Source organism: Sipha flava, unplaced genomic scaffold (genome assembly GCF_003268045.1).
Source record: "Sipha flava isolate LNK unplaced genomic scaffold, YSA_version1 77_pilon_pilon, whole genome shotgun sequence".
Taxonomy (NCBI): Eukaryota; Metazoa; Arthropoda; class Insecta; order Hemiptera; family Aphididae; genus Sipha; species Sipha flava.
Window position 1 is genome coordinate 294,377 of NW_020273617.1, and position 72,089 is coordinate 366,465.

Consider the following 72,089-nt stretch of genomic DNA (forward strand, 5'->3'; position numbering starts at 1 on the left):
AGGGTTACAGAAATATTATTTAATAATCGGATACTAAAATCTTAATTTATGTTAATGATTTTAAAGAACCGATAAAATCGCAAGTAGTCTTTAAGTTTTAATCCGATTACGTCATCACGGTTTTTATAATTTTTATAATTCCTTATCATGTCCAAATTAAATCTTATTAAAAAAAAAAAAATAAAAAATAAAATCTGATAGTTTTTCGATAGTTCTGTATGTCTATAATTGTTTGGCCCATATCACGGATAAAATTGTATATTATAATTTACTTTTTTTTACTTATACAAATTTAAATATATATATATATATATATACATATTTACGAATTGTATAAACGATACATGGATGAAATATTTAGAATTATATGATATAAAAATAGCTAATCAAATTGTTGATTTAATTAATGTGATAAAGTATTTAACTATATTAAAATTAAGCAATAAAATCGGAGAAGGTGAATAATATGTAGTATAAATTGTATGTTATTACAATGTTATGTAAGAGGTTATGTTAGACTAGATAGTTTTAAAGATGGTCTGAAAGGCTTTTTATAAAAAAAAAAAAAATTGGTAAACAAAGAGAGTTAAACTTGATAGTTTAAATTTTTAATAAATTACAATAACAAAAATATATATTTTTTAAAAACAATCAATGATAAAATGTTCATTAAATATAAAATTATTTATTATTTATTACATTTAAAATGTGTCAACATATCAGCATGCTATTACAAGTTTAATATACAACTAAAAACTTAAAATGTAATGGTTTTACATGAAATAGTTGTAAATGTGTAAGATATTTATAGTGGTTAAAAGAATTATTGATTATACGAGTTGTTTTTCTTCGTCTGAGCTAATATCAGATACCTACCTAGTGGTCATTTTGTGTCAATCGTGGTCTTATGTGTCGATTTTTGGTTTTTGTTCCCAGGATTTAGAATGATGTTCCGTCAAAGGTTTTGATAATCATGTGAACATTTTTAAATTAGGTTTTTATCCTGTCTTAAAAGAGAGGTATTCATGGGCCATCGTGAAATCTTCTATTCCTCACGAACCATGAAGCTTTTAAGCATATTCTCATAAATTTGTTTTTGATAATTTATATTTAAAAAAATAATAAGTTTGCTCATCTCCTGTATTGCGGTAAAATTGTTCAAATAATTATTATAAGAGTGTTGTCATTCATAGCAACTTCAGCATATGTTTTCGTGTACATATACAACACGGGTTGATGGAACCTCTGGAGTTCTAAGTTATTGATTTATTCTGTATTTATTATAATCCAGAAGATTTTTCTTGCCGTTAGCCAGAATAACCTTTTTGTATGTCGGACAACCTCCGCAATTGGAATAATGTGTGCGCCGAAACATAGAACGCATATTGCTTGTTAATCACGTAGCTTTTTGTAATCTTCTGTCAGATTCTTCCAGAAAAATGGTGAAATACAATACGGATTATATTTTACTACGTTTAATGTGATGCATGTCTATATTTTCATTTAAATATTTTTGGATTTCTTCTGTATAGCTTTAGGAAATCAAAAAGCCAAAATTTACCGTAAAAAAAAAAAAAACTACGAACGGAATGCAAAAAAATAATTCAAAGATATTTATATTTCTGATTATCAACATAAGTCACTAACAAATGAACGAGAAACCCACCGACGCGCATCAATCTGAACAGAAGATACGTAACAAAAAGTAACAAAGGGCGGAGCTAATTATGTTAATACAGATAGGAAACAAGTAAAGCAATCAGAAGGTCAACATCGGTGAAAACACTCAGTGATGGTGAAACGTGCTATGGGTCTGAAACGTTGTCAAACTACTGGAAGAAATACGGACAAATTCGAAAAAGCTAATATTACGTTGTATTGATCCACCATAGTTTTATTCTGTTCAAATACATATTGCAAGTACAATAACTTTTTAGTTGCTTAAAATAATAACAGGATTATAAGATTATCTTAGATAAAAGTTGTCTTGTTCAAAATTGCTATCATGCTTTTCACAGTTTATTTACATTTTTTTACACGTATTTAACATTTTAACATATTTAATTTTCATATTTAATTTTATATACTGCTATTTCAACTGAAGATAATTGTGTTACCAAGTTGAGTGTGCGCCAGAAAAGTCATCACGAAGTTAAGATATTCATTATTCGGAGTTTTGGAGATACTATATTTATCATTATACAATTGATATAATACATTTAATGAATCTCAAATGATAAAATAGAAACCATGAAAAAATCTAAAATAACGATTTAATTATGTCAAAAATATTCTGACATCATTATTCTTTTCATAATACTACGTTATTCGTTTAACCGATTCGTAAAATTTACTTCTACTGCATTTAACAACAAGGGAACATTTTTATAGCATCTTTATCCTATTATGATATCTTAATGATCATGTGAAGGTTTCATTAAATTGTGTATCAAGCTATTGTCTAAATGTAAATCGGATAGGCTTATCAATTATATATACCTCTAATCCATTATCAAATAATTTATTGATCGTATTAAAATCAAGTAGTCTTGACGGGCCGAGAGAATTCGAACGGCGCAATTGTTATTTCGAAGTTACTCAAGATTTTTAAATAAAATAAAAATAACTTAATACGTTACAGAGTGTCACTTCCGAATATATACATATGGTAACGATTGGATTATTAATTTCAACTTATGTATTGGTATCATTTTCATCGAAATAATATTTACAAGTGAACATAACATGGTCGAAAAGATTGACGGCGATGACCTTCAAGTATACTGTTACGATAATAAGGAATAATCTCCGAGAGCCGATCACTTCCGGCGTTGAAGTCTCCAAGAAACAGTTGGAGGTAACATACGTGTCCGGCCAATGTGATAAGATTACGAGTTCACGCATTTCGTCGAAGAACTTACATCAAAGAATAATTGTTTATACAAACAGCCAAATTATGTCGTTACGGAAATATCAAAGTGACATAATTTGCTTGATTGCATATCCTCCTAGAAGCCGAGTTTCCGGACGTCATATGTGACATTTATACTTTTGTTATCTACATTTCATCCAAATCACTGAGTTAAGGCTCATAATAGGCTGAATTTAAATTATAATCAAAAATTGGTATAATTTGATTGTAAACAATTTAAATTAAAATTAATACATTTTTTTGAAGTGAGAAATCTTTTTGGAGGTGAACCCGTGTGCAGTAGCTGGACGCTTAACAAAGTGCTCAGTGCTCACCGTATGATTTTTACATTGTAGAACGTGAAAGGGGTATTGTATGTGCATGTGCAAAAGATCATTTCCGCACAGTATTACGCCGATCCCGACTTGTCATGTGTAATTGTGTGCATTCTACGTATTATTATAAAACGAAAATATAATTTTGAACTTCCTTCGATCGAAGAAATTACTAGTAAATTTTGATGATTCACATTTAGAGACGTCTCTCAATGAATACACTTTTTTTTATTTAATTTAATATTTGAATTCAAAACATACCATAAGTCATATCCAAACTAAAGGAAAAACAATCGGTAGATCAAACTGCCAATAATGATCCAGGTTGCAGTCATTAGTTTAAATATCGGTTGGAAACTAGTAAAACATTCAGTGCGTTCACATTTATAACACTTAGAATATATGCTCTGAAATTGAAATTGGCTGCAGATCTAAGACATCAAAGTACTATACTTAAAGCTAGGATGCATGCGAACGCGGAAGTATTATTATATTAATACCTGAAAGTTTTAGTTAGTTGATTTGGTGAGTTATATTATATTTAAAATACATAAATAAATATATATATATATAATATTGATATAATTCGATGGCACTTAATTTAAAAAAAATATATACATATACATTTAAAATTGTAATTATGAAAAAACTTGAATGACATTTTTGCAAAACAAATTTGGCAGTCAAGAATAAATATTTAAACACTTATGTCCTTGAATTATTTTGCAACCCTATAAGTTGTGAATTTTCTCGTTACGCGAAAGTAATAAATCTCTTTCTTATTAAAAACAAACTTGTTTAATATCTGAAGTGTATTCGAAGTTACAAAGTACAAAGTATTGTGTTCGAAGTACTCATTCATTTATATACCATTATAGGTTCATTTTAGTTCATATTCTTTTGGTTTTTATATCCATAGGGATTTTAAAATATTTCGTTTTGTGTGTGGGTGTATGCGAGCGCGCGCGCAGAGTCATTTCGAAACACACAAAACTATAAAAATACAATAACAAAACTAAACTGTGGAATAAAAGAAACGATTCGAATTCAATGCTACATATACAATGCCTTATAAAGTTCGCAAAATAAGACGAATTCGTTGTATCCAAAATTTATGTATATTTTTTACCGATCCACATTGAATTTAATAATATATCCATATCTCCGTCGCAGGAATACGAACTCTTCGTGTGATATTCCGAAATTGTACGGAAAACAAATCGATATGAAATCTTTTTCGCACGAAACAAAAAAAAAAAAAAAAATAATCTGCCTGTTGCGTTATTTGAGCGTGACAGTGGCCAATCCCGTCGACCTTCTTCGCGCCCGTCGCCAATGAGTTACGGTACGTAACAGTGAAAGAACGACGAACAACAAACGTCATCGGAGCACGTCCCTGCAGTCGATCGGACGGCGGGCGTGTAGTGCGCCGTTCGAGCTCCCGCGTGTAGATGGGGCGTCGAGTATTGAGGACGGCGCGTCGTGATCATCGTGTCCACAACATTGTGCAACGGTTTACCGCGGATACTATTGCTGTAGTCCAAACTTTCTCCACCAACCGTTGCGATCACACACACACACACACGCAGTGCCCGGCCGACGTGTACGGGACGTGTTGTCGGGATAGGCGAATTGTTACGAAACCGGCAGAAAAGCACAGCTTTCGCGTGTTGCGCATGCGAAACGTTTGACCAACCGAACGAAACGAAGACCGGTCGAACGGCCGAAGAGTATATGGTTTTTTCTTCGACCGGATACGAATCGAACGATACGATTTCGGTCGCACGTACTTCGACGTGAACGCCGGTGACCAAGCGCGATGTTTTCGTGGACATTTGTGATCTACGGTCACGACCGTTCCAGAAACACTTGCAATGCGTACGAGTGGTATACGCGCCATTCGAAACCAAGGTATCTGCAGCGCACCGCGGTTGTTGTCGATCATTTCGACGCGACTACTAATCGTATGACTACTGCTATGGCCTGGGAACTTCATGCGATCACTGTGCTCTATGGACGCAACATTCGAATATTGTCGTCTACGTTTATGCTCGATCATTTCCAATTTGAAATCCATGAACATTTAATTCCTCTACACGCGTAGGTTGCACATTTGTACGCGATACGAGCTCGAAACGAAGTCGAAACATGCATCTCAATCGCTCTTCTAAGTTCATTATAACGATGGTGTTTGACAGCCGATGTACATCAACGTTGTTGTGTACCGTGTATTGATATTGTATTTGTTATTTGTTTACAATGCTTATACGAGACGAGTTAGGGACTGCGAGACAATATCGGTTTATTAATGACGAACGAAGTTTTATTCCGTTATTTATGTACACCATTAGAGCATTTTAAGCATAAATATAGTGTACTGTTTTAAAATCGACATTAACTGTAAGGTAGACTGTGCTGCAAGGGGAAGGAAAAAAGAAACAACTAGGGGTAACTAATCGATACGCAGTGTCCGACTAACGTTTAGAAAAGAACTTTGGAAAATGTAGTTATAAATACATTAAGTAACAATCCGTAATAAAATATATTAACATTTTTAAAAAAAAACACTAAGATTTTCATAAACACTAAAACCAGTGGTTTTCACTGATCTAGTGCTGGTTGAGTTGATCGATTTCCATGGCTACTATTTACCTTACTTATTTTAACGTTGTACTTAATATTCAGTGTGACGATAAGACAGTACGATGATAAAACACGCACACATACGCGTACAAAGTAACGGCACTTTATAACTGTATAGCTTGATGTTTCACGATTACTGTGCACAACACAGGCGTGTTTACAAAAAAAAAAGTTCGGGTGGGCAATGTTCCTCCCCCCCCCCCCCCGAATGCGCTTTGAACCAAATCGTGTCCGGATAAAAAAAAAAAATTCTTGCGGTCTGTACTCGGTACGGGTATGTACCAACATAGTACAATAGTGTTATGTATGTGTTGTTATTTTAGTTTTGAATGTATTTTTATCGTTTTGGCACGCAAACGGTTATCACTTTTTGGTCTTAATTAAAAAATATTTCTATCACCGCGAGTTTTCAACATGAAAAATAAATATTTCTTCGTTGTTAAAAAATAAAATAAAATAGGTTTCACCGTTTAAAAATATGTCATACCCCCTCGGCCACGAAAGTCTGAACACGCCTACGCACATATAGTCATTGTTATTGTTTACGATTCATATTTTCCACTATCGAGTAAAAATGTTTATATTATACAGTTGAGGCTACGGAATTGTATTCCCGACTTTGACTGCGACCCCTATCCCATATACTCGTTCGTGTGCACTCCGTCACTATGTTATTATATTCTAACGATGCGTTTAGTACAACGTAAAAAATAAAAACCGTTAAAACGCCCATCAACACTCGCGCGTTAAAAGTTTCCCATTTCCTCGGGTCACACTATCGTCGGTAAGTATAATAATTATGACTTCCTTGAGTAACCCGGTCGATAACTTTGAGATTAAACTATTTTTGAGTGATTTTTAATGTCCACAACGAGGTGGTGCTGTCATTATAACACAGTGTACTGTACTGGAGCTTTAACGTTATTTTTATCTCGTTTACATTAAAATTTATCACGTATTCTTCCAAATGGTATACGGAATGTTATTCTTAGTTTACTCGCTTCCAATTCCAAACGAAGATGCTTTGGGAAAATCTATATTTACTAAGTTAGCTTTCTATCAGCCGATATGATATGGGTGGTTATTCGAAATCTACACTAAACCACACGTCACGCGATGATATCATTATCAGCCTCTCGAATTTGGGACACCACGTCACCAACGCACGCAACACTATAGGATTTTCGGATAAATCATTTTTGCCACTTTTTTTTTTTTTTTTCATCGACGTTGAAAAAGCTATGAAAACAATTTGGACGTACGCGAACTTGAATTTCTTCCTAGTACAAAACTAGTAGTTGAAAAACCACACACGCCCAAAGGCGGTACCGCATTGATACGGTACCTCATATGTCAGTCTTATACACGAACGGTACGTGTACGACGAGATGATAAAAAAATAAATATTAAAACACCACGGGTTTTAATTTCACCCGTGTTTCGCAATCCAAACGCATCCCTGTCGTCCTGACCGTTCCGAGGACTCCCTAGGATAACGTTTTTACTCCGCAACGCAAGGATTCGTAAACGCTCTTTTTGCAATATTGCAAAGCCGTCGAGTCTCGAATTGTCTACTATTATTCCGATTGCTTTCAGTTCGTAAAACCTCTCAAGGTTCCGGGAGTTTTTTTTTAACCGATTGCTTTTCTCGTCGATCACGCACGTTGTTCGCATAACTGCTTTACCCTTTCCTGCACAGTAAACGTATCGAAATCCTTTGCGTAAAAACATTCAGATATACAGTAATGCTATGAGCTATCTATGTCCAAGCTCATTATTCCGGACAGTGCGTTATTCTGATCCGTAAAATAATAATATAATCAATATGATCTTTTCGAAACGACAAAACCAAAAACATAACATACATTCTCTTCCATATCCGTGTAAAAATCGCTCACCCGGACGTGCGCACATTGATTTCGGAAGCGTATTACATTACATTATTAAGTATAATTCGTAACTGTGCACAAATCAAATTTTAAGTTCCGTCTAATAATGGTCGTAGTACGTAGTATTCAAATCGTACGAGGAATTAGTAGTTTTTTTTTTTTTTTTTGAGTATGGAGAAATACGCGTGGCATTCTCCGTAAGTTCTCGACGAGCTGAAAAAATAACTATTGCGTATATTCCGATGAACGTGATTCATTTCCTTGATGCATTTCGTCGGTAGTCGTAAAAGAGCAATGAAAAAAAAAAAAAAAAAAAACCGAGATCCTCGTTCAAGTACTACGTATCGTTTGAGTGTATCTTGATGGCATAATATACATTGACTGCGCTCTCGCGCGCTCGTATACAATATTATTTTATTACGGTCCCGTGTACGTAATATATTTCGTCTGAAAGCCGGTCGATGTTTGATGAAGTGTTTTAAATACGTTTTCGAATAAATATATGCGTATATCATGTATGTTTACTCTCACGGCACACACTGTTTCCGATTAAACCGTATGTAGTATGTACGCACGTACCTATATATACATATACGTATTATATATATATATATATATATATATATATATTACTTAACACGTGAACGGGATTAATTGAAATACACCATTACGCGAAGTAGTTTGACGTCACGACGGAGTATAATGACCGTGTTAAACGTCTAAAAATAAAATAAAACTGCAAATATAAATATGTACGGTGACCCGCCACCGTGTGTTCTACAATACGGATTATTTCGTGCACATATTGTTATAAGGGCGTGCAAGCAGTACGTACACGGGTGTAATGTATATTTCAACGCACGTCGTCGATCGCGATTAAGTCCGAATAAACACGTGTTTTACTACTACCACTAATAATAGTAATAATAGATGCCAGAGCAGTTTAATAAATTATCATAAACTTACCCGAGGGAATGCGTTCGGTAAACGTAGATTTTTTTTTTATCGTAGACGCAATAAAACAGATATATATGTGTGTATACGTCTCAGCTATTACGAGAAGAGAAGAGCTAAAGAAACAAATAATAATAATAAAATTAGCAATGAAAATAATTGTCATAATAACAACGACGATCAGTGGCGTAGCCAGTATTTTTAAATCCTGACTACGCCACTGATTGGGGGGGGGGGCTAACCACTTTTTTGGATAAGTAAGGTAAGAGAGGATACGAGAATTCACCCTTAACCCCCCCCACTACCTACCACCAAGTTTCTAAACGTAATTCAAGTATTTTAGTATAGTTTTAAAAATATTTATTAATATATAATTTATAATAATAATAATAATTTTGGTTTCAGTGTTCAGTCACTTGCTTCACTCTGACAGCTGCATCCTCTCAGGCGAATTTCTGACTAATTCAGTTATTATTTCACTTTCATCGAATTGCTCTTTTTTAATTAAATCAGCCATAGCTAACCCATTCAGTCTGTTTTCCGACATGGAGCTTCTTAAAAAAATTTTCAAGCGATTAAGTGCTGAAAACGTTCTTTCCGGAGTGAAAGAGGTAACTGGTAACGTGGCGAATAATTATAAAAGTATTTTAATGTTAGGTCGAAGACTGGTGCGATGAGAGAGTGAATCAAGAGCAGAATTCGGTTTTGGAATAGTATTTTGACTCCATTGTTGCCTCCATATGAACAGGTCAGCTCTGATTGTAGACGAGGTATCATCATGGAGATCTTGGACATATATTTTAGCAGCTTTTATAATATTTTTATCGTCATACATATTTAAATTGGCCGGAATAAGTCCTTCAAGTGGCATAACATCAATAAGCCTTTGATTAAAACAAGCATCCATTGATTCTATTAAATAGTCAAGATACATTATACATATATAAACACGGCCCATGGGGGGGATATAGCCCCCTTAGCACCTCCCCTTGGCTACGCCACTGACGAAAATATGCTTTACATACAAGTAGTTTCACAACACATAAGATAACAGGTAACGCGATAGTGAGATAACGAAATTTCGGTTCGAAGTCATAATTATAGTTGGGGTTTATTTAGTAATTCGGTAAGAAGGGAATGGATGGGATTCACATTATTTGTAAACTCGGAGATCGAGGAAGTTAATTATGTTTCAATGTTAGAAGATAACTGAGTTTTTTTTTTTCATTTTGACGAGATGAAGTGACACGAGCATATCATCGATCGGTGGAGGTGGCGTTAAAAGAAGGTTTAAAATAATTGATTTCAGTCGAAGAAGATGGGTCGAGAGGATCTCGTCCAATCGGACGAATAAAACGTTTACATTTATTATACTCCTGACAACCGTTACAATTGGCAGGGTGGGTGCCGTCGCAAAAAGCATATCTGATATGAATGTCACGCTGTTCGGTACAGTGATCCAAGCCGTGGTCTTTACCGCGTCGAATGCAACGTGGATCGCGGTATATCAGGGCATGTCCTCAACAGTTGCGCGACAACAAAGAGCGTTGGAAAGCAACGGCACATCTATATTACCTGGACTCGACCGCAACAGATGTACGACACATGTGGGATACGAACGGTTGACGATGCTATATATCTTCGTAAGTATGGGCAACGTTCAGTGCATCGATTCCCAAACTGAGGATCGTGACGGTCCCCTTGGGGTTGCCAGCAATCTTCTCGGGGTAGCTAATATATAAAATAACCGGTTAGGCGTTTTTTGTAAACATCATCAATGACAGTCTTCGTTAACAATCACAACTGATAAAAGCGCCGCCAATAAAAAAACGTTATGCTAATCGTATTGCGGGATTTAGGTAATAAAAATCACTCACGATCGGATTCGGTTAAAACAAACTCTATACTACATAAATATGTATGTAAATTGATGTGAAAAACAAATATTGATACGCGTTACGATCACGGAGGAATTGCCGAATATTTCGCGGGGAATGTCGCGGAGTTAATTCACGGTGCGTCGTGGTTTGCGCTCACGGACTGATTGACTAATTGAGCGTCCGACCAGCAGGTATATATAAGCGTCGATTGGTCTAGAACGTTTTAGAAATCACCCTAACGAGTTAATCATCGAATTTTCTAGAAAACATAGGATTTCCCTTTGTCAACTGACAGTATTGTAAACAACATGGACGACTCGCGGTGCGTTGTTCACGTCGCCACAGTATTGTTCGTATTAGTTTATCACCACCTTTTAATGTTATCGTAGTGAAAGGGTTGCTCAAAATCTTTGTGACGTTATAAGGGGTCGCAGCCTCGAAAATATCGAGTAACGCTGGTGCAGTGCACACCGTGCAATAGGAGTCGGGCCGAGAAATGTAGTGCACTTCTCCGGTCGCTTCTCCAAACTACTGGTCGAGTGCTCGAATTCGGTAACGGATAACAAAATATTCGATAATTGGCATTGTTTTCGTTATGAAATCAATACGTCACGAGGCATCGAGTGCGTCAACCGGATTTTTATACTTGACGCGTACGTAAGCACTTGAAAATGTTTTAGCGATCACAGGCAATGTGTTGCATATTTCCAGATCACCACGTCTAATATAATTATTGTTTTTACGTTTAATTTTACTCGCGTATAACTGTAAGCGTTCCAAAGTTTATTTTCGAACTACAGCAATAAAATAGAAGCTTTTACGTGGAACGGTTTCGGCAAACTTTAATGTTCTTTACCGAAAGTTAACTAGATCGACTAAATATTATATACATATAAGTTTCGACAACAGTATATGGTTCGTTAAATCGTAATTGGCCAAACATCGAGCACGCAGCTAATATTAGACTGACACAAGTGTAAAAGAATTTTTATAATTTCGTGTTCTCGGATATTAATTAAAATAATGTATAACGATTTAGTTTTAAGATTAAAATCAAAATCAAACGCGTAGATCACGTCGTTGCTGTTTAATTAAATCAAAAAGTTTCTTTTGAGTTGCAAAGTAAATGAAATGGGATTTTGTTTTCTCACTCTGTCTCATCACAAAATTCAAGTACTGAATAATTTACAAGTCTCATGCAATGATTTTTATAACCCTTTAATATATTTTTAACTTATTCTTAGTATCAAATGTAATGCATATATATGTTTTTAATTCGACGAATTATTTTAATATAATATATTATGTTATATTAATTATTTTATTTATAATTATTAATATGTTACATATTATGTTCGGAATAAAAGCGTATAACAGATTTTATATTGAATATTTGTACCGGTAGATTTTGTATGGCACTTTCTTTACATAGTTGTATACAATAAAATCAGTAATCGTAAGAAACCAAGACGAAATCATAGACGACAATCATAAGATTAAAAATAAATTAAGTTTTTTTTTTTTTTTTTTTATTTGTATTTAAAAATTTAGTAAAAATATATTTTTCTTAGAATTTGAATCGCAAACGAAAACCGTACAGGTCCGCGTTATTACTAAATAAGAAACGTAATTATATACGTATAAGACGTAAAACCGATCAAAAGTTTTCGGACTCAAAAATAGTCTTAAGAGTTTTAATTTGTTTTTATAAAAAAAAAAAAAAATTAAAAAAAGTTTATGAATACAATAAGAAGTGAAATACCGTCCAAGTACGCATAACGATCATAATGAAAAAAATAAAACCCCGTCGGCGTGTTTATACCTTCGAAGAGGTGCGGTACATTTTTATTTCTTTTTTGTTCTTTTGTTTGTTTTAATCTCCAGTAAATACGCGAATGGGTGCTCTTGGAAACAATACCAGAGGATTTCGTGTGACAAAAAGCATACGGTGTGCGGTCGTCATAAATCTATGCTTGACTGCCATCCGGATATCGTGTTAGGTACGTGCGAATGATGCGTACAATTGTTTTGGTGAACCGGCGACGGTCGGAGAAAACGTTACGCAACGTCTTCGACCGCATCGACAAGTCGCGCACAAAGGCCGTTGTCGACGAATCGTGGGTTTTCGAAAGTCGCCGGAAAGACATTTATAAATCTACTTACGACTGTTTGCATAGTACACATATTTCGGAAGGGTTAAGCACTGCGAACAGTCGAATACAACGGGAGAGCTCGAACGATAATATTATTATAATGCGTAACATTGCGCGTCGAAAGTAGCATAACATCATTATTGTTAGCGTTATTATCTTAACGTTTATGATCGCTTAGTTCGAGACGATTCGTTTGCAACACGTTTGATAAACGCTCCGCTGATGTCTGTAACTACAGTAACTACAGTAACTACTCGAACCTCTTCATTCGACGAAATTAACAAGGTATAACGAGCATTTTCATTTTGTATCAACAACACGTGCGTACAAAAACCATTTTATTTAACGGATTCATATCATACTATCATTTTAAAATATGGAAAAATCAAGTGTTTGTAACAACGGATCACAGCTACACACCGGCGACACTATTCGTTGTGGATTTCAGCATACCGAATACGTACTGAATTACGTTTTCGTTGTTTGAATAATTGTGAACACGTTAACAGCTCTTGGTCGAAACAAATATGCGAGTATCTAAGTATATTCACAGTGTTGGGAAAGTTCCTTTTAAAAAGGTACTTGTTCCCATTCCTTCTAATTTTTTCTTATGATCCAAGTGGTTGTCAACGATGTTACTTTTATGGACAACTTTTAAACCGGAAATTATTGGCTTATTTTTAGATTCAAAATCTTTGCTGATAGTTAATTGGGCGGGCTCATATTGAACATAAAAAATGTCAGCTTTTGTTGTTTGTACTTAAAATATTCAATAAATGTCTAAGGAAAAACAAACAGAAAGTGGCGCAAAAATGGAATTTTTAAGGATTCCCAATTTTAATAAAATTTAATTGGTTTTTTTTACATCGCCTGTATCGCAGTTATGCAACCGTGGTTTATATTATTATATTATTTTATATTATTGAATATTTTGTATCCATAGACATTAGATAAAAGAACACGTGTAGGACGTAGCGTCCTATCAGCGTTAATCAGTTATTCCAATTTAGGCCAAATAAACGTAAGTATACCTTTTACCAGAGGTTTCCAACTTTTTTCACTAACGGTACCCTTAGTTATTTTATAAAAATCCGGAGGTTTTCTTTATCTATATTCTATACTGTAAAGTCTGAACTTAATAATAATATATTATGTATTCAATTTTTTTTTTTTTTTTTTGAAACGGTAATTCGTGTTCAAGTTCTTTGTTTATCACTGTACAATATTGTTATTAGTTAAATTAAATATTATTATTATTTATATGAAATCCGTTAAGCGAAAACAATATTTTTTAAACGAAAACATTTTTTTTCTGTTAATCGAAATTTCAATTCGACTAATTTTTATTTCAAAGGAACGTCAACGTTCCAGAGCTTCGATTGTGTGTTTGTTATTAAAACAATACGTTTACAATACGAGTTCTCGGCGGACATCAAATGCGCCGTGTGAATAGGTTATAATATAAGGCCCATAAGTCATTCAAAATGGCACCACGGTTCTTGAAAATAATAATTGATAATAAATAATGCACGTCGCACAAGGCGATGCAACGAGTTCGCGGCGCTCTTCGTCCTATTTTTCCGCTAATATTGTGCAACGTTTATACGGTGATCAATTTTAAGTGTCTACCCAAATGACCATAAAAATAACAGAAAACAGTCCGTTGCGCTGTTTTTTACCAGGTTAATATAATAACGGACGTTATTGTTTCTCCGTCCGCGAACTTCTTCCCGTCGCACATAACGACAAGACGCTTTTGCTTTTGCACGTTTAATAAAAACTCGCAACGATTTACATATACAAAAATCTACATTACAAACGGTCGGACAGCATTCAAGTGCGATTCCATCGCTTATCGTTCGAATCACCATTTCGTCCCGTCTTAATCCCTAGTAAACACTGCAGGACCAGTCGGTTAAGCAGAACAATATCTTAGGTCAACGAACATTTTCGTTCGATTTCTCACGCGTATTGATGCACAACGTTGTGGACATGTTTTCGCGTGAATATTAACGCAGTGGTTCCCGATTAGTGTGATGTCACGAGCCCCTAGCTATAACTAAAATCGGTTCGGGGGCAGCATTTTTTGTAAGTAGATACTTTTCAATTTCGTTTAATTATGAAAATGAAAAATGTACGACTTTTTTTTTTTTTTTTTTTGATTTGACGGTTACGATAATCGAGTAAATTATTATCGATTAAGAAAAGAATTAATTTTTATAGAAAACATTTTTGACCATGCTTCGATAATTCGAATCGTCTAGTGGCAGGAGACACTCTATAGTTCGATATTTTTTTTTTTTTTTTTTTTTTTGTCAGAATCCCTTTAATTCAAATTTCTTTGCAGTGATTGGCTCAAATAAATTTATTGCAGCTATTATAAAACAATTATGTACAAATAATGTAAGTAAATTACGTACTCGTAATCAAACTAATAATGACGATGATAAGTTATTATCGTAATTTATCTTAAATCGCTTGAATTTAATTAAATTGTTGACATAAATCTTATTGTTTTACCAAAATAAAGATTGATAAAAGACAAACAGTTGCTCACGAGTCGATTAAAACAAAGTGAGTTTGAATACAAGTCCCATAAAGTACAAGTTTTTGTCGAAAAAAAAGTGATTGCGGCAGTTGCAGCTGGTAAAAAAAATAAACGTTTTTGTATCCCAGCTTCTAACGCTTTCAACCAACTAACGCTACGAATGCTATGTACTAGATTATGGCCAACGATTTATCACAAAAAAAAAAAAAATAATTTTTTTTTTTTTAATAACACGTAGCATAATAATTTATATTAATAAATGTCAAAATTAATGTACATAAAATAACAAATACAAATGTAAATAATAACATTTTTCACCTCTCTTTAGTACGAATTATTTATTTTTGCACCCGATTATTCGAATACTTTGTAAATGGAAACCTTTATAAATCAAATTTTCATTTCAGCCGAATTATCAAGTGACTATTGTACATGTATATATATTTATATATTTTATCCGCGTTTATTCACACACGCACACGAACGGAAATCAAAATTTTTTTTTTTAACATTCGTCTACATCGTTTCTTCAAAAGCGATGCATGTTGTTGATAACTTTCAAAAGTCACGGTGTGTTTACAAAATCCACCTGATTCGATTGCGTGTAAGGTGACGAGGGGTGAAATTAAAAGTTAATGTTTTCTTCACCTATTAAATATCGGTACTGTTTTAGCAACTGAGTGGTAGAGTTTTTTAAAAAAAGTAGTCCAAGTGTTTTGTGCGACGCCATGAGAGTGAAGTCGGTTAGTCCGTTAAACACCTTCGACGAATCGGACCGATTCGGATAGCGGGGCTCGATGTTTGCAAACTGTAATCGATACCAACAAATCTTAGAGTAAATGTAAATTTACGATTTCATGCTCGTAACGTCATAATTAACATATTATTGTAATTTTTTTCCCGGCACGAGAATTAAAAATGTTGGATTAAATATGCAAAATGAAATGAGAAAAAAAAGATAAGATGCTTTTGACGGTTTAAAACATTGTAATGCGCGTGGCGTTTGGACGATTACCGTGTGTACGACGAATCGTTAACAGGCAGCAATGGTGAAAGGGGGAATGGGATAAATATACACAGGACATTTTTTGCTTTCGGTCCGTCGAGACATGCATGTGGTACACGAAATGCTGGTGACAACGCAGTGCAAAGAAATTCACATAATCCATGTGCCGTGTGACCGCGGCGAGTCTTGGATAAAATTTTATAAGACGCTTTCACGCTTTTTCCGTGCTCGCTAAAACGAGTGGATCGCACGGGAAACGTGTACGACACTAAAACTGCGTCAAGGTTACGTTTTTTCATTTTTGTGTATTTTTTTTTTTTTTTTACATTATTTGGACTTGACAATAATACGTACACACCCGTCATAATTTTAATGCGGAGGAAAGACCTCACCGAAAAATAAATATGATAAATCTTTCACACTGTGCAGTGTTATCAAGACGCCGCGGCGGTGTGAAACGACTACCGCGAACACAAGATGTGCGCATTAAAATAATATATCATTTTTCGCGCGAACGTACCATCCGCCCGGTGACGCGTTCAACAGGAGTTGGGGGGGGGGCACATGATTGTTCAGGGACGGAAAATATCAGAGAGCAGAATATTGTTGGTATCGTTAGTTTAAGAATTAATAAGCGAAATCGATGATTTTAGATTAAAATTTTCAACAAATTAAATCGATGTTTATTTTGTTTCAAATCTTTCCAAGACTTTTTATCACGTCGACGAAACATGTAATACACGTAAAAAAAAATGTAAATACTGATTTTGATCAGGAGTCTAGCGAACTTAGTTCAGAATTATGATTTTATTCAAACGTGGTATAATTTAATGATTGAATTAATTAATTATTTGTCTAGGAGCGGCAACAAAGTTTAACGCGGGCACCGTTTTCGACACGCGCATTTTAATTCGCCCCTGCGACGTCTTTGAGTTCACTATTTTTTCATTCGGAATCCTCGCCCCGAACACGACGTTATTTTCCTGATACTTCTGCCTTCAGAACGACCCCCCACACAATCACATAATGATGCGCGATAACATGACGACATATAGTCGCGATAAGAATGAGTTTCATAACGGCGAGTCCGAACGTTCTTACTTTTATGCTCGACTCAAAAGATAACATTATGTTCTAAATCTTTGTAGATCTTGGATTTCTGCTATTAATCGGGAGTAAACAGGGCGTAGAAAACTCTTACGATTTTCGAATTTTAATTTTTGTTATCATTTATTATTTTTCATATGATTTTATTTATTTATGATTCATAAACAATTTTCCATTGACAAAATCGATTTGTTTTTATTCAGAATTACCGTAACTGTTTTTCCGTTTCCAAGGGGAGTTTTTTCTTCCCCGAACCACCCTCTTAAATGCGATCCTGATTTCGTCCGTTCGGTAAAATATCGTGGGATCATGGATTTTTAGTGGCACAAAGAAATGGGACACGAAACGACAACAAACACGGTACGTCCGCCGCCACTACGAACGACGGGTTGCCGTGACTGCAGTGGCGGACGTTATCAGATGAAGGCTAGCGCATACCTCGATTTTTATTCGCATGGTACCATGTGATTCGTGTTCAATATTTTATCATTTGCAATTAATACTGGTGTTTTGATTCTTAATCAATATCACCGTTATACAATTCCAGCACCGTCGTTAGTGGGGCCTGGATCAACTTAAAGCATGAGGCCTAAAACTTACCTATTTGTGACCAATTTGTATAACTGAATTATTTGTTAAATATTAATAACTTGAAACTTAGCTTATAACTAGCTTAACTTATTACATATTATTACCTATTATTAAATAATTTTAATATAGATGCTTACCGAATACACATCAGTTATTTTTTTCGTTTAATCGTTCAAGTATACTAAATACAATTTAAAATAAATAATAGCTACCGGTTGTAGCTACCTCATTACCAACTTTATTAATCATAATTAATTTATATTTATTACCTTTGAAATTTAACACGATTTAATTTATTTAAATGTTATATCCTTACATTGCTCTTTAAATTAAACGTAAATAGTTTTTTATAACTATGCACGCGTGTTTTACTACGATGACGGACTTAACGCCCAGTGCAGCGTTCAAAAAAACGTCCAATTTGAATTCGTTCGCAGCGAACGCGTGTGGGAGGAGGAGCGACTTAAATTTTTTCTTTGATTCAGGTTCAAAATATACAAGTAAATTTTTTGGTAATATTTAAATCCGATGAATCCTTAATATTTGTGGTTTTATTTTTTTTTAATCTAATGCTGAATTCACTTTGAATCAATTTTTTTGTAGTTATTTTTTAACACCTGTCTGAGTTTTAAAAGTTACGTTTGTGTTTTATTTGATTTTTTACCAAGTATGGACCCGAGAAAAAACCCTACCCAGTATTTACAGCCGCGCGTAATTTGATTTCGTTATAAAATGATCTACATTAAAAAAAAAAAAAAAATGAAATGTATATCTCACATATAATCGACTCCTTAAGTACGGATTCAAGGAGGAGGGTAATCATCCCTTCGCTACCCCCTAAAATATGCCCCAGTGGGTGAGCGACAGGTTTACGGATGCGCGCGTGATTCCGTTTCACGTTTTTTCCACCCGAACAACGCGCCGGTGGCAACAAGAACAACGATTAATCGCGTTGATCGGACACTCCATGTAACTTTCGTAACATTAATTAAAGCGCGGGCACAGACCGAGGGAGAGTTGTGATCACGAGACGAAGTTCCTCGGCATCATAAATAACCGGACGCGATTTTCTGCATTTCAGCACACGCACGCGTGGCAAACCAAAATAAAACCATACGACAATATACATAAGTATTAGAAGAAAAAAAAAATTAAATATATTCCATTTTTATTGTTATTGTTATGGTCTAATTGGATGATGTCAGTATTGGGCACCGTGTTGCTAACTTTTAATCTTAAATCAATTTCTACGCTCAATCTATTTCTATACTTGTTTTTCGTGTATAATACATAAGTGAGAAAATGTATTTTCGATACGCAGATATGTTGACACAAAAGGTATTAGAAACTGTAAAGCTTGTGAGAATAATGTCGAGTGTTCTTGTTTCACGTCCAGTCGAAAATGTTTAGATCTTTTTGGTCGTGAATGCAGTTCTTATTAGAGCACAGCGTCGCTGGTAAGGTCAGCGAATAATTCTTTTACCAAAATAACATCCGCAACGTTCCTAATATAATCCTCTTCGAAAGGGTTTATGAACCATTTCATTTTCGAGTTAACCTCAGGGGAATATTGTGGAAAATATAGGATTTTAGTGATTGTATGGCAGGTGTTCCGAAATGTCTGTAATTATATTTGGATTTTACTGAATTTCGTTTTCGTCCCAAAATTTATTTAGTGTCTCGAATGCTGAAAAATGTTTCTAGGACATTTGCTAAATAAATAAATCTAACTTTTTCACGAAATCTTTAACGTTATCATTTACGTAGAAAGATATCGATTTTTCATCATTCGTCATTATAAAACATTTTGGACTTATCTTCATCAATACGAGTCAGAAGTAACAATACATTTTTTGTACAAAAGAGATTTAAACGATAACAAATTTTATATTTTAAATTATGTTCAATGGACTGTTTTAAAATTAAAATTTAAAAACAATTATTTTTCTTGCGATAAACGAAGTGCGCACGCGAGTAAAAAAATGTCACGAGGCCGCACCATAATTACTGTTATAATTATTTCTATTCACTAACGCTTATATATATATATATATATATATATATATATATATATATTATATTATATACAGGTGAAATATTATTTTATCATACATAAAAACAAGAGATATACGAACACTTTTGCGTTTATCGATCCTATTTTGTGTTCACAGCACCGCATCTTATCGGTCAATAAATGACGGAGTTTTTGGAAATCACGCGCGACGTTATTCATTTCACCCCGATAACGGATTTGGTCGTGTTACACATTCGTTTTTGCACTCGGAACCGGAATCCGCGTGTGCCCCGTACGGAACGAGAGAACGTTTTTCGATATTACTCGCTCACGATAGTAAATATCGTACACAACAGTTAAATAATCGTCGCGAGAGGTTTGAAACAATAACCTACTTAAGGATGGACGCAGAAAAATAGAGTTCTAACCACACGGTGATCTTGTATAACGTATCTTTAGTGAGACGTGGCACTCGTTTTGCGTTTTGCGTGTGTTGAAAATCAAAGAGCAACGAAAAACCACGTGCACAAAGCCACTGCTATAAGGATGACTTGTCGGTTGGTGTTTGCAGCGAGTCGATTGTACAGTTATTACAGTGGTCGCTGCTTACAGTGTTCACTGATTATAAGAATAAGCCACTTATAGTGATCAAAAATGCCAGGAACGGAACAAACAGCCGTTATAATAAGTGCATTTTTCGTCGCTTACAGTGTTCAGGTTTTCGGTTATTGCGATCAGAAATAATCATCGGAAATATAAAATATAAGTATAATTTACAATTATATCGTCTCTTTTTGTGTATAGGGAAAACGACTACGAATGGCAATTATCTTAATCGTGAACTTCAATCGAGCTAATCTTATCTAATGTAACCCACGTAATAAGCGACACTTCATATCGTACATTCGTACATGTTTGAAACCGTTTTCGTTCTCACGAGCACCGATATTTTTGCACTTTATACCCAGTTTGTTTTCGTCCGTCGTTCAGTGTACTGTTTGTACAGTATGTAGTTGTATACTGTATTATGGCTAGTAGGAGCACGCTTTCGATTAGTGAAAAAAAAATAAATATATTTTCGAGTCACCGCTTATAGTGATTTCCGGTTATAATGATCACAACTAGGACTGGGATTTATATGTAATAAAAAACCAAAAATATGTACATAAATATGTAATTAAAGTTGCCAAAATATGTAGTATTAAATAAAAAATATGTTGTATAAAATAAAAACTATGTACTAAGAAAAATTTAAAAAATACCAATGTTAAAGTTTTAAATAAAAATACAATTCTAAATAATTTTTGATCATAATTCAAGTACAATAAATTGATGTTTAATAAATTGTAAGGGAAACAATGACAAACCATATATTGTTTTAAATTTTCAAAATGAAATGTACGGCGATTTGGTCTTAACACTGACTTACACCTAGTAAAGGAGCGTTCCACATCACAAGATGTTATCGGTGCATACTTCATGGCTGTTATTTCACTACGTGAAAGATTGAGCTCCATCGTGTCTTCATCCGCAATACCACAAAGAATGTTTCTTATACATTTAATGGTCTTCAGTCCCGAGTGTTTGTTTAAAACGACGCTCATTTTATTCTTTAATAATTCTGCTGTCGGGCCCTCTGATTCATTAATTTTTGAAATCGATAAACCAATAATTTGTATGCTTTCACTCAACGGAATCTTGGTGTTTTTCTAATTTTGAAATCGATTCGCCCAAAAAACTAAAATTAGACACAATATATGATAGAGCAGACTTTGTATTAGGTCTCTCAAAAATTTCTTTTCCCTTGGAAATTGATGCTGCATGTTCAGAATCCAACATAGATACTATATTTTTAATTTCATCGTAAAATTTGGAATAATAGTTTACGGCTTGTAACCATGTCCCCCACCTTGTTATAATTGGCTCTGGAGGAAGCGCAATGTTTGGATGGTTATTTTTGAATATTTCAATTCTACTCGGAGCTTTTAGAAACATTCGTTTAATTGTCGAAATTAATAAATCAACATCGGGCTATTGACGTCTGACAGTTTCAGCTACTCGATGTAAGGCATGTTGTGATTCACAACTCTGTCGAACGAATGTGATCACTATAAGCGGCGACCACTGTATTTGGATTTTCCGTCAGTGCTCGTTACGCCCGTGATACGCTATCGAGTGCCGACCGTACAATGCGATACGAGATACATACGCTTAACGGTCTGAATGTATTAATAATGTAGGATAGTAATCTGCGGTATTAACTTGTCGTACATCCGCGGATGTTGGTAATGAGTTTTTTTTTTTTTTCAACATTAATAAAACAAACAGTTTACACTGAGTTAAACGCGATTTATTGCTAGGGTAGAGATTTAAAGTTAAAGTCATTAAGTTGGGGTTTAGTGAACCTCTTAATAGCTTTTAGTGTCAAGAACGAAAGAAAAGCTGTGCCAGACTCATTCGGGTCTCGCGTTGCTTGTCACCAGGTATCAAATATATGGGTTATTGTGTTCGTTGTAAAAATCAAAGATAATACGTCACGTGCTCGTACGTTTTAACGTTTCTTCACGAATCCCTAGTAGGCGCCTGCACAGTATTTGTTGTCGTGAAAGTAGTAATGTTTGTGTTCACCGTCAGCCGCTTATCAGTAAACGACTAAAGCATAATTATTTGTCGTTCTCGACAACATCAAAGTCAAACTCGAAATGACGTTTTCTCGTCGTATGACTTGCCGTAACGCGCGTGCCATTTATTCGCTGTTGACGGTACAAGAACTCTTCATACAAAACCAATCAAGCTCAAAAGCAATCCGTCATTGAATTTTTTTGTAAATCGCGTTTTCCTCTGACACCGTTTCCCAACGGTTTGGTTCCGCATTCGATGTTCAGCACATTTTAGTGCTAAAATGTTTTTGTCTTAATATGAAAATTAAATTTTCGGATATCGAAACGATTTGTTATTTAAAAAAAAAAAAAATAAATAAATAAATAAATAAACAAACATTTTAATGACTAACAGTTCCAGAGTTTATTGTAACCGAAGGAATATCGATATTTAAGTTTATTATCGATTCAAAGACGGTAAAAAAAAAAAATGAATAAACAAAAAATAATTAAAAGTAAAATAATACAGAAAACAAAAATAAGCAGACCGGCGTTCTGATCAGGCAATTTTAATGCATTTCCGTCATAGGTACAATAGTTTCGGTATCGGTTCCCATTTTCGGGATGACATATTATAGGAAGTACAACATAATTATATTTTGCTCTTCTCAGAAATATTTCTGCTAACCGTACGATTATTGTTCTTGGTCGTTATCGACTAGTTGAAAAATATTTTATAATTCTAAGACAGTTTTCACAAAACAGTTGTATACGTATTTGTATATGTAATCGCAGGGAGGTCTACCGGGGTTATTTGAATAATATCCTAACAATGGAAATGTTCAGTTACTTTTCGTTTTCAGAAACAATCACGGCCCTGCGCTATCAATTGTATCGTTTGCATAAATGTATGTATTTGATTGATTACGCCCGATAGAATTTTACAACGGGTACAGGAATAATAGAAAATTAATAGTTATCATTTCACGTTCAGATGAGCCATGTATATATATTTATATGTGTAGCTTAGCAGAAACAGACATTTTAATTACCATACGGATGCGATTTTTATCGTAACAACATGTCGGTACGTTATTAATATGATGATAAATGCATACTTCGAAAAGCGTACGCAGGACGATGTCAGCGATCCGATAAACGATGTTCGTAACACAACGATGTACAATACAAGCTAAAGTTTGGAAGCGCTTTCGCCGGACAACGTATTGATCGTGAACGGGTCTTAAACTAATCGATACTCAAAACGGGTATCGTGTTATCGATTTCGACTGTTTCGGATCCCGTCGCGTAATAACTGTCGTTATAAATATATGCGAACAGCATAACGACGGGGTTCATTTGTTTCGGGGGTAGATTGTTACAGTAGATATTTTTCGAACCGTTGTGATAGTACTCCTTGGTAGAGTCGTAACAATAACTTTTGTTTTACTTTTAATTATTTTTCATCTGTTTGTATGCACATGTTTATGCGCTAACTCAGATTGTACTGTTCGAAATCGATTTGGCATTCTTTCCGAAAACAGTCTAGGAGTGTAATCGAAAAAAGTTAAAAATACACAAACCGTTGCTACTAATCGCGATCAACGTGAAAGGCAAGTGCGAGTCACGTACCCGCAAACGGTCTACATTCGTGCGATTCAAATCTCGCTCGATCGTGCGCAACCAAAAACGATTCGTTCGACATTTCGGGGTGATGTTTTTACGATTACGTATTTACGGGCGCAGTAAGAGAGGATATTTCGAAAATCGCATTTCGTCAGCGATAACTGTATATTCGGCCGGAGCACAAACGCAGGTGGTATCGAGTGGCACGCGGTCGACGTAAGAATCGTTGTGTCTACACGTAATTTATTTTATTTTTTTATCAAAGGAAACTGCGTCGTACACTTGGTCACGTTTGCGGTGCGACAATTCGCTTAGTCGGTTTTCTTCCAAAGTGATACGACCATATCGTATAATCGTATAACGCAGGGGGAGCAACTGGCCCGCAAGACTTTTTTATTTTGTTCGTGCTATATTTTCAAATTACATCATACGGTTTTAAAGTTTATCTTCTGTACCTAGTCCATCTTATCGATGCAATAATTTTTATAATTTTTATCTGGTATTAAACATAGTCAAATGGCTAAATGTATACTTATATCTTTCAACCGTAGCTGTTCGTACCGATATGTTTAACCTATATCAGTTTCTTCGTACCATTCGAGTCGCGTTGTAGTGTGTATTGAATTTATTATATCCGTGTACATATATGTTAATTTAAATTTATGTTTTGAATTTTTTTTTTCTATGCTCAGGCCCGCTAGATTTTAATTTTCTAAAAACTGTCCCTCTAGTAATTTTGATTTGTCTCTCCGTATAACGGATCGGAAACAGAATTTAATAGCGGTCTGCCATCGCGCACTGTACTGCGGTGGCTGAAAAGAAACGAAATTAGATATATTGTTCGTCACCGATTTTCATATCCTTGCGAATCCATAAGTCTCGGTGTACTCCCTCGTTGCATCGTCGTCCGGTCGCATTCCAAACGATGTACTTCCACCCGCCCGTGGTCGTACCATTATTGTTATTGTAATCGTGTGCACGACATGCATGGCACGGATTTTTCGCTCGAAGGGATCGTCGAGCTTGTAATGTTCCAACTTCACTCGGCTGGTGCGTTATCGTACGGTCGTTTTAATTTAAACGTGCCCGGAAACGAGTCCGTCGGGAGAAGATTGCTGCGAGAACGTGTCTCTACGATGGATAAAAATAAACATCCTACGTCTGTCCGGGATCATTTCCCAGACCACAGCTCGCTCGATTCGCATACGGGTTTTTTTCGCCTTTCGGAACGGATTTCTCGACGAAAAACACAATCGATTTATATGATAACGTTAATAACGAACGTACCACTTTTCAAACGACGGCGATGAACGTTTTTTTTAGATCAGAAAAAAAACAAATCCCTATCGTTCATCAAACGAAAACGTAATACACTGGTCTTAGGGATTTAACGAATATAACAGTAGTGCCTAGTTTTGTAAAACGAAATCGTTTAATCATCATATAAAACTGCGCCAAACTAAAGAGTTTTGCGTGTTTACTCAAAACTTGCATTATCGCAGTATTTTCAACACTTAGCTTGGTTTTAATATCACTTTTGAGTGGATTAATTTTTTTTCGAAAATATATTAAATCCAAAATGAACAAAATTTTTTCTTTTCTGGGATAAAATGAAAATAATTTGACGAACTGCAATTTAATTAAACGTTTATCCGTTATAAGTTCGTGAATAAGTGAAATTAAGTTTGTGAACCAAACGTTTGTAATTATAAAAAATAATCGATGACATGAAAATAATCATTTTATGATTTATTATTTAAATATTTAGATGACCACACGTCTTATAGAGAATAACTGTATTGTTTTAGAAGTAATTTTTACGTTTAAAACTATTCAAATATAATTAATAGTCTCAGACCAAACATGTATACGTATGAGAATTACGAGACTGGTGACTTATGAGTTACATTAATATATATGACATTCTACTGAACTATTAAAGACGAAGAAAATATTTTAACAATACATTTCTTCTAATGATCCTAGAAAAATTGTTATTTTCATTACAATTAATCATACGAAAATCCAAAAATGTTGACGCACAAAAGTATTAGACATTGGAACGAACAATGGATTATTTTTCGGTATTACTTTAGAATTTAAGATACTTATAGAGCTTAGTTTTTTATTGTAAACATTTTAAATCTAACACAATGATGTGTTCTTGATTATGAATTCTTCTGGCTGTTGGTGGTTTTTTTTTTTTATCAGATACTACAAAAAATATCAATTGAACCGTATTGGAAGAAATCAATCAACGTGTAAAACAACTGGAGAAAAAAAAAATTGAAATTTTCGGATTACCAGGCTCCAATTTGTGATTTTTACTATTTTTGCATTTTTATGGCGAAGACAATATCACGCCGATTTCTTTTACCGTAATTTTATTCAATAATTCGACCATGATTTCAGAAAGATTACATTTTTTCTTTGTCTATCACATTTACTATAAAATATTAAATTTTTTTTTTTTAAATTATTTATTTTTCATAAATTATTCGAATGTAGAAATCAAATGTTCATAAATTTAATAATTCACGGTGGTGAATCAAACGTGACCACGTACGTTATCGTATAATTGTATAATGGACGTTGAGCGATGTTGCGAGTGTTTAATTTGAATACATAAAATTATTCGGATGGGAAAGAATCGTAACATGTGCTACCACATAATACTTTGATGTATTATTAATATACGATTACAATGAAGTATAATATTATTATTTATCACGACTACATAAAACAAGTTTTTTTTTTGTTATTTACTTATTTTTGACGTTGTCGGCGATTCGATGGATTTTCGGAAAACGTATATTATTATTTTTGCAACTGTCAATCGAACGGCAATGACATTTTATCATTGAATATCAAATGTTCAAGTGTTCGCAACAACATGATTTTTCAAAACTTTACGCTTCAGTCGTTATGCGGTGACTCCATTATCCCCTACGCGTGTTCAGTAAAACACAATAATAATACATGATCCTAAAGGCCGTTTGATGTCATAATTTCGTTTGAGTAGGAAATATTTATTTTCAAAAGAATAAATTGGTGATAAAAAAAAAAAAAAACCACACCATCCATGACCGCTTACATTATACTATTTCGAAAGAATTCGTAGTCGTGCCGTAGTCAGGTAAAGTAAAATTATATTTGTAAAATCATAAATTACATTTTTTCCCCTCACTTTGAAAAATAAAAATGGTCCCGGAAGATGACGGTTACTCTCTATACATGTACCCTATCGCTAAATTCCTACATTCAACCCCGAGAAATTCAATTTATTTTTTTTTAATACATTCTTTTGATTGTGACAGTTCACTGTGACAGACTTCGAACGCAAAGTCCGTCGCCCATATATACAGAAATATGCGACATAATATTGCGGTTTAAAAATCAGAAATGATTTAAAAAAAAAAAAAAAAATAAAAAAATAAAACGCATTACGATAAAATATTCCATACATTTCTATTGAACATTTTTTAAAAACAATAAAATTCTTAAAGCGCTTCACAAGGATTCGGTAAAACCTAATATTAATATAACAGTTCAATTTCGTAGTATGTCGCAATTGTTACCTACTTTTTATAAGTGCATCCGTCCAAACCCGCACGAGCAGTATTACGAGTACATACTCTGACATAACACTGACGTGTTTACAATTGGAAATACTTAACTGATGTTGTCCTGTCTCATGCATTTTCGGTTCGATAATATGGGTCCGTTTTCATGGAACAAATGTAATTACGAAATTAACAAAATACCTATTATACGGTTTGAGCGGGTACAGTAAGAATAGTGTCAGTTCCAATAGAAAAACGAATTACTACTCGTATGTTTTGGTGAAATTTTTAGCTAGGTTTAGGTTCTATTAGGTTAGAATAATAAAGTTTAGTCTATATTTCGGTAATTGTTATCTAATATAGTGAAGAAGTCTTAGCGTTAGTGCTATAACTGAATTATATCATTATGAACACTCGCCGTACACCGTTTTGGGAAAAACTCAAAGTTCAACTAAAGTTTTTTTCGATGTTCAAAGCTTATGGATTAAAAAGAACGTCCCGATGACGGAACAAACAAATTCCATGACGAAGCGCCAACCGAAATTAATAATTCAGAGACGTAGAACTTCTTATCGGCAAAAGTTTCGGCCGCGGTTTATTCAGTATCAATTCGCCGACACTATTAATAATTATACATAGGGGCGTGCCTATACATTATTTTGGGGAAGTTTCAATATTATTACCACCATGTATTCCAAACGTATTTATTTCAAGAGATAATCATTTTGTCAATAATTTATTTATTCGTTTCTTTAAAAGTTAATGGGCTCCAGTGATTATCACGTCTGAGAGCCCATAAACTCTCGTCAGTACAGTTCGAAAATAATAGATTTAGTTTAAAACATTCTAAATTAGCTGTAAAGTACTATTAGATAGAGCGACAATCGATTGTATGACCCTGAAAAATGTTTATGATATTAAACGCCAGTTGCATAAAAATATTACACAATTCATTTTTTTAAATTCGTTAAATAGGTGGGGGGGGGGTGATTAAACCCTTAGGGACTCTTCTGGTAATATATTAACCACTGTATGGTTTTGCGATAGTTTAGAAGACCATTGTTGCCGGTATTACATTCTCATCGACTTTACGCAGTCCGTCGCAGCGAGTTCTAATAGATGGGTGATCGTCCGAGAATTTCTCGTCGACACCAGGGGCGTATTTAGACTTACTTCTAGGGGGGGGGGGGGACTTAAATTTTTACTTTAATTCAGGCTCAAAATTTACAAGTAAAATTTTTGGTAGTATTTATATCAGGTGAATCCTTGATATTTGTGTTTTTTTTTTTTTTTTTTATATAATGCCGGATCCACTTATAATGGTCTTTTATGTAATTCTTTTTTAACCCCTATCTGTGTTTTGAAAGTTTCACTTGTGTTTTATCTAATTTTCTACTAAGTATGAACTGGGTCTTCAATCAAAATATTATATATTATTTATCGTTATGGGACATATAAACGTTATAAGCAATTGAGTGTTTAACGCTATAAATAATTTAAACGTTATTCAATTTAAGCGTTATACAAATTTAAACGTTTAAACAATTTTCCGTTTACCGTTATTGACAATTAAATCGTTATGAAAAATTTAGCGTCTTGCGTTATTTTAATTAGTATAAAATTTGAAACGTTTTCAAATGTAGTAACACTATAAAATAAATCATAATTTTTGTTTCTTAATAAAATACCCATTACTTATATAAAAATTTTCTTGGTCTAAAAATTCTCGGGGAGGGGGGATTTCCCCCCCCCCTCAAATACGCTACTGGTCGACACACACCCCGGTATGGTGGTAACCACTGTAAAGGTGCCAACCCTGAATCCTACGGAACTCATGGCTGGACTTAAGCGTACACCAGATTGATATTACGGTCCGCAAAATTAAAAAAAATAATATTATAATATACACCTAAGCATTTGAACTCGGTCCGATCGATTTCTTCGTAGTGTACGTATTATATTGTACATCCGACGACTTAATCGTGCTAAATCGTCTTAATGGGAGATACACTGCGGCAAAATTAACCTTTTTCTAAAAGTCGAATATGAAAACTGCGGCGAGAAAAATTTAACATTATACGAGCCGCGGCAATTTATTTTATGAACTTACGATATTATACGCTATATGATATGCAATCTGTGCCTATGCGTACCTATGCGGTACGTGTGTCGTTTAATTAATCATGTTGTGTTGCGTCTAGCGTGAAAAACCGTAAGGTAAATCTATATGTATTTCGGAGTTTTAACAAAACATACTAAATATTGGTTCCTTTACTTCTGACAATAGTAGTTAATGTCTACTTACTAGTGCTAGATGCCAGTAGGAGTAGCCAAAATTTTACTATTTAATTAAACGTGATGGAATTTTCAACGAAGCTCAGCCAGAAAGGTGAACAATTAATGGCGTCAAATATTTTTAAATTCAAATTTAAAATTCGAATCAAAAAATCAAGTGGTCCCACGACACGGGAACACGCGAGACGCAACAAATAACGATTAACTAACACGTAAACACATACACAAAGGTCTATACGGTATAAAATATCGTAGGTATATCATATAATGTATAAAATACATCGCCCCGTAGCCGGTACAACGTATCTTATCGGTTTTTTCCGCGGATTGCATGCAATGTTGGCTTTTTTTCTCGTCGCAACTTACGTATCGCATTTTGAAAAAAGGTCGATTTCATCGCGGTTCGCGCGCGGCCGTTTTAATACATTCACAACTTACCGCTAATGCGTTGATTAATCTAGACCGGGGTTAGAGCGTTTGCAGTGATGCGCGCGAGGGTATCACGTCGGTTGTCGTTAACGAGAGAATATTAACGTCACGGCTCGACATCGAGACGGATCGACTTGGAACGACAGCGTTCGACGAGACCATTCGGCAACAGCCGTACGCTGCTGGTACGCGAGGGAAAACAATAACCGACAACCAGTTTTGAGACCTAGATAAATGTAGATAAATATATATAGATGATATATATTAATATATATAAATACGAGCACAATTTTGTTTCCTCAACTTGGATTATTTAAATATTTATTTCACGAGCGGTACGCATTAAGCATTGATTCAAGCGTTTTCGTGTACATAACAGTTAGCATAGTTGAACAAAATTCGGTGCAACACGATTGCCCAATTTTTCGTTTTTTGGCCCGACTAATTACACCACGATTGTGGAAAAAATGTGTAACACGATTCTGAGTGTAATAGATCGTTGCATTTATTCAATAATTGTCTTTTGAAGGAGGCAGTCTTAGATTTTCTATTGTATCTTATCTCAATATTTTGCATTTTAGAACAAATAAATAAATAAACGGCAAACGATTCAGGCTTGGAAAACAACTGACAAATATAAATGTATTTATTTTTTAGTTAAATTCAAAAAGTCAACCGTAATATGTTGATCTGACAACATTTAAAATATCTACCATTTCAAAGAGTAATTTAATTGTATATTCTAAATGATCAACAGTCGTAATGTTGGATATCAATTCTTCTGTTGATGCCTCGAAATTTATTGAAGTAACAGTGCTCATCAATGACTTAATTACACAAAATTCATTCTGAAATAAAAACTTAAATATTTTACACAATCATTTAAAAACCAAAGGACACAAATAATATAAAATTTAAGTTGCTAAAATATCAAACATTAAAATATACAGAGCATTACTTTTAATATGGTAGACGTTTCAGTCAATTCAAATGAATTTGTTTTGTAAGAGTTGATCTAAAGAAAAAAAATTCCAATAAATAAATAAAATATAAATTATGTGTCAGGCGAGATTAAAATAATATTTTACCGTAGTCTTAATTAAAATCGATTGTCCTGAGTTCATCCTTTCCTCAAAAATGTCCCATTAAAAAATTGTAAAATAATAAATACTTAATATCCCTCACAAAAATGAAAGATAAAAGTATCTAAGAAAATTATTTCTCACTTTTAGGGTATCTAATATTGAAATCGTTTGTGATGAGCTACTCGAATTCTCAGAGAATACCTGAGTTAGACAAAAGTTATAATAACACATAGCTTGGAAATAATCATTAGAATATATAAATTGAATAGGTAAAAGAAAAAAGTAATCTAATTCCAATCAATAAAATACCAATGATTGATTGAACACGGAGTTCTCTTCCGAGTCTTTGTCGGTCCAATGTTCATCTGATTTATATTCCCTGATTAAGAAATTAATTAGATTTTTGTTCTAGCACTTCATACGAAAATATTAATCTTAATTTATTACCATTTGATAAGGATGTTGTTGAATTCTTGAAAAATGGATTCTTGATTTCATTATTTAAATTCTGCAACAATCTATTGTTCATCCTACATAAGACTGATGCGTGTGGTCTCGATCCCACATAGGGGACTGACTGATTTTTGTAGATATTCGTCATCCTAAAATATATATTATGATTGACAAGTTGACTGGCTTGAGTATTATATTTAACTCACACGAATCGAACACGAGAACGTCAATAGTTTTATATCATACTTGCATTTTTCGCTTTGAGAATTAAATTTAACTCTCAAAGAATTTGTTCTCCACGCTATGAGAGTTAAAAATGATTCTTATTTGTTTATTGAGTTTTAATAGGCAAAAGTTTTTTTTTAACTCTTATTTTGTTTCATATTCGGATAGAGGAGATAAAAACATGTATTATGACAAAATACCATTTCGATACTTTTACTATTTAATAAGTAGCAGTATTTTAAAAATTACAAGTTAATTAAGATATTAAGTACTTTATTTTATATTAAATTCTTCAACTTATAATATTATAATTATTACTTTAACATATTGACAATACCTCTTTCATCCAAGTTATTCAAAAATAAGTTATAGTATCACGCATAAAAACATAAAAATCACAATATATTATATGCAATAAGTACAGAAGAACATATATGACTGACGACACACTTGATATCATATCGCTAATTGTATAACATCGTGATCAGTAATACGTTCAAAACAAAAATAATAAATACAATTGATTATAAACACTAGTAGGTATCTATAGAAACTGTCTAAATATATTGTAATAGGCTACGAGAGTTAAATTAAACTCTTACTTATTTTAATATTAAAACCCACTTAAATCGATAAATATTATCATTAAAATTGATTTGTAGCATCAAATACTATTTTTATAACCAAAAAAGTTCAAGCCATATTATGGTAAAATAAAATATTTCAATCGGCGCCGAGGCAAAAATATTTGAGTATTAAATTTAACTCTAAGAGCCTATAAAATGATTTCACTGAAAATTTCTTGCCAGTCAACTTGTTAAGATGATATTTTTTTGTAAAATCAATGATTATTTAGATATGCTTACTGACTGTCGTTTACGACTGAATGGTGGCTGGATTTATTATGTTGTCCAGGTAGTATGACTATCAGGCACCTCCATTGAGTCTGTAAAAACGGATGGTTTAGTTATTATTGGAATTATACAAAAGCATTTAAAATGTTGTAATTACCAATTCATTTACTGTACCATGTATTCTAATGAATTTCAATAACTCATCGGATATGATTAATCTATAACCCGTGCTATTTAATGGGGTTGTTGTTGAATTCTGGTAAAATGGATTCTTAATTTCATTATTTAAATTTTGTAACAATCTACTGTTCATCGTACATAAAACTGATGCGTGTGTCCTCGGTCCCACATAAGGGACTAACTGATTTTTGTAGATATTCGTCATTCTAAAATATATATTATAGCTGAACCCGTGCACTTCGTAGCCCATATATAGAATTCGTCCGTGTGCAGTTATTGCTTTCTCTAAATGCAATTCTTAAATCAGATGTTTATTATTTACCTTCTTTCTTTTTTTGATCCCCTAGCAACAAACGAATATAATACTATAAACGACGTAAATTTTCAAACGAAAATAATAGCACGTAGGTTGTACAGTTAAAATTAGTTTTATAATAACTAATAGCCGACTACTGTGCGCTTCGCAGCACCAACACAAAAATGCAATAAAAATTATTTATTTTTTCTAAATTCTTTATTATTAATCCAACACATTTGTATATACAATATTCTTTGTTTGTCCATTTGAGGCATACACAAATAAACAATTTGGAGTGCCAACTCTTGAACAGGCCACGTATAATTGTCCATGCGAAAAACACGGCTCCTCCAAATCCAAACCGCATACTTGGAGCGTTTGTTCTTGTGCCTTATTGATGGGCATAGCGAATGATAGGTGCACGGGGAATTGCAACCGTTTGAATTCAAATGGCATGTCTGTTGGTATCAGAGGAATACGTGGGATGAGTACAAATTCCCCCTTCGCTTTACCAGTCAATATTGTGGCTTCGATTAAATTCGGCATCAATCTTTTTACAGCTTATCTTGTGCCGTTGCACAGTTTTGGTGCATTCAAATTCCGTAGTAAAATAATTGATGAGCCGACCTTCAAATTCAAAAAATGCGGCGGTATACCGGGTGGTTCAAACGAATTCAAAAATTCAACTGGATAGTTGACTGCATCATCTTCATTCAATGCGCTATCAATAGACTTGTATGATATTACTGCACCAGGCAATTTTTCTTGGATCAGATAATTGATAGCATTGACTTGCACATATAATGCGTTACATCTGAATACAGCAAAGTTCTGGCAAATTCATCACTTGCGCACAATTGAAAAAATGTGGTTAATGTTGTTACTGGTGGACGTGCCACTCTCTCTTGAACATTTTAAATATACACGTAAAATATACACGTTGGCCATTTTTAAGATGAACTGCCAAATGAACAACAGCAGGAAACCGTTCATGCATCGGATATGAATAAATTCTCCAAAGAGCCTCATTAGTGCTGATGTAGCGGCCTATTTGATATTGAGCAATTTCATCATGACTATTGTCAGCAGCTACTCCGAAAACAGCCATGTCACTGCCTTTGTTGACATACTTGCAATTGTATTTGATCGATTTGACCGAATTGCAATACTCAACGTTAATGTGTGCCTTAAATATTTTCGACAACAGTGGTGAGTATGGAACTACCCAACGATTATCAACTTCGATGTCTTGATTTTACATTCTAATCGTTACCGTATGGCCATTATCTTTAGTAGACCGACGTCGGTACAACGGATATCCATCATCACCTGTTATTGTGTCAGAAGTCAATGCTCTTGGGTACCGTTTTGAACATTTTCCATCGATCATGCATGGAGAATTCAAATTGAGTGCACCGCAAGGACCGTGAATCATATTTTACTTGACAACTTCAAATAATTCAGGATCAGCAATTTCATCTGGAATTTCAGCTGATATAATGCTATCAATTTGATCCGGTGTTATTTTACGTAACAGCCATATCAATATATGTGCATGCGGAAGCCCTCTCTTTTGCCATTCGACCGAGTACATCCAGCAACGCACCTCTCCAAATACTCGCAATTCGATAATCAAATCAATCAGCGCTTTCAATTTCTGTCGAAATACACGTGCTGTTATATCGTGGCGGTATGTTGGTGTCTGACCTTTAAACAAATTGGTTTTTATGTCATCCCACTATGGATTGCATGTGAATGTTATGAAGAGGTCAGGGCGGCCGTATTTGCTAACGTACGACATTGCATCTTGTGTATATTGATGCATGTGACGCGGACTGCCAATATAAGTCGTTGGTAGTATTGTTAAACGTCCAATATTATTGACATCGCCATCATTCACTATTGCATCTTGTAAGTGTATGTACTCTTCCGATCGCAATGCCGCTTGATTGAATCTAAGGTAATTGAGACGTTCTGATTCAATCTTCGCATACATGTCCACAGCGTATTGATGGAATAGTTTGCCACATCTCAAAATGAAGTTGTCTTCTTGTGGACGAACCATGAATCTGTATGAGTAATAGTTCATTGCACTAACTGTCTTGCCTGGTATGTCGCGACCATTAATAAATACAATGATAGAAAATTTAAATGTCTGATTGTTTTACTTATTACTATCCTATGATTATCGGATGGCATAAGATCAAGAGCGATTTTGAACAATTGAACTAATTCATTGTGTTGATGGAAAAAAATTTGCAGGTCCAAAATAATTTGACGCCTTGCACTTGGAGCAATTGCACAACGACGATTCAATTCATCATTGCTATTCCCAACAAAATAGATTTGCAAAAATTGAGGTTCGGTGTCAGGGAATGGCAATAATGAACCAGCTCTAAGATAAATCTGGGCTTGAATCTGTAACATATGAGAAATACAATTTGATATTGGATCAGAATTCGTGAAAATATCAAAATAATTGCTGGTCAGGTTACATTTTTCGAAAGATATTCCGTATGAAATAATTACCTTGAACGTCGGCATAAAACTGTCTCTTATAACTTTTTTCGCACCAAAAGAAGTCATTTGAAATGGCGTATTATATTCTTGAATGTGGGACAAAAAATTCTTGGACGTTGGTGATGTTCCAAAAATCAATGAGTGCAGTGGATCAGGTGGAGATTCGAATGCTGGCAATTTCACTTTGTCATTAGTACAACACATGCCAGCCGTTTCACCTGGAAATTTGGCTGCAGCACAATGTATATATCTCATCGTCATTCCACCAATATATTGAAATGCAGCAAATTCCATGGCTTGTGCACGACGCGAAATTCGTGACGTTCGTCTTGATGCTGGATTTACTGACGGACCTGCAGATGTAATTCGATGTTCATTTCGTAAATGTTGAACACAACATTTCGTTGTAAATGTGCCTCTTCACTTTGAGATCTCCTATGAGACTGTTGGGCGACATAATTACGTGATCGTCGGCCAATGTTTTGTCGTCTTGATCGTGGCATTTTTTAACGCCTAAATCCATACAATTCAAATTGAATAAAAATCAATCTCATTTAATCTCAAACCAATAAATATTACCATAGACGCGCGTGCCACGGAAACAAATAATAAAAAATAACTGCATAGAGTGTACGAGTATCTCCATGGCAAAACAATAATTTTTGAATATCGTGCGTGCGCGCGTGATTAATATTGTACATTTAAGAGGCCATAACTCCGGAACCACATATTCCACAGTGTACAAACTTCAGAGAAACCATCTACATATCAATCTTAATATGCCCTAAAATTTTTATCGAAATCGGTTCGGTGGATCTTGAGCTATAAAATTTATTCAAAATGTACATCGATTTTTATATATATAGATAGATAGATAAAGATAGATAAATTCGCTTCTATACGAAAAAAAAAAGAATTACATATTTCTATTAAAAATTAATTTTTTTCATAATTAATACTTTGAATTTGTATTGTTAATTTGTATTGCTAAAAAAAAAAAAAAAATTGTATTTTACATAATAATATTATTTATTAGGTATTGTTTATTATTAACCTTTTCGTTTGGAGGCCCGGAACTAGGTGCTTAAATATAGAGTATCACTGCGTTCATTGTTGGGTTGTGTTGGTGATTCGTCGACCGTCATTATGCTCTACCCTAGAAATTATTTAAATGTGGCCCCTGCTTTAAAAGTAGGTATTAAAAAAAAAAAAAAAAAAAATAATGATCTTCATCTTTATCGAGATAAAAAAGTACTTATCCAATCCCAACGCTGCCGACAACGCATAAGCCCCGACAAACCATGCAGACTCGAAGACCGGTGTGCTATCCGCGGTTCTGGCGCGCGTCGGCTGGTCGAAAATTCAAGTCTCACCGGAACGCTCGCGACCGAGACCGTACGATTTCGGTGCCCGATGCGATTTTAAACGCGGTCGTGCGAAAAATACCACCGGTATAATTTCGCGTCGGTAAAATATGCGACACGACGAAAACACTCGTCCGAACGGTACGCGATAGCGCGCGCCCGAACGATATTGAAAACCGATTACGACCGTTTGTCATCGTCACAGTCAATGGATCGTTCGTTAACGACGACGGGGCCCTTTGCGTAACGTCGGTCGACAGGCGAATTTAACGGGCTTAATGCGACGTCGGCACTTGTGCGGCGTTTGTTGACGTCAGTAAATTATGTCGACACGCGCTCACAACGTATTGCCGTATCGGCGACGGTCTCCTTCGGCTATTTGTCACACGATTCGCATTTGCGTACGCGTTCGCGGTATACGTTTGCGATCGTAAAAAAAAAAAAAAAAATAATATATCCCGGAGTGGTTGATTCAATCGTAATCGTTTTTTAACTTCCATCATCAATCGTTGTTTAAGATATGTTAAGATATATTATGACGTAAGATGACGGCTTGCAGATACGATGATGGAGGTGGATATAATTTTAAAACACTAAATCAGAATGCATTGTAAACGTGATGACGTAAAAAGTTTGAATTTATATATAATTTTGTTTGATTTATTGTATTTTTAAAAATTGTGCGCTTTACGAAACACACTTTATTAATTGGATTCAAAAATATATGATACGTTTATTTTAAGTCCATTCGAAAAACGACGTCGCTCCGTTGTTAAGCCCTATAACCCGAAACCGTTTGGCCCTACTCGTAGACTATAATGTAGTTATCTATTTTGTTTCGACAATATAATATTTAAAATTTCACTGACGCGTAGTTCGTACGAGATCAGAGTTGAACATTTGGTCGTGTTCAGTTGCCGCAATACGATGTGATTTCGTCTTCTTAGCGAATCTCGTGTTCGTGTTTTTCATTTTTTTTTTTTTTTATACTGGTTTTACCGCCGCTATAATTATAATTTGTGCAGTGCAATGTCTGATCTGCCGTACGATAAATATCCACTATGAACACCGTACGTTATGCGCTATAAACTAATAGTTCAACAAACCGTTAAAATTCAGTAGTTTAATACAACATTGTTATTGCGCAATAAAATGTCCCTCGTGAAATCGATAAAATGACGCTTAAACTTGTGCGTGTTGATCTGTACCAGGTTTCAACGGTCGTTTCGTTTTAAGCCATTGTCGATTCGTCTTACTCGTTTTCCTCAACATTTTCGTTTTTTAAACCGAAACGCTCAACAGTCTAAGCATTCGTTTGCTTATTCCCTGCAATTAGGCTGACAATTTTAAACAGTGCGGTCGATCACACACTGCGTGAATGCCATGATACGTAGACATCTGGGATTATCATTGTGAACACGAGTCACTATTTATGTCCACACTACACTGTACAATCGATTAGTATTGTATTATATTATACTATACGCAGGACGATGGCGTACAATTATAATTGATTTTTATTTGTTTTGGGGCGGTAGAGGAAAAATACACGTTCGTGTTACATGGGCACCGATCGGCGTCCGACAAAACGGAGTGATAATAAACGGTTGGTGTTCACGTTTATCGACGACATCCGGTTTCGCAGACGTACGTATAATGATAAAAAAAAAAAATGTTTGTATTTACTACTATACTGACTAGGTTCCATCTGGTTATTTCATCTCCCGAAAACTTCGTTACGCGTTTTTCAACTTATACGTATCCTTGCTGGATAACTGTATCAAGACGCTCGTCGATGTTGCGGAAAAACGTATTGAAAGACCTTCGCTGTTTATGGGTTTGAGAGATAAAATAAACATTGAAAATAAACCTCAGAGATTAGATATTTTCATGGGTTTTGTCGAAAAACCGTCCCCGAAATCCCCTTTCTCGGCATACGATGTACACCATCGACAGACAGTAGATACGGATAAAGCGTTACTACTGTCTGTGAACCATTCAGCGCTGTGAACACTATCACCGATGCTTCCGGAAGTCTACAAACGTCGGTTCGAATTCCAAACAATTGCGCTAGCCGAGTACGTGATTTTTCAACCGACCGTTTAAGGGCAATGGTTTTAGGGGATACGTTACAGTTTGGTTTTCCTAAACGAATTATATGAACTCCTTGGGATGATGATTACGTCCGGAAGTCTTGAATCCGTTTCCTCGAAAGTTCCGACAAACGTTTATGTGAAATGGAGCGCAAAAAGTTTTGTCACGAAAGTTTTACGGAAGACCGCGAGTTCCGGGCGCAAGTACAAAACAAGTTACTTACTTCATTTTGGCTGTTGAAAACAAAAAAAAAAACGGAGGGAAAAAAATATGAGAATTCGTAATATTTTATTATTATTTACGACGCTGTGTCAAAATGATTTATCTTTGTGATTATACTTAATTAAATCCATTTACCCGACCTCGGTCGTATCTATACGCCGGTCCACTATCCTCGCGTCGTTAGCTGGCCGTCATAAGACTCCGGTCACGACGCAATTTATCTGCTCAGCTTGCAAAATATATAACAATAATATAGCAACGCGCTTTTTTCTACTGATGTTTCGAGCACTAGATACATATAAGAGTATTCGATCCGATTCAGATCTGGAACGGGATGATTTCCACCGTTCTCCCAAAGAAAAAACAATTAGAATTGAGCGATTTTTGTACGGTCCAAAATACATTTGAAATAAATTAAAATATACCTATATATGTGTATTGAAGCCGGAAAACGTGCCTTTATAACGTGGGGGGGGGGTTGGATTTATATACCTTCCTCATGCTTACATAACATCGGTCTTGATCCGTCCTCGGACGGCATACAGTCGAAACTCGCTAAAGAACTCGAAAAATCGTCGGACGCCGTGGAATAAAACGTTTGATTAAACATATATTAGGGCTCCGGTGCGAAAACAATGGCGCACGTACCTTGTTTGATATTCAACCGCACGCACGTAAATGCAATTTGAGGAAAGTTTAGCTATATTTTTTTTGCCGTTACTCGCTATAATGCACGACATACTAGCTGAAATGTCCAGCGTCGCCCAGGAGAGTTATTTTTCTATAAAATATCCTTACTAGCGCCGTCGTCACCCGATTCGTACGAGTACTCCCATTATTAATGTTCTTGTTTTTTTTTTCCGAACATGTGTCCGTTAGCTCCACGCAGGAGCGCACTTGGTGCCCGTCCCGTCTATCGAAAACGCCCTGGGCAAAGCCGGCACAAGGTATAGATAAGCCAGGCACGTGCCTAGAGCGACACTTTAATAGGGGTGGCATTTTCAAAATCGGGTCACACATTTTTTTATTTCTATCGGTATCCGAAATCAGTTCTTGAGTTCATATATAGAACTGTACTTCAACGATTATGTGATAATAATTTAATTTACTTCAATTGTAACCGTTGCAACAGTTGAGAGGAGTTACACAAACCTTGAAATATTAATAATATAATACTAATATTAATATTTGCGATAAAATATATCTCAAGACTAATTAGTCGATCATTCTACTGAAAGCAAAATCGCTGAAGAATTATAAGTAGATAACCTTATACAGAGCTTTGTGTTAATAAAATCAAGAAAAGTCAATTTTAATTAAATTAAGTTTGTTTTATTTTATTTTATCAATATTATTATAATAATATTTTTTTTTAATTTTTTAAGATTATTAGGACGTTATGCTGCAGCCGTATCACGAACGGGTGAAGTATATCTGCAAAGGACGTGGTTCAAAGTGACAAGTTCGATCGAGTTTTTCCGGATTCGTTGGAAAATCGAGTAAACGCACATTTTCCCGTTTCGCAGGACAGCGGTCCCTAACCGTTCCGTGTTTTTCAATTTGTTTGATATTGACGTCTTCGACGTCAAACGTCTATTATTGTAATTAAAAAATATAACAAAAATATAACTGTACGTGTTCAATTTAGCATGCATGCACTAAAACTTTGTACCAAACCACATATAAAAGCCTTGTAGTATTCGATTAATTTCAGCGAAGTTTTAGTAATGAAAAGCTCAACATACAAAAAAAATTACATTTCGATAAGTAAAAAAAATAAGATTTTTCGGTCATAGTGGTGTGTGAACATTTTTAAATTATATAAGTTATGCATGTATAAGTAGGGTATAAGTAGTGTTAAAAGGATGTCAATCAATGCTGTAGGAAACGGCTCCGACAGATTTATCATTATTATTACTTATTATTATTATTTGGTTATTATTAGTTTTGGTGGTTTTTAGAAATCATTTATAATGACTTTTCTAATCGATCAACAGGAACGTATTTTTATCCATATGTATGCATTTTACATGACGTTTCCGAGCAATAAACTGTCTGATATTTAAACGTAAGTATAAAAAAATCATTTATACGAGTAGTAAATTAAGAAAGATAAAATTATTACTATTATAAAGTTAACACAAAAAAAAAAAAAAAAAAAATAATAAATGTAAAAACGTTTTTTTTTCTTTATTTGTTATATGTTATCTTTACCTATCATGAGCACAATTAGCAATTAGCTTATGGTAAATTACATTAAATATGTTTATCATTAATTAATTAAAAATGTCCACAAAATAAAGATATAATACGTTTTGTACACTTGAAGAGCCTTGATGTAAGCAGTATCCATTAATGACACTTATCGAGTTTAAAGCTGTAAAATTGTAGATTTGTTTAAATCTTGTTCACGAAAATCCAACATTTATTAAAATAAGTGATTTTACATTCAGTAATAAAAGACAATTATATTATTGGTATTTAAAATTAGATTTTGTTTGGTTTTTCGTAGTGAGACAGGTAATCATAAAATAAACAGTTATTCTAGTCATTGCTAAAACTGATATCGAGATAACATTTAAATATAATCCAATTACACCATATACATAAATATTGAAAACACGAAAGCTTGAAACACTGCAACACTGCAAGTATTAACAAAAAGTTATTCACTGTGAATTTAAAATGCATCGCACACAGAGTATATACATATTTGAATTTTTAGATAAGTAATACATTTTACTTTTAAAAACTTCTTTGTTAGTACTTTATGTTCTTATTTTCCTTTACTTTCAAAATGTACACTTAATGCATCACACAATTTAGTTTTTCCTTAAAAAGTAGTCCCTTCAATGTGCGTACAAAAGCATAATCATTTTCATCAGCATAAATTGTCAAATGCTTTTACCGCGTCCTTCAATATTTTAGCCTCTTGTCACTGCGCTCTTCCGCCAAACGTTCCTTCGTAGTTACTCACATTATTAATACTTAAAAGAGTACGACCCGTAAAATATCACGCTACGCATATACCCATGTGGTTACACGCAGTTTGTGGAAAGTCTAGTTATTTTTTTCACCGTTACTCGCTATAATGTATAATATACTCGTACCATATGAATTGCCCGGCGTCGCCCGGGAGATATTTTTCTATTTCAGACTACGGGCAATCGCTATTTCGATCTAAAGAATAAATGTCAGGTTGGAAACCGTGCACGACCGTCGTACGTTCAGATGATATTAACTTAAAGTCGATACGTCCGTGTAGCTCACGTGTACCTCATTCGGTAATTATTAAAACTAACATGTTCCTAGATCAGTGAATCGAAAAGCGAAAAAAAATGTGTACACGGAGCCCTGAGCTCGAAACCGTTTAGTTCGCACTAAAATAGATACGCGAACTGTAATTATACATTTTATTTGAACACTATTTAAATTCAATAACGCATCGTGAATTCACATTATTTATTAGTTAAATTTTATTGCGTAAAGTTGTACGTTTAGGTTAGTGCGTATATTTTATCTGTAAATCTATCAACGCGGCTTGCAACAATAACAGTATATAATATGTCTATTGTTTAAAATTCTATGAGGGTTATAATTTAAATTGGCGCAAAGCGATTTTATTTATGGGTGTCATAAACATTGCGCAAGGGTCGGATATACGGAAAAGAGAACTGCAATTAGTTCCACGAGTATATCGAGTGAAGAGCCGTTGGGTAGCGGGGGGGGGGGGGGAATGGTGTCTTATAAATTTAAATTTTAATGCGGACGCGTATAAGACAAGGTCCGGATATTAAACCGTAGGTGCAGCACACCAACATTCGGAATTAATTGTTCGACGGACGAAAGTACAAAAAATAAAATAAGATTGCGTTAATAAATCGCGAAAAAATGTGTAAGCGAACGTAAAAGAATCCGAACTTGACTGCGTGTTGAGATTTTGCGACGTTTTAATCTGCATTATAACGAGTTAGTATGTATAACGGAAAACTTTTCAAGGAGCATCCAAGTTACGTCTAATAATGTATGAATAGTTCCAAATGATGAGTACGAAGTATTTTTAGAATCGTTTTTCGAATGATTTTTGTCGATGTATCTCTCTCCGAAAAACATCGAAAAGTTTTTTTTTTTTTTAGTCATCACTATAACAACGGTTTCCGGAATAAAAACGTAATATCATACGATTCTCGCACGAACCGTCAAGGCATCTGTGGTTGAAAAATTTGAAATCGTCGATCAGGACCGGATATAGGATTTGTAAGCCCTAGGCTAAATCGTGTGCGCCATGCTAGAAGGTTTTTAGGAAATAGGAAGGACATATGTAAAAATAGAAAGACTTAGCACCCTCTAAAATATAAATGTTGTACGCAATATATATATATATATATATATTTCTCGAAATTTAAAGGGCTGAGCCCTACCCCCCATATGTTTTATGCTCTTACTAAATAATTAATACTAAAGTATTCAGAATTCTGATACCAATTGTATTATCAGTATATATTACCAATTAGTATATAACCAACGGTGGTAAAATGGCTAGAGGAAATCGATGCACGAATATAACAACTAAATTTAAAGAACTATCCTATCCTATTAATATTTTAGTTTGTTTCGTTTTCTGTTTTATTTCGTCTTATGTTCCGTATACATATGTACCCAGTGGTATACATTAATATTATATCAATCGATTTAATGAATTAGTAATAGGTATACGCCATAACGATCAGAATTAATTTTGTTATTTTCATAAATAATAGTTGCCCTGGCCACGACCCACCACAATATCTACCTGTTAATGTTAAAATTAAACATTGTATTGTGATTTTTCACTCCGAGTGTCGTACGCATGGATGAACAACGACAGTATTGTTTATGTTCAGATTTGATTATTGTTTCAAATATAATAAAAAAAATCACTAGTCCTCGTCGCTTGTCGACCGATTAACCGATTATTGGACACAGAAATTTTCTGGTAGCCATTGTTATCGGTTTCGGCGACCTTCGGTCAGGCTTTGCATATCGGTATCCGACCATCGGTCGCGCCTTTGTACCTCAAACGATACGATAATGGAGTCGGAAATTCGTTCGTAATCCGGTCCGAGTGTACGGTTCGTCTTGTTCTACAATAGTGTAACAATTTATGTGGTTCGTTCGATCGTGAGAACCCCAACAAGTGTTGATAACAAACCGTAAACATTGGACACTGTATTCTTAGGAATAAACCCTCGGAAAATGCTATTCAATTTAATCAGGTACTTGAAGATTAAAAATAATCGTAAATTAAAAGTAAAATTAAATAATAAAAATAAAATAATCTAGAAAAAGACTGTGTTCATAATCATTTTCCCAACGCGATAGTTTTCGTCGTCGTCGTTGCACTGTTTCGGTAAGTACACCTAATGCTACTCATTCACCCTTTTACAACTCACGGGACGGTTTTTTTCATTTTTATTAATTATTTTTCTCGTAGTTAGTTATAATTTGTTAAAAAAGTTTTTAATATATAATAGTTTTATTCCAATTTATATACATATATTTATTTAAACGTTGATGATAATTTATAGTTTTCATTTATTTTTTTCTGTAATTTTTGCTAAATTAATTACTGATTCCCAAGAATTCTACTTGATGACGTAATTGTTAAACATAATTTAGTACGTACAAATTGAAAACAATAAATAATTTATTATTATTATTTTTTTTTTTTTTGTATTCGTTAAAACAAGTATTATGAATACGTGTGTAATTCAGTGAACAGACAGTCAGGCGTTTGAATTAATTGTAAAGAGTGGAAACCGAAAAATTGTAAAAAAAAAAAAAGAAAAATTATAGCTCACCGTTTAAGAAATAATAACGGACTAGACGTGGATGGCAACCGAAACGGTCCATGTGAAATACGTCAAGTCATACACAACGGTCGAGTGCTGAAATGAAATTCAGTTGGAAAACGGGTGCTTACCGTGCTTATCTCGGATCTGAGGTGCAAACGTGGACGGTTGGAAATCCTAGCGGTTCAAATTGCGTTGCGGTGACAGTGAGAGATGAAAAATCGCCAAAGCGTCCGGGGTGACGGATGCGTTTGTTAATAAATATACTTTTTTTTTCTTTCATATCGTAATGGCGGTCCACTTTTCGTGCGTCCGTTCGCGTTCAGAAAAGATTACCTCCTGAAATTGAATCGACGGATACGTGAACACCGTAAGAGCGTCGAAGGGTACGCGAAAGTCGTCCACTATACGCATACGGGGGGTAGGAGGAGGAGTTCTGCGCGAACGTGCTAATGGAAAACGGATCGTTAACCCTTGAACCCCGGAAAGTGTTACAGGAGCACAGCGATAACAATGCACAGGTTACCGACCATATGCGCGTAGCAGACCAGGGCGTGGGCGCAAATAGAGCCCAAATATTGGGTATTTAATAATGGTATTGAACTGTAATTACTATGGATTATATAGATCTGAAAAAAAAAAAAAAAAACAGGAATGCTACATTTGAATTTAGAGGTGCTAAAAACCTTGTTTCGCCCCCTAGTTTAGCCTATGGACCGAGGTGCTGGACAAGGGAAACGTAAGTGTCTTTGTACGCGATAATTAATTTCGAATAACTTATGTACGCTTAAACGTGGACAAAAAAAAAAAAAAAATGATTTTGGAAGTTTCCGAATAAGTGCTCGTGGTATTCACGGGCGCCGTAATTTTATTTACCATATGCACACAAGCGAGTAAGACGCGTAAAAAGCAGCGGATTCATCACATTTACTGTTTTCCAGCCATTAGTCGCGAACCTGCATAGTGGATCTTTAATAGCTAAAAAATTACTGTATTTGAAAAACTGCCCTGAGCAACACCAACCGGTAAAGTTTTTTTTTTTTTTGCAGAATTTTAAATCCAAATCCCTATAAAAAAAAAAAAAAAAAAAATTGTACAGTAATTCGCAATATTTTTTAATTTGTTTGAGGTAAACGTATATTTGAAAATGCATTTAGAAAAAAAAATTTCAAAAAACGAACGTGGTCGTATGAATGTAGACTAAAATAAATTTGAGCGGCCTATGATTATAATTGCGCTGGTCCATGGAAAACTTGCGAACGTCACCCCGGAACTGCTGCATGCGGTTGAAGTGCGTTCGATATCGTCGCCGGAACGATAATCGTTACTTGAACGTTGTTATGAACTTCGCTCTTCGCGTTTTGCCTCTCGACGTAGTCCGGTCTGTTTACATTCGTCGCGTTAATCCTTCGCGCTCGATAGCGGTTGACGGTCTACAGCACTGTGTTTTTGCGAACAGTTTCCGTATCTCGGACGGGTCACGGCGTCAGGGATGATAGGCGTTCGTCACTTTTTACGATAGAAAAAAAAAAAAAAACCGTTGACCTTATCGAATGAAATCGCCCAAGAGCCGTGTACATGGAATGAATTCTCGACGGTTCGAAAGTATTGGTTTTAGAGTATTTGGAGAGCCGCCGATCAGGTACGCAGACCTTGTCGGGGCTCGGAGTACCTGGATTTGGTATTGCAATAAAATGAACGGCAACGTTGTATTGGAAGAGCGAACGGATAAAATAAAACAATTGGTCGTTGTGATGGACGAAAAAATGTATTCCAACTATAATAAGACATTCAAGGAGAAAAGTGTTGTTTTTGATTTATTGCGGAGAAAGCTCGGCGGGCGTGAAACTGACGAATAATGAAATCTCGTGCATTAACTTAAATCTAATTCGGGTAATAGTTCAAATCGCATTGTAATGGACGCCGAAAACGTTGAGCAAGTGCGACTGTGTAACAAAATGTGATGCATTATACGAGCACGGGACGGTAGACACACACGGTTCTACAGTTCGGTGCACTTAGTTGCAAGCTGGTACGCTAGCTGAAAGTCCTTTGATTAATAACAATGAGGATAATCGAAATCGATCGTCATGCGAATCGCAAAGTTTACGTACACGTTGCTCGTGGATCGGACTGAAACCGAAGGCACCGCACGATCGTTACGTGCGACCGAAACGAATTTCCAAGTACATTATAACACAATGATAATATTAAATCTCGTGGTGGTTTTGACTGTTGTGATGATTTCGTGACGTGTACAATTATGATGATAATAAGCTGCAAGCGTTGTGTGGCGGATCGCACTCGAAAACCGTACACTTTATTTCGACCAGAATAACTTCGACGGACCAAAACCACACACTTTATCGGTCGTTGTATGACAAAATACCGTATATTTGTAGTTGATTTAAAAACCGCGCTAGGAAAAAGATTTCGCTTGAGATGATGACGTACCCGCATGTGTTGTCACCGTCTGACATACGTACAAATACGTAAAGATACGTTTAGGAAATGATAATTTAGTTGACTTTTAACGAAATTTTCGTAATTTATTAGGCAATGTTATCGATACATAGTTTTTATTCCGATTAAGTGTTAACTTCAGAATTCTGATAAAAGTTCACGTAATTTTATAGTGGTTTATTTTTTTTTTTTTTTAAGACTTTAGACTGTTTATATTTAAAGGTTCAGAATGTCCATAGAGTTATCTCACGTAGCATTTATTCTGTTTCATTAGAAATGATAATATATGTTGATTATAATATTTTTAATAAAAAATTGCGCTTAGATTTGTGTAGTTCTTAGTACAGTGCGTTCGATCTTCATTTTTTAAAAGAAATATAAAATATACAATAAAAATGGATTTAAGGATTTAAGTGAAACGAAAAAAAAAATGAAAAATTAATGATACAATTGCAAAACAGATCATGGAATTATTCGTAAGTACGATCAATCAACGATGAAGACCGCGTAACTAAAACAATAACGTTATTACATTAAAATGAAAAGGTATTCGACATTTTTCACATACATAGCAATTTGTCTTGGTGGGCACGACCGTATAATAGCTGAAATCAAATTGAAGTATCGTAATACAACAAAACAAACAATAATGTTCTTTTCGAGTATAAGACCGATTGTCATACAAAAATCATCCTACCCAAAAAGTGGTCTTGTTTTTTGCATTTAGCTCATAACTCGCGTGCACAAAATAGATCTAATTGACAAGCAATCCCAGAGTACAAACAACTGTAAATCAATTTTGAATTATCAAGATCACCTAATGAAAGTTGTTATACTTAAACTACTAAAGAAGAAACAACATATAATTTGATAGAAATGTTTAAAATTGTGTGGTTTTAACCTATTAAACGAGTGCGGTTTTAAGAGTCAACGGTGTGGTAAATAATATGAGTATAATTTTAATTATTTCGTTAGCTATTGTGACATGTAATAATTTAATAATGAGATGTTAAAATTATATTTTCATATCTATTAGCCGGAAAAGTTATTTTGATTTGATTAGGTACGGACGGATTCGCCCTAAGTTTATTCAATTCGAAGCACTCATGTTGAAATCATCTGAAACATGTTAATACATTGTTGTGGATATAACGTAGAACAATAATTATTTAATATGTATATATTCTCATAGACGCATAACGAAAGCGTTTCAGTTGGTTATAAGCTAATAATCATACTCGTATAGAATATCGGCCAACAAACTTCCTTTAAACTGTAGTTTTCATGATAATCATTGCATTTTCTTATCTCCGTAGAACCACGTGTCCGGTAAAATACAACTGAACTCACATTTTTCGTCGAAGGAAATCGAAAGATTCCATAACGTTAACATCCGCCATCGAGTAAATGTTGATGGCGTACAACCACAACTTGTGCATTAAACGTGTAAACACCATAACGTAAACAGTGTTGCACAAAGATAACGCTTAAACTGTCTTGATAAGGTAACTGATAATTGATATTACATTTATCTAGGTAATATTTAAAATATTTATCTAGAAAATAGGTTAAGGATAATCACGGTCGTTTGGATAAAAAAAAAGAAGAACAGACGATTAATATTAAATCAATATAGAAAAAAAAAAAAAAAAACAGTTTATATTTAGAAACAAACGAATAAAAGCTTAGCCTAAAGCGTTGTTGTATGCGTAAAGTATGATCGTTCTCGGATAAAAAATGTATCGTCCGGTGTACACGAAGTCGATGAAAACGTGATATTTTTCATATTCCGCGTTAAGTTAGAAATAAAAACGAGGGTATTAAAGATAATCCTTTTCTCATCGCGTCCGGCGCTGAACTCGGTTAATACTAATTGCGTTAGAGATAAAAGCCTGTGAATATAAAGTAAAAAAAATGAACGTGTAAAATACGTTTTGCTATAGCCAGCGGGTCGCTATTGATGTATGGTGATTTGCGTTGGCGAGCGCCAAGTCGTCGGTTGTACGTTCCAGAGGAGCGAGGACGCGTTTTTTATCAGGTGATCGTCGGATCGGCCCGGACCTACGTATATTAATAATATAAATAACGTCCGTTTTCCCATGTTATTCGGGTTACTGTTACGAAACCAATTCCATTCAAAACTGTGCCTGGCACTTGGTGAACATCCGAATAGATAAACACGTCGTCTGCGTCGATCAGAGCCGCGTTTAACGGTGGCGAGGGAGGCCAATTGCCCAGGGGTAGAAAACTTTTTGGTGTTTGATAGGGCGGCAAATTTACGAGGAACATCATTGAATAAAAAATATACAATTACAATTTTTCTTGTACGACTGTATAACTATAATATATTTTGTTCGTAAACACCACGAAAAAGCCGCAGTCTACCGCTGCATATCACAAGGCGATGAGAATTAAGAACTTGCACCGTAATCGTATAAACTATTTTCGTGTTGCTTGTACGTTTTTTTCCCGAAAACAGTCGGCTGCAAGTACCTATTTCGTTCTATTTTATCTCGGCGATCGGCGCATTGCACCGTTAGATGTGTCTTTGAAAACATTGTGTCTTGAAAACATCTTTTCGGTTCGACGATTTTTTTTTTTTTTTTAAGGTTAATACATTATTTTACGCAAATTTTATTTATAAATCAATAGGGTTCAGTTTAATTTACCCCTTGGCGGCAGCACTGGCGTTGATTCGCAACCGGTACGGCGACGCACGCGGGAACGTACTGATATTGCCTACACGGAGCGCCGCGCCAACGTCGCTCGGGTGACGTTTTCGTTGAAACGTCCACCGCGACCGCATCCGGTCGAAAACTTTTAGGCCGAATGTCGTGAGAAACCCGAAAAACGCCGGAGAATTCGGTCGCGACGATCGGATTCCACCCCCGTCAACGCTGCCGGATTTCCCACAGCCGTCGTCTGAACGGTTATCGCGGCGGACGGACCTGTAACGATGTGTGTGTCGTTCGATTAAGTGAATTATGTCGAAAAAAAAACTGTAATGGCTGTAATGGTGTGCACTACCAACAGGTGAAAAGTCAACGATCAACGGTTATTTCGATGCGGAAGCGGACAACACGGTTCAAAGAACAGACGCCTAAACCAACGAAGACCAATTGAAAAGTTAAACCGTACAAACCATCAAAGGACCGGTCCATGGTCCATTCCACCGTACGTCCCTAAATGATACGGACACATCATCACGATTATCGCCCACGGGCCATCAACACGTGTGTACCAATCGCTCTTGGTTGTACACGTGCGCTGGGATCCTCCGAAGGAGCTTTTTGTGACAAACTATTACTGAACGCGATTGTTTTGCTTTTTCGTTTCGAGTTTTGCGTTGTCTGGCACGGGTGTCGATGAGTGTCTGTTATTAGCTCTCTGTCCGATCGTTGATTGATTTCCACTTCGCTCTGTAATAGCAGTAAGCCCATCAACTCGTCTGCTACGGAACAAGTAAGCGATATTTCATCCGGCTCACAGCACTATCCAGTGGCACCAATCGGCACTCGAACCTTTGAAACCCAGAAAGCGCTACCTTGAGCGAGGGATTCTACCGACCTGTTTTCGTTTTTCGAGCAACTACAGACCGCTTCGCGTTGCGTACGCAATGAACTCGGTGTCGATAAGAAAGTTTTTTTCGTTTTTCATTCGGCGGCCGTCGACTCCCCCGTGAGCAAGAGTTATCTGCGCAATGGCGTTCGTCGACAACGGAAAAAAGGAAATGACTGAACGGAGTGTGGCGTATGTAGTCATGTATTGCATTCGAAAGGGTAACGAGGCACGGATGACAAGCGCACGGGACGGTGTTGTCAGGGGGAAACGCGGTCGATCTGTTTGCGATATTGGACTAAACGCAGAAACTATTGGCTGAAAACCCTGTTGGGATCCACAGCGCGCTCGGTACCCTGTTCGACTTGACGCGGGATCAGCACGATCGAGGGTAATGAGCACGGTTGCGTCATCCGGAAGTTTTGTTGTGTTGACCGACGCTAATCCCGTGCCGAACGGATTGCGGTACCGTTAAGAAGTTTACGCGTCGAAACGATCGGAGCGTGAAAAACTTGAGGAACGACGAACTTATACACACATCAAAACTACTCCTATAATAATAATAATAACTGTTATCGTCATCGCCGTCGTGTGGATGAACTATAATTTTGTCGGAACGTTTTTTATGCTTCGGACAATTATTTCCATACGCGACTCTCGATTTCAAATAATAGCAACTGAAACTCGACGCGTTTCGCAAACCATTGTTGTCGTGTACCATAATTACCACAGTATAGTGTATTCAAAATTATAATATCTGCGTAATTTTAGTGGAGTTGAACGACGTGATATTTTTCGATATTATTTTTTTCGATTTCATCTCGGGTTATCACTATTAAATTACACGTTTTCGGATAAAAGGTTTTTTTTTCTGCGTTGGCATGTTTCTTCCATGCGATATTGCTATCATTCTACAAAGACGTGGACCTACATCAGTCGACTTAACCCAACTAACCTGACACTTATAAACCGCACCTGGGTGCAAATCTACCAGGAGGGAAGACTTTAAGGTATCACGTGGAAATTGCTGATGTGCCCCAAAAATATGTTATCTGATTAATATTTGACGGTTGGCTGATAACACGTTGTGAATAACTTTCAAGGCGTGCTTTCATATAATCGAGCAAACCACAGCTATCATTTATATCGTATGGAAAACGCGCGTTCGACGGAGATTTATCATAAATTAACGTTCACTTGAAAATCTTGATTTTATTACGTTTTTTATTGTTTTGCAATCGTTACGATTCGAGAAAGTTTACAAACTCCAAGAGACACGTAGTTCAATAACAATGAATACAAATTTTGCAAATGACATTGGTGATGAATGTATCGGTACAATAATAAATTTACTTTATTGTTAATATGAGTTCACTAGCTAACTTATATTACATTTCACCTAATAAATAGCATAACATAATATTTCCTTTTTACGTAAATATATATCGTTTATTAAACGGTAAGTGCTCTTACGTGAAAGAACATCATACGTAATTTCCAGGTGAAAATTTAATTTCTTGATCATTATGAATGTAGATCATAGAGGTTTTACTAACTTCAAGCAAAATGATGAATGCGTTAAAATATTAGTGGCTAGATATTACCTTTTTAAGTATTCAGTCATGAATTATATTATAATATGGCCTTTTAAAGTTTTACTAAGAATATTTTATATGATATAATTTTAAAGCGTTTTTTTTTAACCACTATTGGCTTGATAAGTATATAATAAGGATGAATATAAACATATATGTATTTTTTATACGCTGAACGAATTAAAATTAACAATCGTATGTCATACAAACGAAACTTTCCGTGCGATGTAAAATTGACATATAAAGCTACAAAAACAATAAATAACTATGTTTGCTCTATAAAAATTAATATAATATATATCATGAACATTTGATAATTTTAATCGTAATGCAACAAAATAATAATAATGATTATCAATTGTAAGTTAACACTTTGTTCATCGATAAAAATACCTTCACGTCCGATCAACCGTTTAACTACCGGTTCAATATCCGTTTTGACATTGATCAATGTCGGAAATCAGCAGCCCGTAATCGACAGTTTTTTTCTATTTGTCAACCTGAAAATGTGCACACATTTACCAGTCGTGTGTGTGCTCTATCCGTAATTTTGCTTCTTGAGATTTGGGGTAACGACGTGTACGTATGTGCTTATGTATGTACGTATATAAAGACGAGAATTGAAACGTCTCGAGTGTTAATCAAACTTAACTTGTGCGATGATGCGGAGAAGAGCAACAAAACGCAACCAACAATCATTTTCATTTTACGAGATCCGAGACAAAAGTTAGCGAACTCAATAATGAATCTACTCGTCAAATCGCACGAACGGTTTGTGAAATGTCAACAGTCGGTTTGAATTTATTTGAGCTACGCAGTACTAATAATGTTCAGTTAACAACTTTTAGACATCGAAACCGTGTCGCGAAATCTTCGAATTGCATTGTTCGTGTCGACGACGAAAAATTTGAGGATTGTCGACGAGATATTAAATCAACGAGTCCCACGATAGACCACATTTCAATCTGCTCATTGCGATCCTTAAAAGTAATGTCAACATAACGTGACGAGATCGTAGTGTGTTCGAATCAAACGTCGTGCACACGTGTTGTTGCTCATCGCTTTTGTCGAAACGTAAGTCAAAGCTCGTACGGGTTCGCGGTGTTCTGTTGTTCAGCGAAACAGAAACTGTGCCGTAATTAGCATCGTAAACTTTCGGCGTCTCAATACGGTAGTGAACGCAGTTTTCACCGCAGCAATATCGTGCTAATACGGCGGCTAACCAGATAACAATATTGAAATAGAAAACGAAAAACTCTCAAAGTTGAATTACCAGTTTGCGCGAGTACACGATACGCGTGCATAACGTTGTACAGTGCAACGATAACCCATCTGCGGTTTAATGAACACATTCTATATTGCGTTACACTCGTCACTGCCGAAACATCGCGTCGTCCTGAATGGATAATACTTAGGTACGCGGTGCACGAAATTGAATTATTACGATTCGCATAAATATGGAAATCCCGTGGACGCGAAACTGCACCAGAAGTCTTGTTCGAACGGGCGGACGAAAGGGATTTCTGTTATTTATAATATACGGCTTATACGTGTCTACAAGTGCGCACGTATTGTAGTAAAGTCAAAGAAGAAACATTCACGATCGTAAATGTACGTACACCGACGAACTGTGTTTCGCAGGGCGACGCGTGTGGGTGTATGTTTAATACCGAACATTCTTAAACGTGTACACCGTATACGTGCAATATACGCATTGTGACGGGGTACAATACTCCGTATTGCCGCATACATTTGTTACGTATATTTTTTTCTGCTCGGCACCGTAGTTCCGGCAAACGTGTGTGTATAAGAAGAAATTAAACAAACGAACGCGAGATTTGAAATTATTACACCTGTAAAAAGTCGAATTTATTGCCGAAGGCTGTCGTTTATTTTAACCGGGTCCCGTGTAATAATTCACGGAACGATACCATCTTTGTCGTTGTACCCCGTAGACCGGTATGCGTGCACGGAACAGAATATATCGTTGAAGGTCGAAACGTATCCATGGCCACCATTGCGTAACTACATGATTTATCGCACGTGCGTATGGAATACAGACATATCGAGGCATCTCGCATGGGACCCGTGCGGAAAGGGATCCCGACAAAAAAACCGGTGTTGTGGACGCGGAAAAACCATCGGAACGAATCAGAAACGTCATCGTGCCGATCCCGTTCCGAAGAGCCCTCTCCCCCAAGGCTCTGACCTTTTGCGTGGCCGATTCTACACAAAGTCAGAAATCGACAAGAAAGATTCCCATCCTCTACGTACTGAGCGTATCATAGAATCTCCCCTCTGCTCGTGCGAAGATCGACGTACGGCCAAGAATATTATTAAATCGTGTCTAAACGACCAAGTTCAGTGGTAGATCCAAACGATTGCAAAGAGCCGAAACCGATGCAGTCACGTGGACGACGGATTTAGAGATACTGCGTCGACCGCGGCAAATACGTGCTTCGAGCCATATTTTATATTTATAATTATATTACATACGAGTAATTTGCATTATTCTATATTATTTATTTATTTTATACGTTTAACGGATCGTAAGATCCTAGTACAGTATATATATATTAAAATAATACAATTTTACAATGATAATAATAATACGAATGAATAACAATAACAATCATAATAACCACAATAGTACAAACCCTGTTCTAAATAATCACATCCTTGTTTTCTTTTCGATTGTGTACATAAACGATTATTCTACAATCGAGTGGTCGGCAACCGGCGGCCCACACGTCTCTTTTATACGGTTCGCATTAAATTCCTAAACTAGGATATGTCATTGAATATCATATCAATTCTGTGTATTGTCTGGTCCGCGAATACTTTTTAATTTGTGAATGTGGCTCGAGGGTCTAAAAAGGTTGCCGACCACTGTTCTACGTCATACAATCGCGTTTTACTTCTGAAAGAATTATTATTTTTACTATTTCTATTCGATTGTCACACGCAAATAATATAATTTTCTGGTAATGAAGAAGTACTGCACACAAATAATTTGATGCTCGGCGCGTACTTCAAGTCATGAGTCCATCGTGTAAATATTATTTCTTTCGTTACTTACAGTTTTCAATCAATTACTATTACGGGTTTAACGCGGTGCGTACGTCGCTGATCCTTCAAGCATAGCTTCGGAGGCTTTTCGATGTACGCTAACGGGGGGGGGGGGGAAGGTGCAAGAATATTATTTGCAGAAAAAAAACCATCTTCGTAACCGGACAAACATGTTACATGTCTTTGTGCAGTGTCGTGCACCGAGTGTTAAAATATACGGTTGAAATGTTGTCGATCTATGTTCCCGTTATCGTGGATTTCGATGCAATTACGTCGGTTAACGTTTAACACGATTTTATCGATATCTCGTCGTCAATCATATTGATTTCTTGCGTACACAGGGTGAATCAATTCGAAATCATTTGAAAAACGACTAGCGCAATGACCAGCACCGTATAAAATGTATTGTGCACGTATTGTTGCATTTTTCGACTTTAATCAGTAATGGGATCATAAACATAACATGATCCAAAACATTGTCGCAATAATCACATAAGCGCATGTTGGGCACGTAATATCACGTTAAATTATGCGCATACGAGAAATAAACTGTTTATTCATCCTCTGTCCGATGAGTAACGACAAGGCCAATCACGAGCACTTTGAATTCTATGAAGGCTATAAAAAATAAAAATATGCTTGATCATATTTTTGAATCCGATCGAAGAACTGGAATGTATTTTATGACTCCCATGATATGGAAAATGCATATAAGAACTGAATACATAGTTATTAGTATTATATAGATATTTTAAAATAATCTTATCACAAAATTAAATGTTAACCGTGTACCTACTGTTTTTATTTTTTAATTAAGTCAATTTGTGCTAAAATTGAATTAAAATTTTAAGTTTTATTTGGTACCTACAATGAGAAAATCTATTACGGATAAAACAAAATTATTAAAAATAAATATAATCGTAAAAGGAAAATATTATACTTTTTTAAGACTATGTGTACACGAACCGTATACAATATATATTGTACACGCACCCTTGGTTATTTTTCGTATCATTTATTACGTAAATGTTAACCACTCCCTTTTTCTTCAATAAAATAAGAAAAAAAATCAATTTGATAACCGCCAAAGCCGATATTGTCCTTTTCCTCATATATATATATTATTTTTTAATTTCATGGATATTAACTTTAAAAATAATCATTCCGCTCCGAGTACTGTATGTAATACTATACATTATATAATACTAAAATTATATCCATTATATCCAATATAATCTATTGACACCAGAGTTGGGCAAAAACAAATAAAAATAAAGAATAAAAAATAAAAGCATGAATAACTAATTTATTTATGAATAAAAGATAATTTTTTATTCTGAATAATTTTGGTGTACTGAATAAAGAATAAAATTATTCTGAATAGTTTTATTCGTGAATAAAACAATTATTCAGAACAAATTTATTCATTAAAATCATGAATAACTTTAATTTTTTTTTTTACTTGCGTATTTTACTAATCGCAATCATATGGGCGTGAATTGTGCCCTATCAAGAACTAAATTTTGGTAACTAAACAGGTTACTAGCAGAAAACTACTATAAAAATGTTATTACCTTTGACGTTTTTACATTAATCATTGTAGATATATCGGTAAATTACCAAACAAATTTTTACGTAAATTTTGCATAATTTAACACTTTAATAATAATTAACGATTAAATAATAATTCAAATAATAACAATTTGTAGTAATAATTATAACAATTATTGTTATAGTAACTATAATAACGTATATGTATCAAGAATAATAACATTTTTATATATATTACGTATATTATTTAAGTCTAAATAATTAGTCTATTATTATTATATATCGTTATTTAGGATTTAAATTTATTATTTGTATGATAAATATATAATGAATAACGAATAAAGAATAATGCATAACGAATAACTGAATAATCAATAAAATATAGTAAATAAAAATTTCTGAATAATTAATAACTAATAAAAATTAAAATAATGAATAAAAATAATCATCAACTATAAAACTAAGAATAAATCAATATAGAATAATTTTTTATTCAAATAATCAATTGAATAATATTTTATTCGACTAATGCCCAACTCTGATTGACACATAAAAACTCTACAGTGTGATATCTTTTAAAGGTAACATTAAATTATTCTGTCCAGTGATATCGAATTGATATGCGGTTTTCAGAAAAAGATAGAGGATCCTTAAATATATTTATGTGTAAACATTTTTTTCAATAGTTTTCAAATGTTTAACTCATATTGCAACACAACTTGCATTTTTTTAAATAGCAAAACTTAATTTTAACAACAGATTTGGATAGACCGACATTTTTTAAGTCAATTTTGTCATTATTAGCATAGCTCTAAAACAACAATTGTTTGAATGAAAACGAGATAAAGTTTCGATTAAAACTATTGAATTTGTCAACAATCATCCTAGAATTTCATGAATTATCATGCAAATTTAAGTATTTTTTTTGTATTCATATATTTTTAGACATTATTAAATAATTTAAATTGAATTATAGGCAGTTAATTAACATTAAATACGCCTTTGGTATAAATTTTAGTTAATTAAGAATTTACTTAAAAAAAAAAAAAAAATAAATTAACATAATTTTTATAATTTTAATGATTTCTATTTAATCGGATAACACAATTTCTAATAAATATCCAATAAATTGTTCAAAATTTAATCCATCAATCTCTATGCATGATTGAAATTTTTAATAAAGAAGTTTGTAATCGTTAATATGATACCAATAACACCACCAATTGCACCTAACCGTGTTCTGAAAATATCATTTTCAATTTCTTTGTCTTCATCGTTTCAATATTGGTTTCTTATGTATTCGGGGTATAGCAACATGAGCTTGGTTCTGAAAATGTATATAAACAAAAAAAAGTAATGAAAATTCGAAAAAAAAACAGGAATAGGAAATCGACTTTCCATTAGACTGGATGGTAGATTAAAATGTATTCAAACTCCTGTAAAATAATTTCCTTGTCGGTGTCGTGTTATACATAAGATCAATTTTTTCCTACGGCGTATTGAAAATCAGTATTTTTACAACGGCAAAGAGGTGCGAGATTCTCGTGCGTGAAAAAATTTACACACATAAAAATCCACAAACGATCTCCATTCGCAGCTACCACTCGAAACCTAACACAAACGTACAGCGCTTAACACTCCTTAATATGGTTCGCGCCTGTTGTTACCCCTCTGGAACGTTTATTAATATTCAATGAAGGTCGAAAAATTGTATAATTTTCGGCGGAGAACCGTACCTCTACAATATATGGTTTTTCCGTCACTCCCACAAAACCCTATGGGTAGGGGAAACGTTGTTTTGGAGTTAAATAAATGTTTCTACATTATGAAGAACAAGCAGTCGTAAATTGTAAATTTGAAAAGCGTACCGAAGACGAGACGGAAAGGTTAGGTTATTCCGTTCGGAGTGGGCAGCTGGAGAAAAGTCCGAATCCGAAAATCGTGACTTAAAACGAACCGATGGTGTTCGGCGGAGAGGAAACGTTGAAGTTCGTGTACGGTGACGGCCGGTCTGTAATTACACAATATATGTGTGCACACGTGTGTCAGTGGCCCAACAAGGATTTTTTTTTTGTTTGAGGGGGAGGGGTTCGGTCCGCGCGCAGCAAAAATACACGCGTGCGTACGAAATATCGTTTGAACGAAAATATCGTTGACAACGGGGGGTTGAAAACGATTAAAAAAAATTAAAACACATTTTCATTGCTCCGTGCAACGGTTATCGGTCGATAAACGAAGTTTCCTCCGCCGACCGCTGCTCCGGTGGTCATGTGCGAGGATCAAAGAAGAAATTCTCGGTCACACAATACACGCTCGCATATGCATTCGATGTAGAGCGTGTGCGTGCACGTGCATTTATTTGTGTGCGCGGGTGCATGTGTGCGAGCGCGTGCGGGGACCGTTCCCAGGGTGTTTCGGATTTTATTTTCGAGCTCGTCTCTGTACACACATTTATAGCTCGTCCGTGTAAAGTACAAGGTCGAGAGTTCACGTTGTTGTTCATAACGCGAATCGATTTCACCGAGTCCATTCGCCGGCATTACACGAAAATGTACCAAGCTGAATTACCAGGCTTCGCACGGAACTATCTTGGCCGGGTTATATTTTTCGACGGACTGTAATATCTTACGCTATTCAAAGCCAGGTCCGGTGTAACTGTCGGCTGCAAGAGACGAATAAGACGAAACTTCGAACGGATCGGTATGGTATAGGTTCGGTCGTGCGCTGAATCACCCGGTTTCCCACCGCAGAACCGTCTACGCTGGTGACAATATTTTTTTATTTATTATTTTATTTTTTTTTTAATCCCTTCCTACTGCGCGTCTGCGGTGTTGGAGAGAACACATTGCGTCAATTTAAAATTTAGTCGTTTTTGAGATTTAGCGATGATCAACGAGTGAGTGGTATTTGCATTTTTTTATTACGAATAGATTATTGATTTATGTATTCAACTACCCGGAACCGCCTGGTAAGAAAATCGTAGGTGTTTAATTCCTTTGGGAGTTACTCGCTGTAAGAGCTATGTCTTTTTAAGTGTAAATCAATGGAAATAACGATTACAATAATAATCTGTAATCTATTGTAATAGACAATCATGAAATATAGCCGAGCGATCAGATCAATAAGCGGCGAGTGTTGTTTTTAGAAAAATATACACGTTCACCATTTTCTAGGTGCACACTGCGACGTTCCGTTTATCGGTTGTTATAGCAACAACAAAACAAAAACTGCTCGTTAGTGCCTTATCGGGTGTACTGATGCTTCACTATTTTCTTTTTTAGCATCTTAAGGTAGCCCATGGTCTTCTCCGAGGTCTGATCTATCTCTGTTCGAAATTTCATCAAAACCGGTATAATATAAAAGTAAGTAGTTTAGGAATGCATAAAGGACATAGGTAGAAACGAATTTTGTGTTTTATATATATATATATATATATATATTGATTATTGAATTATGTGTATGTGTGCGAAAAAATTTGATTTTATCGCCGAAACGAAAACATAGTATAGAAATCGACTTGTAAGTATAGGCGTGCAACTACTGATATCGTATGGTCAAGATGAGATGCTTTTAAATAAGATTGGCTTTCTTAAGCTTATTTATAGCTTTCTCGAAAAAATTCTTATATTTCGACGCACTAAATTAGAAGTAATAACAGTGGTCTAGTTTATAAAATTGCTTATTATTGTTGTTGGTTAGTTTTATTTTTATTTTTTTCATCTCACGAAAGAGTCAATTTGGGTTGATCGTGAAATTGAAAAAGTTATTACATTACTATTATACAGCACCACCACTAGAGATAAGAATTAAAACGTTTGTTCACGCGATCAATTTGTAAACCGATTAATTTAAAACTATCGTCTTGTCGCATATAGTTTTATCTCCGAGTTTTCAGAATATGTACAATATGACTGTCGCGTCCGACGATAGTTATCCAAGCCATTAATTATAATTCCGATCTCGGGACGATGTTAAAAAATTAGTCGAAAAGCACATATTACTCTCATGAAACATGTGTTGCGATTAAAGTTATTACGAAAACTGTTGTAACAATCCCGTGACGGTAGTAGTTTTGGGGACGGTTTTTATTTTTTTTCATTTCCTTCTTTCGATGGGAATTGAGAAAAACTGGCCGAGCACCACGAGTATGTATGCACGTTCATTTATGTGTTTCGTAAAGTTTGTGCGATGTGGTAATTTAATTTCGTTTATCAGTTGAAATCAGTTCTCCGAAGAACGAACTTGTTACCCTAAAATTTAATTAAAAAAAATAAGAAAAAACCAAATATACGTTTACGTGCGATTTGTTCGGTTTATGGCCGAAAACCGAATTTTCCTGGTTACGTGGTCGAAGTTTCCGTTAGATTTTGTAGATTTTGCAGTGACTACGGGCGCAGTTTTTGTGCGATACACAGGGTCGGTGTCACGTCTTCCGGACGAAAGGTATAATAATATCGTTATGTAATACGCTCGCTGTAGTATAGGTATATAGGTGTACCACCCTCCACTGGATTCGCGCCTGGCCACATAAAATATCAAAGGCTCTTAGACAGCCGAAATGTATGAACACACGTTTAATTTTAAATTTTATAGAAACATATTTTACTGGTAAACGTCTAAAACTTATACGCGGCCGTGGTCTGGAGATCTTTGATCTACGGCAACAGTCTGGCGGCGAAACGATCTACGGTATGTGGCGCGAAATATACTCGACCCGACGGACGGAGAGGGTTATTTCTACGGGTCTTCTTGAAGTTAGTTTTTCCAGGGATTTCTACCGTTGCACCGTGTCCGCCGTGGTTCTGTGCAGTTCTTCCATAGCTCCTCGGGAATGCCTTCAACAACGTGTATTGCAATTTGATTTGCTTATCCGCAGATGCATTCTGTTTGAACGGTTCTAGTGCCCGTTTGCGAAGTATTTATTTCTCGTCCGAACGTCCAATAAGAATAACATAACGCGTACTGATCGTTTCGTAGCGTTTCTTTGTCTTTTATACACGCTTTATCGTGTTTACACGGAACATACGCACGGTAAGATCGTTCTTCTGCAACGGCGCATTATAATATATAATATCAAATACGTTTCGTGTGTTTGAGAAAATATACAATGATGATAGTAACAATATTGTTCTCAAGGCGTCCCGCGCTGCTGGCTGCAGTGTTGCAGTGGTGTTGTACGATTGTGGGAGGTGTTGATAAATTTAATTAAATAAATTTAATTCCGTTAACGGATCCGACAACGCGGATACACTTAGCGGAAAACGAATTTAATATTGGTCGATTATTGCCCGATTCCTTATAAAAATAGACCGGATTGATATGCTCTTAAAATCTTAAAAATAAGATGTTCTTATGCATTGTGTTCGTATTAGATAATTCATTTTTTATTTAGATAAAGGTAAAAATAATGAGACTCAAATGTATCTAGATAAAAAAAAAATACAATTTTCAGATGATTTTTTTTTTTTTTAATTATTACTTTATTTGCTTTTACCTTAGAGCAACGTTTCCCAAACTGTGGTCCGCGAACCCTTAAGGGTCCGTACGTATACCATAGGGGGTCCGCTAACAAAAATTTAAAATATTCAAAGTATTATTATTTATTATTGTTTTTTAATTTTATTTGTAGATATTTATTTGTACTAAGGGGTTCACGATCATTTTTATTATCTCTAAAAGGTCCGGCAGAAAAGAAAGTTTGAGAAACGTTGCCTTAGAGCATAATATCAAATTTATACAGCTCAAACTACGATTAAAATAAGGTTAGGTTAGATTAGGGTTATATGAAAATCGCATATTCTTAAAATCAAATATTAATACTAATAACATTATAATAATAAGTATTATAATTTAGCGATTTAGTCATAATTATAACCACTTAATCAGGCCCGCACTGATCTATCTGGCCGATTATGTTATACCAATTTTCTTGCCTCTCTATGATAATTTTGAACATTGATTTATAAAGCAATTCGTGTTTTTTTTTATTTTAACACTTTGCACGCCAGGTGAACGCGGCTCTGTGATTATTTGTAACTCACGAGACAAACTTTATTAACGGATAATACGTCGATAACCGTAAGGGTTCATTCGTAGAAAGATACATTTTCAATTTTTATTCATGAACATCACACCTACCGGTATGTAATGGGGGAAAAAAAAAACATTCGAGTTATTCACACGTTTTCGCAAACTGTATTGTTTGTGTTCTACAATGCGAACGTTGATCGGGAACTCAAATGGACATTTAACGAATTTGCCTGTACCATTCCGGTGATCTAAATGCGTGTTTCTAGGACGAGTTCGCGTCTGGATTGGCCGTTTGTGTAAGACGAACACGTTCAGATGTATTTCGGTAATTACTATTCGTTCAGATTAAATAAAACAAGAATAGACAATCAATCCGAGCAGTTGATCCCGGACAAGTAAGTGCGTCTGCGCGCGAGGCTACGACCGACGTCAACAGGCCGAAAATATCGACGAAAAATAAATTTATTCATTCCCGTTCGGTTTCCGTCACGTAGTTCACCGCCGACGGACGATGGACAACCGAAATCGGATCGAGAGACGTTCACCTGCCCTACAGCGTTCTTGCGATCTAGCTGTTGTTCACCTCACGTTGCGAACGGACTTCGTGTTTGTGACCATCGGGTATCGATGACGGAAAATAAATCGATCGACACGTTTACCCGCACGCTATGAAATACATTATATAGGGTGACCAGACGTCCTGTTTAAAACGGGATTGTCCCTTTTTTAATAATTACGTCCCGTTTTCCCGACAAACTTCGAATGGGACGCTTTTTATCCCGTTTTTAGAAGATTGTCCCGTTTTAATCCCGTTATTTTCATATTATTTCAATAATACAATTGTTTTGAAATGCTACATTGTGCTGTTTGATGAATAACTAAGATAAAATATTATTTAACAGTAATTAGTAAGTAAAAGAAAATATTTTATTATTTAGGTTATTTTACTAAAAAAGGTTAAAGTAAAAAGAAAAATAATTGTTTATGATATGACAGAGATTTGGACTTAAACTATTGAGATTTGTGTGCATATGTGTGAATGTATATGGATGAGGGTTTTTTTTTCAGAAGGAGGGGAAGTAACAGCTGTCCCGTTTTTTTATTATCTTAATATGGTCACCCTAGTGTAGTAATAACATTTACCGTTTAACGTACAGGTACCCGTATCGGCGGAGTAATATATTTTATAACGGAACGTTTTACGACAACAAAAAACAAAATTTGTACAGTGACAGTTTTATTATCTAAAAAAAAAAATATTAACAAGCATACGTATTATAATTTGATTTTGAAAAAAATATATATACATTTCAAATATTTGAACAACCTAAATCAATACGAATGTAATGAATTCGAACCGGAATCATCTAGATATACTATTGTTTGTACAAAATATTTTACGTACTTAAAATAATGTATTTGTATGCGAATAAGCAAATTATTTACTGTCACTTGAAAAGTTATTAATATTATTATATTTTTTTTTTCAATCATTTTCAATTAGAACTTTCACAATTTATTTTTACAGTTATTTTCGTTTGTGTGTTGACATTTTTTCCATCATAATATTATTATATTGTCCACCACATTATTTTGAATGTAACACAAAACAAAAACAAAAAAAAAAAATAAATAAAAATATATGAACATACGTATACGAAAAGAATGTTTTATTTTTGAGTAACTAAATCCTGTCATAAGTCTGCTGAAAATGGATATTACGATGGTTCTGTATTTTCATACTTCAAGCTTTTCCTTAAAAAATATATATTTGAAATATATTGCTTACGATTTAACTTTTAAAAAAACCTAGTATTATAATTTTACTGGGTACATGAGAGAGTACGAGGTTCAAACATTATATATATATATATATATATCTATGTACTTGTCATATAAATCATATTTTTTTAAATTAATTTATTATGTATAATATTAAAACAAAACGATATAAATCTAGTAATTATGAGCTTTAGAATAGTGTTATATATTAACTAAAAAGATAAAAAAATAAAAAATGGTGTTCCAAAAAATTAAAAATCAATGTCAAATACGAATATTATTATTCTAATGAATATTTCAACTTTAATTATCTTCAAATTCAATTAGGTTATGTATTTTAAGATGTTTGTAAAATTCTATGAAAAAGAATAATTATTATTTTAATAATAATATTATATTCGTTTTATGTTAAAACTCGATTTTAAAAATTAATTAATTTTAGTATGGTTAAATATTCAACCGAAGCACAATGAAAAAAAGATTGACGTTGCTAATATTTAATTATCTTATATGACTATGATTAAAAGATAAATTATTCATTGAAGAGGTAATTCCGATGATTAATAATCGGCATACAAATTTACAATCAAACAAGCGTAATTATCAATCGGACAACATTTAATTTAGACTCGAAAATTACTTTAAACTACACGAACTTTCATACTTGTACTATTGCTAAATGCTTACGTCTCCAATTTGAAAACGTGAACTCATTGTTTTGATTATCCTGGAAAAACAAAAGAAAAACTTGTTTAAAAATTACGAAAAATCGGTTATCAACCATCAATCTTTGTTGAACGTATCTCAATGCAATTCAAACGATAGCACTACATCGCCCTATATCCTGCGGCCAAAAGCGATGACCGCTCAAATTTCAAATTGAATGCCCGAGCTGTGACGATGGCGAGTCGGATCTAACTCGGATGTTGACGCAGAGCCGGTTTTAGCTCTTTCGACGCCTAGTGCAATTCAATAATATATGTATTAGAAATAGTACGTATTATAGTTTTATAGTCATACAGGAAAAATTCTAATTATACATTCTTCATTTTATGATGATCCTCAAAAGTTTGTCGCCCCGGGAAATTACCTCCCCCCCTCTCCTTGCTCGCGGTTGAATGCAGCTCTGCCGGCAGGACTTACGGTGTCGTCGGAAAATGAGGCGAGAATATTGAGCATTAATCATCGTTCTGTGGATCGGCCCTCACAGTCGAGACCTGGTGATAATGAACGTGCAGAGTGAACCCTTTTGGTCACGTAGGCCTTTCGTATACCGAGTGTATGCTCCGCATCAATAGTGCCAAAGCAGAGCATCCGAATAGCATAGCGGAACCTTTGTAATTTCAAGACCACTTTTAATACAGAACCTCCTTTGTTTTAATAAATTATTATTTTTTTCTATTTGACATTGTTTCCCGATTAACGCGATCCGACCGCGATACGTTTTTCTGTTTAGTGTCTGACGAGACTGTCGTACGTGGTCTTTATCCTGCGGAGTGTGCAACGAAGGAACGACGACGGTCCTCGGTTCGCATCGACGCCGCCGACAACACTCGGGTAGGAGATGGGTACGTGCCGCGGCGGTTTACACACCGCTGCGACAGTTGGATGGATTCGATTCCCGATACGTGCGACCCTAACAACGAGTCGAGGGACATTTTTTCCAATCAACGGTGCAGCGGCGGCGGGCATAAACGTTGTACTGGGTCATGTTGTACGCGTTTACATACTGTCGAGTCGCACGTGTTTTCAGTGCGGTGTACACACGGTAGCGGTACCCCGAGGACGAATAACACCATCGAACGTTAATTAATTTCGTTCCCAATCGAAGCGAATTTATCGCGAGTGCTAATTTATGCATGCACACATGCTTGCGCCGAATACAGAGTGCACGCGCGCGACAGCTTTCGATACTCACCAGCGATTCCGTATCGAATGGATGGTTAGGTTAGGAACATCGAAACCGTCCATGTACGGCCACGATTTGCAGGTTTACGCGTATCGTTATCGCGTGTGTGCAGCGCGACGCGTTTAGACGATAGTTATTATTTGCAATTATTCGCGTTGCCGGTTGATCGATGACGGATCGATAAAACGCGCCGCAGTGAAGTCCATTGAACGTTTTCGGTGCCGACGGGTACGTCTGTAGTTTTGAAGGATTTCGGAATTCACTTTCGGCAACGTTTTACGATTTCACGATTATTCCGATTGGAAAATCCTATTAGCCGTGCCGGTAGAGGTCGACTGCGCGGTGGTGAATTGAATTCGACGGAGTGCAATAAGACAAAGTGCTCTGAAAAAGTCTGCGCCTCGAAAAATCAGCGGCGTAAGGGTTTATGTTGAAATCTATTTGCGATCAACGGGACCTGCGATTGGCTCGATGGAAATATCTAGACCGAAATTACGGGATTAGATACTTTATTTGGGGGAGCAAACGTTTTTCATAATCCAAATATTTAACAAGTAAACACGATTGTTGGCCGAGCGATTTACTGTTGCTCTTGGACGAGTGCTGTCAGTTTTCGCGTGAAACATCAAAGCCGCGGTACGTTAAAAAGTTGTCAACAGAAATTAGAAATCATGCGGTAAAAATCGAAATTTGTTTTGTTAATATGATTCCGACGTGGCGCACGATTAAAATAAAAACGTTTTCCCCAGCCTTTTGACGAGATGCACGTGAGATCGACGAAAAGGTCACGATAATCATCTTCTCGTATCGAAAAATAAACAGTTACACTCCGATAACGGTGTTGAACAAAATTCTAGTTTCATCAATCGAACATAAACAACTGCTCGTTTAATTAGTATTCGCCGCGAAAACGATCGTAAGAATAGCGATCATAAGCTGCGAATTCGTTGAAATACTACGATATTGCGATACGTACCCGTGCCGTACAAGCAAGTACTTACTACGCAACGTAGCCAAGTATGTTTTCGAACACTTTCGCTCGGCGTTAATCACTTGGCGCCCGCAGAAAATTTATCAGTGGGGGGAGGGGGGCGGCATAATTAAATCAAACCCCCAAGAGTATGTTTATTAATCTATTCTTAGCAAACAACAAAATATGTCAGAATTATACACACTTTAGCCGTTATTGAATTAAAAACTGAAATCTTCACAGTTTTTCAACAGTTAAACCTTGTTACGAACTGTTCAATTAATTTTTTTCTAGGGGGGAGGGAAATGCCCCGTCATGCCTTCCCTATGGGCGCCCATGGCGTTAAGGGTTTCGACCGCGCGAACAGAAACGTCGAACGCGACGAGACCGAGAACGTTATCGCGCTGCTCCGAGACGACGGGTCGAGGGGGCGATTTATTTACGTTCAACGTCTCGACCGTAAAACATTTTCAGCGGTACGATGACGTCGTTCCATAAGCCGCTTGAATGCAAATTAATCAATCGATTGCGGGTAATGCATAATAGAACACGGTTTTATTTGTTTATTGATGTCGGAATAAAACGAAACGACGAGTAGTCAAAAAATAAAATCCTGTAAAATAATACAACTACTTTTCTTTGGTGTTTTTTTTTTTTTTTTTTTTTTTATTATTTTATTATTCCAGACACTTCACAACGCAATGCGCGGTGTACATAGTTTGGAAGACGATACGTATTCAGCGAACTATATCTGCATAACACAATAACTAAACAATAATGATAATCAACAATGTATTAAAATACAACGCGAGCACCGGTACGGATGATGTTCCTTCCGAAATTATATTTTTACTTTTTAACGTACCTACGCGAAATATTACCATTCAATTTCCGACGGGGACAAAAAAAAAAAAAAAAAATTGTTATTGATTCATCAATAAAACCTATTGACGCGTTTATGATAACGCTGAGAATAATATATTTTTAATATTTCAGGTAACATGTATAATATATATTAATATTTAATGAAATTCAGAAAACGTCCTGTGGAAAAAAAAAAAAAAAAAAAAGCATAAGAGTTCCAATAGCACTCGCGTGTACAAAATATCGTTCGAGTTGTGTGCAAGTACAAGAGCCGTTGGCACATCGACCGTCTTGTCGGCAGTAAAACCGAAAGACGGTGTATCGCACCGCAGTTCTGAACGGCAAATAATACATGGCCCGATCGTTTATGATTCTCGAACGCGACTCAATGGTCGTCGGTGTGGTCAAAGTGAGGTCTGCCCGGGCATACGTTCGCTGCGTTTAAATATATCGATATATACATTGATAAATGCCCAGTCGTATTAGAAATCATAGGACCCGTGACGTTTAACCGGTAACAATATGTGCAAACCTAACATTACAATATAGAAGTTATGTACACCATACGGTGACCACACGGTCCTTTTTTTAGCACTGCGTCGTGCTTGAAACGGGACGCGTTTGAACGCGTTCTTATGTTCGCAATATCATTGGTTTCATTTGAAATACCCGAAAAAATATCAAACGTGATGGAGGACTCTTCGTGAAAAGCGCCGAAAACAAAGAGCGGGGAACGTGAACGCAAAACCGCCGGGACTATATGAACAATAGCGAGGAGTTTTTTTTTTCCATATTTTTCAAAAGAAATTTTTCTTCCGCGGCGCAAAAGAATAACTTATCGTAATCATTTTTCCATCGACTTTACGTTTCGCGATTCGAAACGGGTTGGATGTGAAAAAAATTGTAGCGCATGAAATAATAACCCAACGGGTCGCACCACTAATGGCGTACGCGGTGGGCGGCCGGCTAATAATATCGTTAAACGACACGAGTCGCGGGCGCACCCGAGGTGACGTTCGGGTCGGAACTTCGGGGACACGGTCACAACGCGAAAGCTGCCGATTATGCACATGAAATGTGTTGTTTGCCGTATCGGAATCGCGACCGGATCGTATCCGTTTTCGTTCTCTCGGTTCGCCGGATAATGTTTCGACCTACGCGTTTCGATAGCCGCACACGTTCGCCACGTCTCAATGTTGTTTCGCGCCTTTCCTGGCCATCGCGTCCATCGAACATTCGGATTCGGATCCACGTGCTCGCCGTACGCAGCTCGCAACCGTTGTCGGTTGTACCGTTCGCGCCGTTGTTGCGTGACGCGTATCGCGCGACGGCCACGAAAAACGCTGCATGCCACAGAAACGCGGACGCCCGAAAAAGCCGAAGGAACACGACTGAAAATAATTCGAAATGAGAATCATACGGAAAAACTACGGCCCATGCGTTGACGCGCACGCGCGCGCACACACACAAGTGAATGGCGAATAGGTTACAATTAAGGACTCGAGGAAGACCGAACGTCACGAATGAAATTTCAAAAAGAACCCGACACGTAAGGGACCCTTAGGAGGACCACGCATACGTTGGAAACATCGGCGTGAAAAAGGACGCTGGAAGGATAAAACCATAGTTACCACGGAGAGCAGAGGCAGGAGATAGAGATGGACGGAGAAAAGGAAAAAAAAAAAAATTTTTAAAAAAAAAATACCGTGTGAAGGGCGATGTGTTGCTCATCTCCCCCGCGCGCGCGAACAAATCGTGAACCCGGCGAGCGTTTACTCCCGATCGCAATCAATACCGGCATTCGTGCGCGACCGTCGGCCCGTGTTTTTGTAATTATTATCGTTTCGTGGACCCAGACATGATGCCAAGAGGGAAAGGCTCTATCCAGCCCTCCTCTCTGAAAATATGTATAACATAATAAAGTCACAAAACATTATTTTTAAAAGAGCTACATCAATGAATTTAAGAGATATACTTCTTTAAAATTTGTAATTTATGTAAACACTTTCGTATTTTCAAACTTTTGAGTTTCAATTTTTTGGGTAGACTGTAAATTTTATAAATTTATTTTACCCTTTTACTTACCATTTGTTCGTTTTCATCTGATCCTAGTTGTACGTCACGAAAATAATAATTGCTATGTACAATACGAAAATATTTATATTTTATTTAAATTACCTCGGCGTTTGTTGAAAAAACCTTAGTCTCTGTAAAAAAAAAAAAAAAAATAGTTACCCCAAATAAAATTCTAGTGCCGTACCCATATTCACCCAGTCGACTGTTACGTCGCGGTACCGTGGCATCACATTGTAACCAGTGCAACACGATTTCCACGTTTTATCGGTAAACTCGGAAATCGCAGAGGAAGGCCACCGCGGCTATGAGGACATACGTCTCCGGTTAAACATAATAATAATATCGTTTACCACATTTATTTCTTGTTGTTTATTTTCTCTCTCTCTCTCGCACACACTCTCTATCTCTCTCTTAAAACGTCGGCCAATCGGTGTTGGACGCACAACGATGTACAGGATTAATGATATCAAAACGGTTTTAGGAACACCCGGTTAAGCCATCAATGAAAATCGTGCCTTGTCCTGGTCAAGACGAGCGGTACGTCATGGGGAG

At 35.4% G+C, this 72,089-nt stretch overlaps 2 protein-coding genes across 2 annotated transcripts; both read right to left on the reverse strand.

Annotated features, from left to right (window-relative positions):
- Nucleotides 1-35,077: 35,077 nt before the first annotated feature.
- On the reverse strand, nt 35,078-35,704 carry LOC112692863. The gene is made up of 2 exons (XM_025567678.1): nt 35,428-35,704; nt 35,078-35,346 (listed from the first exon to the last, which is right to left on the reverse strand). Exons 1-2 carry the CDS (start codon nt 35,702-35,704, stop codon nt 35,078-35,080), a joined length of 546 nt encoding a protein of 181 aa, XP_025423463.1.
- Nucleotides 35,622-36,453, reverse strand: LOC112692865. Its single transcript, XM_025567679.1, has 2 exons — nt 36,169-36,453; nt 35,622-36,057 (listed from the first exon to the last, which is right to left on the reverse strand). Exons 1-2 carry the CDS (start codon nt 36,451-36,453, stop codon nt 35,725-35,727), a joined length of 618 nt encoding a protein of 205 aa, XP_025423464.1. The 3' UTR covers nt 35,622-35,724.
- Between the last annotated feature and the right edge of the window lie 35,636 nt (nt 36,454-72,089).

Coding starts and splice junctions, on each gene's coding strand:
- LOC112692863 (XM_025567678.1), bottom strand. CDS start 35,704: ATGGTTCGTCCACAAGAAGACAACTTCATTTTGAGATGTGGCAAACTA. Junction 35,347..35,427: donor AGATGCAATGTCGTACGTTA/GCAAATACGGCC, acceptor ATTTGTTTAAAG/GTCAGACACCAACATACCGC.
- LOC112692865 (XM_025567679.1), bottom strand. CDS start 36,453: ATGGAATTTGCTGCATTTCAATATATTGGTGGAATGACGATGAGATAT. Junction 36,058..36,168: donor GTTTTATGCCGACGTTCAAG/GTAATTATTTCA, acceptor CATATGTTACAG/ATTCAAGCCCAGATTTATCT.